The sequence below is a fragment of the Eptesicus fuscus genome, chromosome 9 (assembly GCF_027574615.1).
Source record: "Eptesicus fuscus isolate TK198812 chromosome 9, DD_ASM_mEF_20220401, whole genome shotgun sequence".
Classification (NCBI taxonomy): domain Eukaryota; kingdom Metazoa; phylum Chordata; class Mammalia; order Chiroptera; family Vespertilionidae; genus Eptesicus; species Eptesicus fuscus.
In genome coordinates this window covers 16,458,419-16,514,789 of record NC_072481.1, presented here as the reverse complement: position 1 = coordinate 16,514,789, position 56,371 = coordinate 16,458,419, and the positions used below count along the sequence as shown (strand labels likewise).

Sequence of the window (56,371 nt, the reverse complement as noted above, 5' to 3'; positions counted from 1 at the left end):
AAGGGTTGTAGGACTGTGGGCCTCAGTTCCTAGCTGGCTGTTGACCTAAGGTTACTCTCTGTTTCTTGCCACATGGACCTCTTGAACACAGCCACTTGCTTCATCAAAGGGTGCAAGCCAGGAAGGCAACAGGGAGAGCCTGTTGCAAGACAGAAGTTAGCCTTCTGTAACCTACTCATGGAAGTGACATTCTATCATCTTTGCCGTATTACATTGGTTAGAATCTTTTCCCAAAGTGGCTGAGCCATTGTTTCCTTCCATCAACCCGATATGGACATTCCAGGTACTCCATGGCTTCATCAACTCTTGGGGTTGGTGGTCTTTTCATCTTTTCATTCTGAGGAGTTGTGCAGTGGCATCTCATTGTGGCTTCAATTTACATTGTCTTGATGACTAAAATGTTGAATATCTTGCCTCACACTTATTGGCTATGTGCATGTCTTTCTTTGCAAAGTATCCGTTCAACTCTTTTGCCCATTTAAAAGTTGTTTTTCTATTATTGAATTTTATAAGGACTTTATATTTTCTGGAAGCAAGTCACTTGCCAAGATGTATGCTTTGTGAATATTTTCTTCCACTCTATGGCTTGTCTATTCATTTTCTTTTTAAAAAATATTTTTTATTGATTTCAGAGAGGAAGAGAGAGGGAGAGAGAGATAGAAACATCAACGATGAAAGAGGATTATTGATCAGCTGCCTCCTGCACGCCTCCCCACTGGGGTTTGAGCCCACAACCCGGGCATGTAGCCTGGAGGGGAATCAAACTGTGATCTTGTGGTTCATAGGTCTACACTCAACCACTGCACCACACTGGCTGGGCAATTCTATTTATTTCCTTAATGATGACTTTTAATGAGCAGTTTTAAATTATGATGAAGTCTGATCAATTGTTTTTCATTGTTATTACTTTCTTAGTCCAGTCTAAGAAATCTTTGCCTGCCTCCAGATTGCAAAGCTTTTCTCCTTGTTTTATTCTAGAAGCATTATGGCTTTAACTGTACATTTAATTTCAACAACTCCTAGGAGTTAGATGCTTTTTCCCCCTTTAAAGGGGAGAAAACTGGGGCCATAGAAAGGCTAAGTAATTTGCACATGGCACACACACACATTCTTAGTAAGTAGTTGTACTGGGACTGGAATCCAGGTCAGATGCCAGACCCGAACTCTGATACACCACTATGGACCGCTTTCAAAAAGTGTGGGGAAGGGCGGAAATCAGAGCAAACTATTCTCTAGGGCCAGTGGCCTCTGTCCTTTCCTACAGGAAGAGACAGCTGGGCACCGGGAGCTGGAGAAGGAGGGGAGAGAGGCTGGAAGAACTCAGGGTCATGGATTACTCTAGCACTGTCTGGACTGGTCTGACCAGGCTTCCTCTGACTGTCCCGGTTTAGCCCCCACTACCCTCCACAAGACCCAAGGGGCTCTGGATCCTGTTGATCCTCTTTGGACAGTATTTCTCTCTGGCACTACTTATTCTTTGCTCCTTGTGCTTACTGCACCACATCTGGAGAATTCATTCATTACTCAAACCTTTATTCTTGAAGAATCACAACGCTTGGGTGTATTTTCACCCATGTGGGGGTGAAAATCCTCCACTTACTTTTACTACTAGACCCAGGGGAACAAGGAGGCATCACAGGTGATCCCACCCAACCTGGGCTCGCTCCAGATTTCTCCCCAACTCTCCTTTAATAGCAGCCTCCATTTCTTTTTCATAATCAAGGTCAACACCCCAGCCAATACCATAATCCACCTTATTACTTGTTTTCTCAGTGGCCAGTGACAGTCTCAGCTCCCATTCAGATAAATCATTTTTGCATCTCTCAATGGACCCAGTTCTCCCACTGGGTGGTAAGTATGTACAATTCCAATCTCCCCCCACTCGCTCTCAGGCTCACATATTTGACCCCAGGAGAACTAGCACCATATGCTGGTACTGGTTCAGCATGCTCCACATCTGCAGACCAGCAGGTCCCACAGGTGGTACCTCTCAGCTCACATCGTAACCGAGCCTGCAGTAGGGTGTTCCACCATGCGTTAAGGCCACCTAGTCCTGGATAATGGGTACAAGGAAAGACCAGTGAACCCCATGGGCACTGGCCTATTAGCGTACATCCTTGGTCTTCATAGGAACATGAGCTTCTTGGTGTTAGATAATGCCTAACAGTGGCATCAGTAGGTTTATGAGTAGAGGTGCAGAGGGAGGCAGCGGGAGGAGAAGAAAGCAAATCCAACTCTACAACAGGATCAATGGCAGGTGGACAAATGGCTGCCGCTCCATGGAGGGAGTTTGTGTAATCAGGCTGTGAAATCAGAAAAAATATACTAGTATTGGTCTCTGCCCCTGGGTTCCTGGCACAGAGCTCCTAAAACCCTTTTTCATAAGTGATAGGAGCAGCTTTTGTTCTAGTAAGATGACTTTGGGTGGGCTGTTCGATGGCTCCTGGGTGGGGGCTGGTCACCAAAAAAAACCAAGCCATGATCAGAAGCTTAAAATGTTCAGCACCACCCATCAGCCTTCAGAGAGAGAAGGGCTAAACATGGGGTTAGTAATGGATCATGACTACATGAAGCCTCCATAAAATCCCTATAGTTTGGGATTCGGAGAGCTTCCAGATGGGTGAGCACATCCACATACCAGGAGGGTGATGTGCCCCAACTCCATAGGACAGAAGCTCCTGCACTTGGGAACCTCCCAGACCTCACCCTATGTACTTCTTCATCTGGGTGTTCATCTGTATCCTTTACCGTATCCTTTTATAAACTGGTAAATATAAGCAAGTGTCTTCCCGAGTTCTGTGAGCCTCTCTAGCACACTAACCAAATCCAAGGGGAGGAGGTCATGGGAACCTCTGATTTGTACCCAAGTCAGACAGAGATTGTGGGTAACCTGGGGACCTACAACTTGTGATTGGCCTCTGAAGTGGGGGGCTGTCTCCTGGGACTGAACCCTTAACCTGCGGGATCGGACACTATCTCCAAGTACTTGGGTCAGAATTGAGTTAAATTTCAAGACACCCAGCTGCTGTCCTGGAGAATTGCTTGGTGTGGGGAAAACCCCCCCACATATTTCCGTGTGAAGTGTTCTGTGAGTAGGAAAGGAGACACGGGAGAGAAAAACAGAAGAAAGACACACAGAAGGAAGAACTGTGTAGGTTTTTCCAAAACATAAGCTATCACCTGATGCCTCACTGAGCCTCAAAGATACAGTTTTGGGCACTCAGAGGTGATGGTGGCCAAGCTGGCTTAGGTGGGACATATTCATGCTGGAGAGGCCAGGCAGAGGCTCCGCCTGCCTCCCTGGCCACTCTGCTCATGGGCCCATTGATTATGTTCTTGAGCACCTGCAACTTGTGGGAGACTCTCAGAACCCAGGACATCACCATGGAACAATTTGTCCTCCTGTTGGGAAGCAGATGGAATTAATAAACTGTGACTATCAAGCAAGTTCTACCAGAAGATAAATTATACATACTGCAACAAGGGGGAGCAAAACATGTGAGGTTTGCAAAATTCTTACAGGAATTTGTCCTTGTCCTGAAAAAAAAAAAAAATGCTGGCTTGCTGTTTAACGGTTCTATTAGAAAATTGAAGCTCTTTGTACCTCAAGTAAGACAAGAAAGTCATGCTGGTATGTCACCTCTGTAGCTGCCTCACACTAGTAAGAGTCACAACCAAGTTATGACCAATTCTGTTCCCAGGGAATAATAGCCAGATGTGGCTTAGTATTATCTTAGATCATGAAAACGGGGCAGGGAAAAGCCTGGGGTCTCTTGTCCTCAAATCGAAGACTCATTGTGATTAAAAGCTCCAAGGTAAGGCTCAGCTGAGGCCGAGATGGCTTCTTGAATTTTGTCCAGGTCCTAAAAACGGAGAGGGGAGGAAAGCAGTGGCACTCACAGGTGTTCCCTGATTGCTAGCATTGCCTTTCAAAGAATGCTCTTTGATGGCCAGTCACCTGGCACAAGCACTCTCTCACCATCTGGGTCGGTTCTGAGAGTCTTACCACATAGCACCTCCTTGTCACCACCTCCAGTCTCCCTCCTGCCATGGCCCTGCTCACATGGCAAGGCCACCAGCCACTGCCCAGAGCAGACCTCAGGCTGCTTCTCCTTCTATGCAAAATGGGACGGTGGTTTCTCGTCACTGCCGCTGCCGGAAACGGGCAGCAGTGTCACAGCAATCGATCTCTGGCGGGGCTGGCGGCTTGCAGAACCATCTGCTAACAGGCTGTGGAGAGAGCTCAGAATTGCCTGAGAAATGACCTCCAAGGCTCATCCTGGGTTACCTGGCAACTAGCAAGCCAACCAATGGCTCCCTGTCCCCAAGGAGGGGCTGGGCCTGAACTCAACCTCCCATGGGATGAGATTGAGGTGGGGCACAGGGCCAAGGCCTCTAGGCCAGCACTTTCCCAAATAGCTGACACTTCAGTTGAGACTGCTTACCATTCATTCCCCACGTTCCATTGCCCCCAAGGTCATTCTCATACTCGCCAATGTAAAGGGCCAACATGGCAGGGGCACCAGGCTGCTGCCTCCAGCCTCAGCCAGGGACCCGGTGCTGCTGAGTGTCCCCGAGCTCTGTGCATAGCACAGACTAGAGTTTTCAATCCTTGGGCAACTGGTCCTAGGGACCTGCCCCTGAGGAGCAGGTGGAGGGAGGGGCAGCCTGAGAGGGACTCTGGGGAATGAGCTGCGTGCTCAGCAGCCGCTTGGGCTTCAGGACATGCCTGGACCCAGTCCTCTCCCACGTGTGCCTTCTCCCCTTGACGACCGATGCTGCTGGGCAGACCTGACTTTGTGGCAAGGTCAGACAGCACTCAGCTCTCATCACATGGTCCCCAGGTGCCTCGCGTCAGGCCTGCAGCCTCCCCGGGGCCCAGCAGCTTATGAAAGCAATGAGCTGTTTCTCGAAAGGAGAACAGTGGCTGCAGAATGAGACACAGCTTTGCTCTAAAATCCTGGCTCCTGAGCGGAGCCTTGCCTCCCGGGGCTTGTCCCAGGCATCTCAATATGCCATAGGCACTCGGGGCCTCGTACAATTCCAGCTTCGGAGCAACTGCCATGTGCAAGGGCAGGCAGCTGGTCCTCACGCCATCCAGGACCCGGGTGACAGAGCTGCCTCCTGGAGAGGGCTGCACAGCGCCTGCCTCAGGAAGGGAGACAGATTAGCTGGGGCGCTTGGGCCTGGACCTCTGCCCACAAGCCTTCCCCAGCCCCAGAGTCCCCTACTGGGACCCTGAGCTCTACCTGCCTTTAGTTCCACCCAAGGGATCAGAATGGACCCCTGATCTTCTTAGGATTTATTAGAGGAAGTAGGATCACACACCATGTTTTCACTTGTGTGTACACTGAGTGGCCAGATTATTATGTTCTCTGAACACATAATAATCTGGCCACTCAGTGTGTGTGTGTGTGTGTGTGTGTGTGTGTGTGTGTGTGTGTGTATAGAGAGAGAGAGGGGGGGGGCTGGTGCATGAATTCGTGCATGGGTGGTCCGGCCAGCCTGGCCAGGGGGAGGGGACATGGGCGGTTGGCTGGACTGCCTGCTGGTTGAACTCCTGGTCGAGGGGACAATTTGTATATTAGCCTTTTATTATATAAGATATACACTGAGTGGCCAGATTATTATGCGTTCAGAGATCATAATCTGGCCACTCAGTGTACATCAGAACCTCTGTGTGGGCAGCTTGCTTAAAATAGAGCTTTTCTCAGGCCCCAGCGCTGCAGAGTCTACAGCAGCAGAGCTGCGGTGGGACTCAAATACACAGTTTATCCACGCTCCCCACCCCATGATTCTCATCCAGGGAGTCTGTCAGCTACGCTGGTGGAATGCCGCAGGGCCAGGCAAGCCTGGGTCCAAATCCAAGTTCTGTTCCCGTGTTAGTCTGGAACCACTTCAGCTATGAGCGACGGGTATCCAAAAGAACAGGGGTCTCAACAGGATGGAAGTTTAGGTCTCTCATGTGAATGTCTAGGAATGCAGTCCCGGCTGGTATGGTGGCACCACAGTCATTAAGGACACAGACATTTTCTATCCTGTCAACAGTTCCCAAATCCTCCACATTCAGCTTTGGCTTCTTGGTCTGAAATGGTTACTCCCGGTCCAGCCAGCATGCTGGTGTTTCGTGGAGCAGGAACGAGGGAAGGGAGGAGCATGAGTCCTCCAATTGAGGGCAATTCGTCGAAGTTGCACTCACCACTTGCACTTACATCCCCCTGGCCAGGACTTGGTTATACAGCTAGATATTCTGCAAGGAAGGAGGGAACATGTCGATTTCTATTGGGTTATAAATGATGATTTAGGCACAGAAAGAGTGTCCAAGGTAGCTGAGACAGACAGGGTGAGGAAGTGAAAGATAAAATCAGCTAACATCACTTGTGTACTTTCTGCTGCCAGTCACCGCCCTAAGCACTTTATACATAACCGTGAATTTCATTCTTCTAACAATACTGTGAAATGGTCCTACCGTTCCGTACGTGCCTTGATGGGGTCACACAGCTACCCCGAAAACACACAGACGGGAAGATTAGCTTTGCCTGCTTACTCCCTGACTCTCAGCAAGTTCTTTGCTGACGAAAGAGAGGAGGAAAACCATACTTAGTTCAGACCAGACACAATTTACACCCCCAAGACCTGGATACAATGCCCCCAAAACCTTGACAGAGCCTCTGCCAGCCTGGAGAAAGGGTAGAAACCACATGTCAGCAGGGCTGTCCCATGAGACTGAGGAAAGTTTTGCCCAAACCCCATCTTGTGCCTCTGGACACGCTAGGGATTTCAAGCTTGGAATTCTAGCTTCTGCTGAATTCTGTCTGTGGTGTTTGGAGCCTGGAGGTGTAATTGCTGGGCTCTGGCACCCTGGGGGTAGGGTCTGCTGTTGGCACAATGCTGGGCACAAACTGGATGCTCCATAAATGTTTAGGAATAATAACTAGAGGCCCAGTGCACGATTCATGCATAGGTGGGGTCCCTTTGGGGTGGCCTGTGAGGATCAGGCCCCAGCTTGTGCCCCCAGGCTCACAGCTCCACAGCCCTGCCTGGCACCCCACCATGGCCTGGCGCCACCCTCTCACCTGCTCCACCATCCCGCCTATGGGGCAATTGATAGGGGCCAGGCCCCCTGCCCGGCTCCCTCAGTGCCTGGGAGCCGGGCGGCAGCCCCGCCCCCCACCACCGCCACTGGGTGCCATCTGCAGGGCGATCAGCAGGGCGACTGGGCCCCACCCCTTGCATCTGCCTTGGCTTAGTGCCGCCTACTCACCTGCTCACCATCCTGCCATGGTCCCACTCTCATCAGGGCCCATTGGGGCCAGCAGTGCCTCCACTGCCACCTGCTACCAGCACTGCATTGCCAATGCCCACCATGTTCTGCACCGCCCCCTGGTGGTCAGCACACATCATAGCGAGCGGTCAAACTATTTGCATATTAGGCTTTTATTATATAGGATGGTAATAACCATTATTTAATCCTTATCTGATGATATGTTTTTATTGATTGTAGAGAGAGAGGGAGGGAGAGAGAGAAACATCAGTGAGAGAGAGAAACAGCTGCCTTCAGTACATGCCTTGACCAGGTGTCAAACCCACAACCTTTTGGTGTATGGGATGACGCTCCAACTGAGCCACCCAGCCAGGACATAATCATCCTACCTAATAATAGACAAATATGCAAATTGACCATACCTCCGCTACACCAAACCACGCCCACCAGCCCAAGCCACGCCCACCAGCCAATCAGGGTGAGTATGCAAATAAACCGAACCAAGATGGCTACAGCCACCGAGAACAAGGTTTCCCAGGCAACAGAGGGAAACAAGCTTTTGCCTGCCCTTGACAGGCCTAAGCCTCCACTCAAGCTACAAAGTTTCAATTATAGAAGGTAAACAAATTCAAACAGAATGGCGGCAGCCACGGAGCTGGAGAGACCAGGCCAGGGTTGCCCGTGGTAATGGAGAAAGCAAAGCTTTCTGCACACCCTGGCTGGGCTCAGGCCTCTGCTTAAGGCTACAAAGTTTCAGTTATAGAAGGTGAATTAACTCAAACAGAAATGGCTGCCGGTGGAGCATGCAGGAGGCTTGGCTCTGCTCCAGGCTACAAAGTTTCAATTGTAGAAGGTAAATAAATTCCAGATACCAGTGCCTCTGCTTGGGTCGCCAGGGGGCGTGACTGGCCTGCAAACCACCACAGGCCCCTTGCTCAGGCTGCCCCATGCCCCAAGGGAACTCCCACCCTTATCTGGGACACCCTTCTGGGCAAAGCAGCTGGCCCCCACTCCTGCACCAGGCCTCTATCCTATCTAATAAAAGAGTAATATGCAGATTGACCACCACTCCAACACAAAATATGTCTGCCCCCATGTGGTCAAAGATCCTGCCCCCATGTGGACACAAGATGGCCACCACAAGATGGCCAGCAGGGGAGGGCAGTTGGGAGGCACCCGGCCTGCAAGGGAGGGAAGTTGGAGGCAATCAACCCTGCAGAGGAGGGCAGTTAGGGGTGAGCGGGCCGGCAGAGGAGGGAAGTTGGGGGCAAACAGGTTGGCAGGGGAGCAATTAGGCATCAATCAGGCTGGCAGGGGAGTGGTTAGGGGGTGATCAGGCTGGCAGGCAGAAGCAGTTAGGGGCAATCAGGAAGGCAGGCAGGCAAGCAGTTGGGAGCCAGCAGTCCTGGATTGTGAGAGGGATAACCAACTGCCCATTTAGGCCTGATCCCAGTGGGATCGGGCCTAAATGGGCAGTCGGACATCCCTCGAGGGGTCCCAGATTGGAGAGGGTACAGGTTGGGCTGAGGGACAACCCCCCCCCCGTGCACGAATTTCGTGCACTGGGCCTCTAGTTATTTAATAAATGCTTACCATGTGCCAGGCACTGTGCTCAGAGCCATTTGACATGAACAACTGCCAAGATCTTCATTTTACCAACGAAAAACGTGAGACTCACAAAAGCAAGGCACTTTCAAGATCTCGCACATGATACGTGGCAGAGCTGGGATTTGAAGCCAATGCCCAGATGTCTACAGCCCTCAAATAGCCACCATCCCCACCCACACATGCATGGAAGTCCCAGGAGCCTGGGTCGAGGCTGGCGGTCCTGTGGGCCGACACCCACAGGGAGAATGAGCTTTGTCTGGGCTCCCAAGGACTCAAACTACTGCTGGACACTTCTGTTCTGTCTCCTGTATTTCCTCCCCCACCCCACCCCCTCCCGCCCGCTGAGTGAGCCTGCAGAGCACAGAATGGAGGCCATTTTCTCTGCGGAGGCAGGGAGGGAACACGGGCCTCTCATCCACAGGGGACGTGGGAACAATTTCCAAAAACGCAGAATAATAGCATACAGTTGAGAGCCTGAACTCTAGCCTGCCACTCCTCAGCTTCCTGACCCTGACCAAGCTAGTGAGGATTAAATACGTTAATACACATCACGTAAAGCATGGAGAAAGGGGCTGGCACGCTGTCAACAACTTCGAAGCGTCAACCACCATGGGGACTATTTCAGCTAAAGCAGCAGAGGCCAACCACCCCACAGAGGGCTGAGGACTCTTCTTCTTTTTTAAAAATATATTTGTATTGATTTCAGAGAGGAAGGGAGAGGGAGAGAGGGATAGAAACATCAATGATAAGAGAAAATCATTGATCGGCTGCCTCCTGCACACCCCACACTGGGGATTGAGCCCACAATCTGGGCATGTGCCCTCACCGGAAATCAAACCATGACCTCCTGGTTCATAGGTTGACACTCAACCACTGAGCCACACCAGCTGGGCCATCTTTCTGTTCTTCAATGTAACTCATATCATAGTGATCTGGTGCTTTTTTTCTCTGTCCCCTACCCCCAGAGGGTGACTGGGATTCGTGGTTCTCCTGCCCTGTCAGCACCTGAGTCACTCTGGCCCCAGACAGTCACCCAAGCCTCTGGGTTTGCTCATGGGGGTGACGTCTCAGAGACAGTGAAAGAGGCTGAAGAACAGGCCGTGCAAGTGTGTCTGGCTTGTCCCCAACCACCCAGAGAATTTTATAAGCAAAGCATCTTAGTGACTTTTAAAAGGTGAATCAGAGCCCTAGCCGGTTTGGCTCAGTGGATAAAGCGTCGGCCTGTGGACTGAAGGGTCCCAGGTTCAATTCTGGTCGAGGGCACATGCCTGGGTTATGGGCTCGATCCCCAGTAGGGGGCGTGCAGGAGGCAGCCAATCAATAATTCTCTCTCATCATTGATGTTTCTATCTCTCTCTCTCACCCTCTCCCTTCTGCTCTGAAATCAATAAAAATAAACAAATAAATAAATGGTGGATCAGAGCTGCTACCTCCTGCTTGGATCCTTTCTACAGCTCCCTATTGCCCTAAGGAAAACGCCAAGATTCCCACCGTGGCCTTGAAGCCATACACGATGGCCTGCGTCTGAATCCTGGCCTCCATATATTAGTTGTGTGACTTTGGACAATTCACTTAAACTTTTCTGTGCCTCACTTTTCTCGTATAAAATGAGAACAACAGGACCTACCTCATCGAGCTGCTATGAGGGCAAATATGCTAAGTGAGCAGAACAGCACCTGGCACATGGCAAGCCCTTGAGAAATGTCAGCAGCTGTTATTATCATTATTTTGTCCCATTATTCCCTTTGCCCTCTCTCCTGGGATGCACACCCCAGCAGCCTGACTGAGCCCCCACCTACAACCCCTCAGTTTCGTGACCTCTGACACCATCCAAAGGCAAAACAACAGGGCAAGGCTTCTCCTTGTCTTATGGGGGAAATATGGGGGGGGGGGGGTTCTTTCCGAAAGCCCCTACTGCCTCCTTGACCAGAACAGGATCCCACACCTGCCCCTGAATGAATAGCGGGCAGAGAGGAAAACAATGGAACAGCCTGGTTATAAACACCTGAACAAATCAGCCTCCTGTTAGCTCAGAGCAGGGCTGCTCAAACTCCAGGTGTTTGCCAAGGATCACCTGGGGAGCTTCTTAAAACTCAGATATCTGGGCCCCACCCTGCAAGCTTGATTAGGTAGGTCTGAGGAAATTGCATTCTTGCCTGGCCGGTGTTGTGCACTGGTTAAGGGTCACCCTTGTCCACCGAAAGGTTGCAGGTTTGATTCCAAGTCAGGCCTTGATCCTCAGAAGGGGGCATGTAGGAAGCAGCCAATCGGTGTTTCGCTCTCACATTGCTGTTTCTTTCACTGTTTCTTTCTCCCTCTACCTTCCTCTCTCTAAAAAAAAAAAAAAAATCAATTTTAAGAATCCTTAAAAAAATAAAAAAGACATTGCATTCTCACAAGTTTCCAGATGCTGCCCATGCGAGTGGCTAGGGACCACAGTTTGAGAATCCTGGCAGGAAAGGGAGATAAATGCCCCAAAACCGTAACTCAGTCTCCGACTGCCATCTCCACCCCTGAAATGGGGGGTGTGAGCAGGGGCTACATGAAGACCTCCTAGACCTAGAGATTTCTGCCAGTTTTCAGGGCTTACGTTCTTGTGGCCACTGCCCTGCTTCTGCTGATTTCTTGCAGCTGTTGCCTTTATTTCTGACCTGGAATTGAACCAAATGAGTGACGAGGGAGGGAGAGCATTTTCCCCTGCTCCCAGAGCAACCGTGGGGACGGGCTGTTGTGTGAGCAGCACACAATGGAAAGTAGCACAAGAGACATTCCTGCTCTCAGCCCTGAGGCCGCCTGACACGGGGTTCTCACGTTCTCACAGCCCTTCACTCCACTCAGCGCCCAGCCCAGCGGCTGCCGCCTTCCTCCTCTCCTCCTCCCACACACCCCTCATTCCCAGGCTCCTAAAAGGAATCTGGGAGGGTTTTGAGCCTCTGAGGCTGAGAACCTGCTGGCCAGGAGGGGTGACCCCTGAAGGCGTCCAGAGGCACCAGTTTGGGGGACAGGAGTTTATAAAACTCCAGGAAGACAGTATCTTTTAATGCAGTTGATTTCATCTCCTCAGATTCTGGAAAAGTGACCAGGCCCTTCACTGTGAACTGCGGGTGCCTAGCAGTCCACACACAGGGAGGGAGGCCCTCTTGGATGTCAGCTTATTCTGAAATCTCAATTTCCAATGCACCTGGAGGAGTCCAGAGGGAGGCGTTGGTATTTATAACCCAGCGTCCTTCTCAGGTGAGCAGACCCTGCGTTAAGTAAAAGACTTACGTCCTGAGGCCCTTTTGTTCTTAGGCCCTTGCTGGGTTTGGCCAGCCTGGTAGCAGTTTCGGAGGAGAGGCTGGGAAGGGCCAAATTGCTCAAACTGTTGGTGTCAGGAGTGAGCACCGGAAGCCCATGGGGGGCGATGAGGTGGCGGGGAAGCTGTGGGGAAGGAGGGAAGGTGGAAGTTGCGCCAGGGGAGGAGGAGCAGGCAGTCCTGCGTGGCGGCAGGGAGAGGGAGGGGGGGGGGGGGGGACGGGCGGCGGGGTGAAGGATGGATGAGGGCCACCTGGTGGCCACAGCACAGGGATGCCCCAGGGCCACTTTCCGTGGTGTGCTGAGCAGCGCTATCACTTTCAGATTCACGCGTCTCCAGTGAAATTCTGCTCAGAGAGCAGCCTGCTAGTCATGGTTCTCGGGAGAAGAAATGCATCCTACGTTTGAGTCAATTCCAAGATAAAACTAAAGGGAACAGCTGCTAGAATCCAGCAGAAACAGGAAACCAGAGCCACACGGTTGTAAGCCTGAGAAATAGCAGGAGTCTGATGAAGGGTGAGAAGTGGGGTCTGAGCCACCCTTATTTCAATCCCAGTGAGCTGGGAAGCCCCAGCTAGGCCTGGGTTCCCCCATCGCCTTCAGGACAGACGGTTTGCACCCAGCTTCCTAGGCTAAAAGAAGTCTGTTTTGTTCGGGTGAGAGGGTGGAGGTAGGGGGTCATTATGATTGGTCACAGATAATTATGTGTTTCCACTCCCCTCTGCTGTGATTGGGTTAGGGTAGGCATGTGACCTTGTTCTGGCCAGTGAGGCAGACTGGGCAATCTCCTGGGGGCTGTTGGGAGGTCTTCTCTCTCTAATAAATGAAGATGGGGAGGTAGGTCAAGCCCTGCCTCAGCTTTCCTTCCTGAGGTTCTGTCGGTGGTAGATTAGCCAAGCAGGCGGCTGCAGCCATGAAGGTAGAGCTGTGCGCCAGGACCGAAGGAAAGGTTTTCCAGTTTCTTTTTTAATATTTTTTATTGATTTTTTTTTTTTTTTACAGAGAAGAAGGGAGAGGGACAGAGAGTCAGAAACATCGGTGAGAGAGAAGCATCGATCAGTTGCCTCCTGCACACTCCCCACCGGGGATGTGCCCGCAACCAAGGTACCTGCCCCCGACCAGAATCGAACCCGGGACCCTTCAGTCCCCAGGCCGTCGCTCTATCCAGTGAGCCAAACCGGCCAGGGCGATTTTCCAGTTTCTTAATGCAAAAGGCGAGAGTGGGCATTCCTTTCCAAGAGGAATCCTGGGCAGTAAACTGGACTGTCCTCTACAGAAGAAAACACCAAAAGGTACAGTCGGAAGAAATTCTAAGGAAAAAACCCGCCGTGCAGTCAGATTCCAGAGGGCCATCACTGGTGCACATCTTGCTGCTATAATAGCCAAGCGGAACCAAAAACCTGAAGTTAGGAAAGCTCAGCGAGAACAACCTATCAAGGCTGCTCAGGAAGCAAAAAAGGCTAAGCAAGCGTCTCAAAAGACGGCAATGGCTGCTCCTAAGGCTCCCACAAAGGCAGCACCTAAGCAAAAGATTGTGAAGACTTCTGCTCCCCATGTTGGTGGAAAACGCTAAGTTGGCAGATGAGATTTTAAAATAAAGACCTAACTATAACTAAAAAATACGAATAAATAAATAAATAAATAGGAAAAGGGGGGAGGGTTGGGTTCAGAATCAGGGTTAAAAGTGTGAACCTGCCTCTAATTAGCTGTGCAATCTTGAGCAAGTTACTTGATCTTTCTGCCTCATGTTCCTCATCTTCAAAATTAAAATAATAATGGTACCTTCCTCATAGGGTTGCTGTGAAGATCAAATGAGTGAATTCACCTAAAATATTTAGATAGTTCTGGCACCTGGTGAGCACCCAATAGATGGTAGCTGTTATTTTTATCTGTGGATATGATGCTTGGAGCCACTGTAGCCATCTTCTAGCTATGAAGAAGGGTCCCTCGACACAGAAGATGGGAAGGCAGAAAGAAGAAAAGAGTATTAGTTCAAAAATGTCTACCTTAAGACCTCCTAAGTTAATAATAATCTCCATTTGGCAAAGATCAAGTGTGAAGATAATAAAACTTCCAACTCTTAGGCAACTTGTAGTTGAGTATTGTTATTTGCAGCCCAAAGCATCCTAACCAATAAATATAAGTGTTCCACAGACTAATTGGTACATTAGTCTGTGGAACACTTATATTTATTGATGAGAATACTTACCAAGGAGGCAGACTGTGGCACTGATTGCTGATTATTCTTAAATATTTAGTTTCTCCTTTCTTAAATTAAAAAAAACAACAACCCTGCAGTATTTTAGCTGGCACATGCTGCCTAGCTAGAAACTACATTTCCTTTCCAAGTAGGTGAAGCCATATGCCCAAGTTCAAGCCAAGGGGATGTAAATAGAAGTGATGTGTGCTACATGCGGGATTGGCCCCTAAAAGGAATGGACATGCCCTTCCTTCACTCTTCTCTCTTCTAACTGGTGGGAAGATAGCAAGAGCTGGAGCAGTCACCTTGGATCCAGAGCCATTTTGAGAGTGGGCAGAGTTGTCCCACCAGCCCTGAACCACCTACTTCTGACCTCTTAATTCAAGAAAAAGAAACAATCTTGTTTAAATCACTGTGTTTGGAGTTGCTCCCCTACTGTAGATCTCTGTGAGGCTACAGAGTATCAGGTGGAATTAGTGGCACAGAAATACTGTTCTGTGGTTGGTATTATGACCCTATGTATCAGTTGACTATTGCTGTATAACAAAACACCCAAAATGTAGGACTTAAAACAATGACTTATTATTTCTTGTAATTCTGTGGGTTGGTTGCATTCTTATGCTGGTTTTTCAAGGGCTTGTTTGTGCATCTGCCTTCAGTTAGAGGAATAGCGGAGGGCTGGGTTCAGCTGGGACAGTGAGGATGGCTAGGCCTCCCTCTCCCTGTAGTCCTTCATCTTCTAGGAAGATAGTCCAAGCCAGGTTTCCTCACATGGTGGTTTCCTTGAAAATTCCAAGAGGAAGTCTCAAAGCACAATATCTCTGTTTATGTCATGGTTGCCGATACTCCACTGGCCAAAGCATGTCACGTGGTCAAGCCAAGAGTCAACATGGATGAGTGTAGGTACCAGGAGACTTGATTCACTGAGTCATTTGGGTAACAATCAACCTCACCCTCTCATGCCCCATGAATTTTGGAAGCTTATTAAGGATAATTAGACATCCTAGTGCAATGCTCATTAGGCCCATCTGCACAGGGACTAATAACACCCTAGGAACAGGGATAATTGAAATTCATTCCTTTTTTTGGTTATTTATCACCTAACTTTAAGGAAGTATTTCAGGTTATTTATGTAAATATAAAAGGTTTTTAAATGGCAAAATTAAATTTAAAAGAGTATTGGAGAGAATTAGAACAGAAGGAACATGAAGGTAGGGGCCAGGGGTGGGGGGAAGGTGGACTAGGGTGAGGGTCAGAACAAAAGGTGCATGTCCCACAGGGCAGTACTCCTGCTAGGAGAGGGGCATGAGAATCTCCAGAAAGTGCTGGGACAAGATCAAATAAGTGGTCAGGAGATAGTGGAGGGGATGGGGGTGAAGAAGTGGCCTCCCAGAGAGTTCTACCATCTTGTGGGGCTCAAGCCAGCGGGGGTGAGGCTACATCTGAAGCCCTCTAAGGTGGTGCTTCTCACCCTTTGCTGTGTGTTAGGATCACCTGTGGAGTGGGTTTAAATACAGAGTCCCAGCCCCAATCCCTATAACCTGGATTTCTAACCAGCTTCCCAGATGATTCTGAAGTAGGTAGCCTTTGAACCACATTTTGAAGTGACTTTGAAGCCCATAAGCTGGTGCAAGACTCCAGGCAGGGTATTCAGTGGGGGAAGAATTAGCAAGAGGAAAGCTTCTTGAATAAGTGAGGAGCTTCTCAAAGTCCCAGGGAGATTCTAGAATGAAGGGGTTGCAATGTGACCTTGGAGGTCCCTAATATTTCAGTTACTTTATTGCTGCATAGAACCATCATCTTCCCTGAATAGATATCTCTTAGTGAGTCTCTCGGCCCTCAGCAATATTATTGGCTCTAGGACTTGCCCCCCTTCCCCACTTGTTGCTGATTGGACCAGGGGTGGGCACCTGACTCCAGTTGGACCAATCAGATTCTCTCTGCCAGGAAATTGGAGGCGAGGCAGAGGGCTTTAGTATTAAGTCCACTGATGGCTGTGCTCCATAGTGACAGGCCAGGAACCTGCTGTTAATGCTCTGCAGGATTGCCTGGTCCCTGCTCTTCCTGGATCCTGGCTCTTCAGCTTCCCTCCATCCTGTGAAAAACTCTGGCAATCTTCCAATTTATTCTACTTTTGGCTGAATCAGCTTCAGCCCCTGGCTTCCAAAGGCACCTTAACTGCTACAGGCTGGCAGAGTGAGATGAGGTCAGAGTTAGTGGGTTTGAGGTTGCCTCTAGGATCCCAACCTGGACCGTCCCTAAGAAATGGGTGCATCTAGTCAGTTTTCTGAGGAAATCACGAGATGCCAAAGGCTGAAGGTGCTATTGGAAGAACTGTGGCAGCTTGGGAAACACACTTTGTGCTGTCGCTGGAACTCGCTGCTGAGACGCAGAAAGTGGGAGATCAGTGAGGAGCAAAGGAGGAAGAGAGCTGAGAGGAAATTAGTGGGGCCTGCACGGGGCATCATCTTCACACCTCTTCAGACAGAGCTCACCATGGATGGAAGAGATGCTTAAGATGACTTTAGTTCTGGAAGACAGGAAACCTCAGGGTATGAGGTTCATATTTCTGAAGATTTACCTGAAGGCTGGTGTGGTAGCCAGCCTCCACTGTCCCCAGAAATCCCCACCTCCTATTGGCCAGGTCCTTATATAGTAAGGTGACCAGACGTCCCGCTTTTGGCGGGACAGTCCCGATTTTTAACAATTTAAAAAAGTCCCGATTTTTGGAAAGAATGCACGACAAGCTAGGGAACGGCAGGAGAACGGGAAGGGAATATATGGTTTTTGGCAGCCATGTGGCTATTTAGCCAGGATATGAGTTTTATGTTATTTTTGTTAATTTTATAATGTTAAATTTTAATTATAACAAATAATTGTTGAGAACTGATGATCGAGAACTGCTTATCAAAGTTCGCATTGTTGATCAGTTGTTAGAATTCGACCACCATTGTTTGGACTTACTGAACAATGGCATTTTTTGGGATTGGCAACGACGAAAACATTTTGTAACTGTCTCTCAGACGATACACATCGTACTGCGTGCTAGTAAGCTAGTTAAACAAGTGATGTCATTACAAATCAGCTATTCAGATAATTGAGGTAAGTAATTTATTTATTTATTTCATAAATACATAAATTTTCTTGAATTTAGCAGACAGTACTCGTATTATTTCTAGTTTATAGTGGCGGCAAAAAGTCTAGCGCCGGCCTTGAAAGTGACACTTACGACTTACGTTACGGCAAATTCAGAGGAAACATAATACAAGTTAGTATTGTTATTATTTAGAAAGAAATATAGGATTAAAATAATTTTTAAAATATAGTTACTTTATAACAATCAATTTAATTTATAAACTAACAATAAAATATGTTCATGTAATTATGTACCTACTTACTGTGTTTTAAGCAATATGTATATAATAATTTATAATATAATTTTAAATTATTTTTTTTTAGATTTTTAACATAATGAGTAAGAAAAGAGGATGCAAATTCAACGATGATCTAAGAAGTGAATTTCCTTTTATTAAAAAAACCAAAAGCGATTACAATATAGACCAAATTTTTCATCAAGAACCACCACCCCCCCCCCGCCCCCCGGGCCGAAACCGGTTTGGCTCAGTGGATAGAGCATCGGCCTGCGGACTCAAGGGTCCCAGGTTTGATTCCGGTCAAAGGCATGTACCTTGGTTGCGGGCACATCCCCAGTAGGGGGTGTGCAAGAGGCAGCTGATCGATGTTTCTCTCTCATCGATGTTTCTAACTCTCTATCCCTCTCTTCCTCTCTGTAAAAAATCAATAAAATATATTATAAAAAAAAAAAACCCCCCCGCCCCCCCCCCCCCCCCCCGGTCAATGGTGTCCCGCTTTACCAATGTTAAAATCTGGTCACCTTATTATATAGGCCCCTACCACATTAAATAGGACGACCAACAGAATATGACAGGAGAGAGGGTATGTGATTTTCAAGACTATATCCAGCCTCACTCTCCTGGATGGAGAAGCCAGCCGCCATGTTGTGAGGATACACATGCAGCCCTCTGGAGAGGCCCATGAAGTGAGGAATTCAAGCTTCCTGCCATCTCTCTGTAAGTGACATGGTGACCACACTTCATGAGAAACCCTGAGTCAGAACCACCAGCTGAGCTGCTCCTGGATTCTGATCCACAGAAGCTGTGTGAGAGAATAAATGCTTATTGTGGCTAAGTTTGGGGGCAGTCAGTGGCCTAGCAATAGGTAACTAACACAACTGAGGATGGGAATGTGCTGGACTTGGAAAATCTCCAGAAAGAAGTCACAAAAGGGATGACAGGATAAGATCGAGTGGCTCAGACTCGCCTCAAGGGATCTCAGGCACCAAAGACAGCCCTGCAGACTCCCCACCTTCTCCTATATCGGAGATAAGGGGGAGGGGAGATCCTCCAGCAGTTGAGGGCAGGGTTCCCAAATCCTTGGAAAGAGCTGCTAACTTCCATGTCCTTTTAGGGTATGTCCTGCTTCATCATCCTGAAAAAAATTCACAACTCCCCTGATATTCAAAATACCAGGATTTCTGAGTGCCCACCTTAGTGATAGTCAAAGGTCCACCTTTTTTTTTTTTTGCTAAGGTAAATCCAAGCATCCCAGAGTGCCTATCCATCCAAAGGAAGCCATCATGGTTAGTTTTTCCTAGTTGAGGAAGAAACCAGAAAATCTGGTCTTGACCACAGAGGGGACCCCGTTCTCAGCTGCACAGCCTTCCCCAAATCAGAAGGTTCCGCAGGTTCTCAGAGCATCTCTGAGGAAATGGAATGTTGCCTTCACAAAACACCCAGGGACCCGTCCTAAAGGAGTGGCTCAGGGATGTCCCAATTTCTCAGAACAAGAAGTCCAGGCCGTTGGTACAAGCTGTCCTGGAATGCTGAGTCAGACTGCATGCTTCCCGGGAAAGGAAGGGAGACTCCGGGCGTGCTCATAGCGTGGGGACTTCTCCTGGCCTGTCTGGGCTTGCCATCTCCCTCAGGGGAAGGTAGGCCTCTGAGGGTTCATGATTCTTCTCTTTTCTGCCTTCTAGCTTTCCACATGCTTCTCACTCCACCATCTCTACTTCATCCCCACCACATCTCACTGCCTGCAGGCCCGAGGTGCTCAGAGACCTTTACCCCCAGGGTCCACTTCCTAAATAGTCCCGCTCTTCTCTCTCAAAGATTCCTCTTTGGGGACATTTCTGATGGGCTTGGCAACAGCATTGTGGTGACCTCTGTCCTCCTGATGTTATAGTCATGGTGTGGGGGCAGGGACCCTCACCCAACTTCACTCCACATCTCCCATGATGGGAGGAAGATTTTCTCCCACAATCCTGGGCCCAGCATGCAGAGAAGTGCCAAGAAGCCGGGGTAGGACCCTCCTGGGGACCTCTGCCCAGTCCCTAGTGGGATAAATGCACCCTTGGGTGGCCCCACACCACAGCCCCCACCACCACTCTAGTGTCCCAGTACAGACCTTACTGGGACCTTGCCTGCCAATCCCCATCCCTGGGCCAGCTGTCCCTATCCCAGAGCAGGGGGCTCAGCTGAATAGGGAAGTGAGGTCACTCCAGAGAACCTTGACTACTGAGTTGGGGTGGGACTGAGCTTGTAGTTATTCCCACTACGTTCTGGAGAACTTTTAGACCTGGGAAGAGCTGGGGAGGTGCTTTTTCTGCTGCAGGCCTCTGTGAGTGTGAAGACCAGAGAAATGGCAAGGTCTGGGTGGTACCCAGCCATCCTCGGGCCTCAGCATTGTCAGGGTGCAGCAAGAAGGACGGAGACACAGCCTTCCCACACACACAGCCAAGATAGCCCCAGAAGAGGAGGAGTCTGCTTTCCCACCTGGAAAATGAGAATAATGAGATTATAGCTCGATCCGGCATGGCTCAGTGTAGACCTATGAACCAGGAGGCCATGGTTCAATTCCCACTCAAGGCACAAGCCCAGATTGTGGGCTCCATCCCCAGTGGGAGGCGGAGCATGCAGGAGGCAGCCAATCGATGATTCTATCTCATCATTGATGTTTCTCTCTCTCTCTCTCTCTCTATCTATCTATCTATCTATCTCTCCCTCTCCCTCTTCCTCTCTGAAATCAATAAAAATAAAATTTTTTTAAATAAGGTTATAGAAGTAATGCCTTTATTCAACCTCTGATGAGGTGAATTTTCCAGTGACACACTGGTAGGCAGGGCAGAGGTGGAGCGAGACCCTGAGATTTCAGAATTTAGCCTGAGTCCTGACAGCAAAGGCAGGCAAACGAAGACAAAGACCGATTTTTTGACACTCATAGATCTGTCTGGAGACCCTCAGGAACATGATTGATGGGACTGAATCGGTGAATGGCTGAATTCATGGCTCCAGGTGAAACCACTCGGGGAAATGGCACTGGGAAATTGTGAAATCATAAAACCTAACTCCTAGAAGCCGGCAATGGTGGAAAATTGGGAGCTGCCCCTCAGCTCCCAGTCCCAGAATGTCTTCTGGTGCTGCTGAGGTTTGCCTCAGCGCCACCTGCTGGCGGGCACCGACTGGCCGGCTCCTACTAGAGAGAGCTAGGAGTCTGTCACCAGGATGCGGGAGGGGATGATGCACGAAGGGGGAGTAGTCTCTCTCCGGGAACAGCATTTACCTGACTTATTCCAGAGGGGCCGCCAAGAAAACATAGCAAAGCCTCGGAAAAGGAAAAAGAGATTCCTGCTTCTCCCTTCAGAGGAGGGCTTTTTCCACTAGGCGTCTGCTGATGATGATTTGATCCTTTAAAGGTGCGTGAGATTGATTACTTTGACTGACTTTATAATTCCATAGGAATAGGGGTAACTTGTTCAAAACAGATTACAATGCAAGTGATTGCTGTTCACAGCCGTGCAAAGGAATTTTGTCCAGTAGAGAGTGTAAACACCTGCAGTCAAATTCTCATTTGAACTATTTGCAGCATCTTGCTGGCTCCTTGTCGGTGAATGAGCGAAAGGAAATCTTTGACATGTGTTTACTTTTTATTTGTATGAGGGCCAAGATTTTACTTTACTTTCTTAAAAATATTTTTTTTTATTGATTTTTAGAGAGAGAAAGGGAGAGGAATAGAGAGTTAGAAACATTGATGAGAAACATTGATCCGGATCAGCTGCCTCCTGCACGCCCCCTCCTGGGGATCAAGCCCGCAACCAAGGTACGTGCCCTTGACCGGAATCAAACCTAAGACCCTTCAGTCCCCAGGCCGACACTCTATCCACTGAGCCAAACCGGTTAGGGCCCAGGATTTTTCCTTTTTAAAAATTATACTTGAGCAGGTTCTTGGTTCCTAAGGAATCTACAAAGTCACACCTTCCTTCCCTTCCGCCCCCCACCTGTCAGGTAGCACCAGCAAAAGCTTTCTCTGGGTCCCCACTGTGCCCAGCACAGGTCTCAAGGACAAGCTGCCCTGCCAGCCTCTCCCTCCAGACAGCCAGCTCCCGGGCAGGGGCAGCTCTGCTTCTCTCCGGACCTGCAGAGCTCAGTTGAACGAATTTATGAATATCATTAGTTTGAACCACACCTCACTGCTGGTGAAAGGGCCTGGCATACGGGAAGCCAGGTGGGTCTACATGGGATAGAACACTCCTAGACCTCAGTTTCCACATCTGTGAAATGAGGATAATATTTCGTATGTGTTGAACATACAGATGGGAAGGAAGTCTTAAGTAACTACTGCATGTCTTCCATTTCCCTCTTGTAGTTTCTCGTCCTATCTCCACCTCCAGGATGCTACATACAGGAACAGGGTCATTTCCTCTGGCTCCGCACCCTGCCAGGCCCACAGGAAGTGTTGATTCATTCCCCCTGCCTGGCTCATGAATGAGAAGGGGAGGAGGAGGTGGCCGAGGGGCCGCCAAGGGGCCCCTCATCAAGTGGACATGAAGCAGGACTTACTTAGCAGGAGCCTTGGCACAAATGCTGGGGGAGTTGAAGGGAAGGCGGGTGTGCCTGGAAACGAACAGGGAAACTCCAAGAGAAAACCAAAGGGAGAGAGAGGCTGGATTTCAAGTAGCTGCAAGTCCCCACCCCAACCCTAACTCATCCCGAGCCGCAGGAGTCCATCTGCTTCTCTGGCCCCCAAACAGTTTCATCATCTAAGAATTGCTGACGCCCTGATAACTGGGATGCAGGCGTCACCTTGTGGCCATTGCTGAAACTGCCCACCCAGGCTGAGCAGAGCCCCTATGTTCAAGGTTCAGAGGGGGCCAGAGCCCCTATGTTCAAGGTTAAGGGGGGCCAACACTTTCCCAACATTCCTGGTCTTCAGCCTCTTCATCCTCATCTTTCCCTTCCCATGTATTGAGCACTGACTGTATTCCAGGCTCAGGGCTCAGCCCTTTTTAGGACGTTAGCATGTCTAATTCTTGGAACAGCCTTGAAAGGTAGGTACCACTTAATACCATTTTACAGATGAGGAAACGGAAGCACAGAGAGGTGAAGGCGTTTTCCGAGGCCCACACAGCTAGGAAGTTGACCAGAAGGGCTTCTCGCTGGACAGGAGAGGGACAGTGAGGCAGGTGGCCCTGCTCTGAAGAGCAGTTGGCCTTGGGACCTTTGAGCTCTATTCCAATATGTTTTTGGTGCCAGACCCTATACTGGGCACTGGTAGCTCCTGTAATCCTCCGTCTTGATCCCTATGAATCCCCTCCACAGCGCCAACCCCGTTTGTCTGGCCTGATTTACTTGTCAAGCGCCAGTCTCCCACTAAGACTGTGGGCTTCCTGAGAGCAGGGACCTAGTCTGCTTTCTTCACTGCTGTGTCTCCAGAGCTCTAACTTGGTCTCAGAACACAGAATAGATCCCAATAAACATTCACGAATGAACTAATAAACCAATGAGTGATTCAAGATTTTAAAAACAAACTAGTCCCTGCCTGAAGGTGCTGACAGCCTAGTAAGGCAGATTGATAGCGGGCGAAAGTGGTTCCTGTCCCCCCACCCTGCCACCCTCATCTTCCCTCGGTGCTTTGCCAGAGGGAACTACAGGAGCTTTGGGCGCCCAAAGGAGGCGTGAGACCTGGCCCAGGGCTCCCGGCAGGCTTCCTGGGGAAGGATGAGGCAGCAGAGGTGAGACCCATACAGGGAGATGGGGGAAAGACACTCCATGTAGAGGCCACATGAGCAAGTGCCTGGAGAGGAGAGCCTGCATGGTGTACACATGAATTCTAAGCCTCAATGAGGAACATAAAGGGAGGAAGAGAGGTTTGCAGGGACTTCATCAAGTGAGCCATTGGAAACAAACCCCCCCTTGACTATGACTCAGATTCCTCATCCACCAAATGGGAATAAGAAGGGAATGAGGCAGGGCCTGGCACACAGTAACTCTGAGGTCTCCCCACCACTGGATGAACTTCAGGAGGCTGACCACCAGGGGCCAGTATCAGGGTCCCAGAATCCGAGCGGAAAATGGTCCGAGACCCACGGCATCCAGCTGGTTTAAGTCAGCACCTCTGAGATGGCAGCATCAGGAGACTCCTTGGGGTCCAAGAATCCGACCCCCATGAGATGAAGGAGCTTTATCCTACAACGCATGGAGCCAGGTCAGAAAACTGGGATGGGCCTCACACAGAGGGCACAGGATGGAGACTGAGACACAGCCAGTAATTCATCCTTTCCTCCAACAAATGTTTATTAAGCAGCTCCTATGTCCCAGCTGTTAGCAGCCCTGGGAATGCAGCAAAGAAACCAATATAGTGTGTGAGTTTGCGTGTGTGCATGTATGTGGTGTATGAGATACTGAAAAGTCCTAGGGCTAAAAAATTAAAGATAGGAAGGGAAATAGGGAATGTGGGAATGGTTTGCAACTTTAAATAGGATGGTGCAAGGAGACCAGAGATGTGGTAGGAGTAAGTCATGAGGATATCTGAGGGAGGAGTGTCCAGGCAAAGGGCAAGGCACGTGCAAATGCCCTGGGGCAAGATTGTGCCTGCTGTGGTTCAAGGAGCAATGAACAACCTGGGGGGAGGGGGCGGGGGGCTGGAAGGAGGGAGCCAGATGGCGCAGGGTCTTATGGCCACTGGGAAGCCCAAATGAGGATACAACGCGTAGTGACAAAGGTGCGCAATGGAGAGGAGCACAGAGCCGCTCATTAGACAACTTGAAACTTGTGTCTCATTACCCAACCACACCCCCCACAGTGCAGCATGAATTAATATTTTCTATAACTCCTGTAATTATCTTGTGAATAGCGCAATTATATTGCATTGTGTTTGTGTGCATTAGAAGCATTCATTTGTTAAGTGTAAACACTTAACATATAACATGTATTATGCAACACTTTTTACTTTTTTTATTTAATAAACTGGAAGCCTTAACATTGGAAGCAGAGGAAACTTTTCTTGACCTCCAAGAGTTTCGTGGAGGCGGGTCTCCATTCACACTCACCCACACCCTCACATACACACACTCGCACTCACTCCGCCTCAGGGTGGCCCCGGGCAGATCCCTGCAGTGTCTTCCACTACCTCTGCCTCACCTGACCCAGCCCTTGACCATGTACAGAGAGCATCCTCATGGACCTTTGGTACAAAATGGACAGAGATTAGTGTGCCCATTTTACAGATGGATACGCTGAGGCTCTGAGAGGACCCTGTTCAAAGTGGCTGAGGATGGAGCAGGGAGTCTGAAGAAGCCAAGATGGATATGGGGAAGATTTAAAAGTTTAAAGGTGAAAAGAAGAGCAAGAGTGTCCTTGCTAACCCTCTGAAGGATCATGACCTCAGACAGATCTGGGTTTGAGTCCCAGCCCCACCATTTATTAACTGCTAGAGGCCTGTTAATAGGCCTGCTAGATGCACAAAATTTGTGCAAGGGGCTCTGCCCCCGACTGCCGCGGCTTCGTCCGGAAGGTCGTCTGTTCTAATTAGCATATTCCACTTTTATTATTATAGATGGGTAAATTCCTTGAACTCCCTAAACCTCCATTTCTAAATCTCTACAACGGGAATAATGCCAGTACCTCGTGATTTTGTTGTGCAGATTAAAATGAGGTAGTATGGGTGAAACAGCTGCTGTTATTATTGTTATTTTCAGTCTTACCAAGTCCTGGGGTTAGGGGTGGGGTGGGACAGAGTGGGGAGGAGGCTGTTCAGATTACACCCCACCCAGCCACAGTCATGTGCTGGCGGACTCCTGCTGTGTAGACAGCAGTTATTGTACCCTTGTCACAGTTCAACATTTCCATCACCCCTGTTTACAGTTTACAGAGTGCTGTCATTTGTTCACTGGACATTTCCTGAGTGCCTCCTGGACAAACCAGCACAGTGCCGGGTCCTGGGTATCTCCTGACACTGTCCCTGCACCCAGAGAGCAGACACCAAGTAGTTAATCATACAAATAAGTACAGAGTTAGGAACTGGGTTAAGGGCTGGGAGAGAAAAACGTAGAGGGGCCAGGAGAGAGCATCACAAGAGGCCCCAACTCAACCTCAACAAACCTGCACAGCAGCACCAAGGATAACTCTCACCCCCAACGCCTGGGATGGAGACCCTGGACCTCAGGGCAGGGCAGGCACTGGCCCAAGGGCACGGATGAGGTAGGGTGAAGGTCCCCGGAAGTCAGCATCCAGCTGACTCCTTCCCCACGACGCTGGCCTAGGGGAAGGAGAGCCCTGCCAAAGGAGTCCCCCTGGAGTGAGGCCTGCCGAGCTGCCAGGAAAGTGAAAGGGACCTTCATGGAGTCCTAGTCCCTTCACATCTGCTTTGCATCACCTGAGGGGTGGGGGGGCTGGCTCAGGCCCCTGGGGTCTGAGGGCATCAGATTGGGCACATGTGCCTACCCTTTACCCACAGCTGTTCCAAGCTTGGACTCTGGGGCGGAGGGTTGCTCCCCAGGGGAGGATGTGCCAGGCTGGCTTGGCAGGGTGTCCACCTTGCAGACAGAGCAGGCTAGAGGCTACACTGACTCTGAGTTGCGTTTATTGCGCTGCTATTTGGTAATGACCAGTCTGTGGGCTCTGTTTTGCTACTTGCAAAGCCCTTGCACAGCCCCTATCTCTTCTGATCCTCACCAAAAACCTGGCAGGAAGAAAAGGCACTGGGCATGGAGCTGGAAGACCAGGGACCAAGTTCTACCAAGTGCCATATCTCTTTCATTCAGTCACTCAGCAAATGTTCACAACGCAGCTACAGTGTGCAGGGCACTCTACTAAGTGCAGTGAGCAAAAACAAGCCAACCACCCTAGCCGGTTTGGCTCAGTGGATAGAGCATAGATCCTCTGACTAAAGCATTCAGGGTTCGATTCCGGTCAAGGGCACCATTCCCTGCCCTTTCCAGGGCGAGTGCAGGAAGCAACCAATCATTGTGAGACATATCAATGTTTCTCTCTCTGTCTCTCCTCCCTTCCACTCTCTCTAAAAATAAATGGATGGGGAGAGGTCAATGGGGGGAAAAGGAGACATATGTAATACTTTAAACAATAAAGAATTTAAATTTAAAAATAAATATAAATAAATGGAAAAATATCCTCAGATGAGGATTAACAACAAAAAGTTAAAAAAAAAAAAAACATAACACACAGACAAACCAAGGATTCTTCAAACAGAAAGTAATCAATTAATCATATAAAAAAGCCAGGAGTTCGATTCACAGGCATTATCCATGTGGCATCGCTTCCTGTCTCAGCCAATCCATATGTATGTCCTGTTGGCTCTACCCTGTCCATCCCGAGTCCAACCACTTCTCGCTCAGACTTCAGCTAGACTCCCTGTGTCAGAATCCCAGCTCTGTCACTAACCAGCTGTGTAACCTTAGGTAAGCTCCTTAACCTCTCTGTGCCCCCGTTTCCTCATCTGTAAAATGGGTACCTATCCCTTAGGGCAGTGGTCGGCAAACTCATTAGTCAACAGAGCAAATATCAACAGTACAACGACTGAAATTTCATTTGAGAGCCAAATTTTTTACTTAAACTACATAGGTAGGTACATTGTTATTAACTTAATTAGGGTACTCCTGAGTTGGCCTTTGCTAAAAACTCAAGGGGCCAAAGAGCCGCATGTGGCTCACGAGCCGCAGTTTGCCGACCACTGCCTTAGGGTTCTCATGAAGTGTCAGTTGATGAACTGAAAAGTGTAAAGTGCTCAGAATAATGCCTGGCACAAAGTGAGAACTATACAGGGTGGGACAGAAATAGACTTACAGTTGTTCGTATGGAAAATAGTACAATAATTAATAAATAATAATACAAGAATTATCTGTGTTTTGAGTACTCATAACTGTAGGCCTACTTTTACATCACCCTGTATAAGTGTTTTATAAAATAAATAAAAGATATTAGCGACTTCCATTTGAGAACCTCCTGGGCGCTGAGAACTGTAGCCGGCTCTTTATTTACATCACCGTTCATCCCCACATTCCTCTATAAGATAGTTCTTATAGTTCCTGTTTTACAGATGAAGAAACTGAGACCCACAAAGGTGAAGCCACTTGTCTGACCTAGGCCAGTGGTCGGCAAACTGCGGCTCGCGAGCCACATGCGGCTCTTTGGCCCCTTGAGTGTGGCTCTTCCACAAAACACCACGTGCGGGCGCGCACATACAGTGCGACTGAAACTTCGTGGCCCATGTGCAGAAGTCGGCTTTCGGCTCTCAAGAAATTTCAATCGCTGTGCTGTTGATATTTGGCTCTGTTGACTAATGAGTTTGCCGACCACTGACCTAGGCTGACTAGCAGCCCTCTGTACGTACTACACTACGTTGCTTTTTTCCACCACAGAAGTGGGGGATGGATGAGGCCTGTCTTGGACCTTCTCACTCACAGTCACAGCTGAAGACCCCTCCAGTGTATAAACCATCCCCGGCTTGTCAGAGCCCGGGAAGATTTCCTAGTCGTGCGGTGTAACTAATAGCTCAGAGCTACAACCATCTCATTAAGCAATTAGCTCTGGGAGAGCCAAGGCAAGGAAGTGACTTCATTGGTCACTTGACACCACCCTGCTGCTGGGGCTGGCGGTAATGGGGATAATCACGGCAGTGGTGGTAATGACATGGATGGTGACGTTGTCAAGTGATGGAAAAGATGACAGCTCTGTCAGATCTTGATGTCGGTGGAGGAAGTGACGGGGCTGGTAATTGACTTGGTGCTGGTTAAGGTGATGGCTGATGGTGGTGGCAGATCCTAGCATTGACGGAGAGGTGACAGCGGCAGTGATGACCCTGTGGCTGGGCTCTCGGCCTCCATCCCACCCTCCTAGATGAGAAGGTTGGAAAGCCAACAAATACAGTTCCCTTCCTCACAGCGTGTGCACGTGGAGCAGGCATATTAGATCCACTCAGGCAAGATTGGGAGCTAAAGTGAGACTCAGTCATTTCTGTGCTTCATTTATAAAATAGGGACACGATAGGACAGTACCTGCCACACAATAAGCACGATGCAAGTGTTGGTTGTTGCTGCTATTGTTGTTTTTTAAGTTTCTTTCATCTTTTTCTTGCCCCCTTTTGGCTATCTCTGCCCGCTAGCAAGGCTGCAATAACAGGAGGTGTTTGTGCAGCCGCTCTCTGGCGTCAGGTGTCCAGCGTTCTCTCCAGCTTCCAGATGGCCCAGAGGCAGTGGCAGCGGTGAAAGCAGCTTCTTAAACGCAGCTCCCAGACCCCTGGATTGAAGCTTCTTGAATTCACAGCTCAGCTCCAGAGGTAGTGGCTCTCTTGGTGGGTCAGTTGTGTAGAGTTCTAGGAGTCATTCCTGGAGGCGTGGCTCATTGAGCCTCTCCAACAATTGTCCTGTATTGAATACCTTCCTGCTAAAAATACCAAGGGGGTTTCTGTTTCCTGCTCTAACCCCTGACAAATACAGTTTGAGAGCCCGATGGTTAAAGCTGTTGGTGCTTGAGGTAACAACCACGGTGACATGGAAGATGATGGTGAGGATTATGGGGCTAGTTTGATGGATGTTGGATCTTGGGGCTGATGGAAATGGTGATAATGGCAATGTCTGGTGGTAGAGGCAGGTGGTTACAAGAAGTCTTGAGTGCAGCAATAGAATCTGACTGTGGCTGACTTACGAAGCGAAAGGAGATATTGGGGAGCTCTGAGGTTGGTCACAAAGCCCAGAGATCCTGGCTCACATAAAGGGCAGGAACAAAGAAAGTGACAGCGATGGACAGACCAAACCCCACTGCAAGACACCTGGACACGACAGTCACCGTCAGACACCACATTGGTCACTGCTACCAAAGGCCACCTTTCTGAGCAAAGTCTAAACCCTTCTGTCTTTGCATCACTCACTCAGGATTCAAAGCCCTGGGCTGAAGCATCATCCACTTGGCAGAGCCCAGGTTGGGTGCCCCTGTCCTATCTGCTAGAGTGTGGGAGGAGGGGTCTGTGGTCCCTTCCAGCTTCAGTAGTAGGCAGCGGGGGCTATGATGTCCAAAGGTTCACACAGTGGGGGCTTCTCCCTAAAAAGAAAGGGGATTTGAATGCAGGGCAGCCAGAAGCCAACAAAAGCCCACACGGTAAGGATGCCTGGTGGTGATGATGGAATAAAGCTGAAAGGGAAGCTGCCTTCTTTATTAAAACCAAACCAAGGCTGGGGGCAGCCAGACCTTTCAACCCTGGCAAGACCCAAAGTCCATTGTGATCACCCAGGGACTTCTTCTGTCCCCACCACAAGCGCCCCTGTCGGCACTGGTCCCTCTTTCATACTCGGGCCAAGAGCAGTGGGGACACTGCCCCTTCCCTTTATAACCCAGTGGAGAGCAGGAACCTGACATTCAACCAAGATGCTATCAGTGGCCCAGGGAGACCAAAGGGTAAAGAGGCACAGACATTTCTTCATTCATTCCATGTCCACTTATTTAGCACCAACCAGGTACCCATTAGAGCAGAGAGTGGGGGCCCTACCCCATGGAGCTTACAATCCAGTGGGGAAGACACTCTAACCAGTAACACACAAGTAGACAAGGTAAGTGGGGGGCTGGAAACACAAGGAGGATGCGATGGAGAGGGACTGGGGGAGCCCCTTAAGAGCGGATTTAGGGAAGCACTCTTCACGTTAAAGCTGGGAGGACGAGCAGCCAGCCACGCGTGTGGAGTTTGGGGCAAGTTGGGCTCCAAGTCCCTGCAACAAGAACAAGCTTGTGGCCCAGAAAAGTGGCCAGTGTTGCTGGAGCATGAGGAGCCAGGGGTGGGAGGAAGAGATGAGGTTAAAGTCAACTAGATAAAGAAGTGGCATTTTAGCCCTGGCTGGTTTGGCTCAGTGGATAGAGCGTTGGCCTGTGGATTGAAGGGTCCCAAGTTCAATTCCAGTCAAGGGCACATGCCTGGGTTATGGGCTCGATCCCCAGTAGGCGGCATGCAGGAGGCAGCCGATCAATGATTCTCAGCATTGATGTTTCTATCTCTCTCTCCCTCTCCCTTCCTCTCTGAAATAAATATATTTTTAAAAAATATTTTTTAAAGTGGCATTTTATTATAAGTAAGGGCTGTCCTTTGATAAGAGGAGGAACTCGTCCTCAGGCATGAATCAGGAAGTAGAAGATGGGAACAGTGTGGGCAGGTGTACAGATCCAGTGGTGATAAGGCCAGGGCTCCCCCCACACTGGGTTCTTGTGTCCTCAGCTAGGTCATCACTGCAAGGGGGCGGGGGAAAGTGGCAGGACCTGCGTGCTTTAGGCCACAGCGGGTTTCCGCTGTCCTGGATAGAGCTATGATAGAGCCCTGAGGAGCCCAGGCCCTAATCGGCCCTCATTCTCCTGGGTACCTCCTGGCAGTTTCCCTAGGGGAACAGTGGCATTTCCTTGACTGACACTTCCCTGGTCACTGAGAGGAGGCCAGTGGTAGCAACTGAAGCCTCAGTCATCACAATCACAACCACAAAGTCAACTACAGCCACAATCATAATCACCCTCACCTCCCACCAACAGACAGAAGGACAGGACAGGAAAGCCTCAAGGGCACCCTGACCCTGAGAGTTGGCAGGGCCCCCTTCCTTTCCTGGGCCTGAGGAAGGCAATGGGGCGGCCCTGGGTCAGAGCTGGAGCTCGATCCCACCAGCTTGGGAGAGCCAATGCTGTGAATCTCTTCACAATGTAGGTGGGCAACTTGAAACCAGCCACAGTAGAGGGCTTTGGGCTCTTTTTCCCAGCTCATCAGCATATCTCTGGACAGAGCCCTGGGCACTGTGAGACCTTGATCCCCACCACTTGCCTCTGTAAACTCCAGAGCCTGGAGCAGGACCAATGGAAGGAGCCAGTCAATGTGTGCATAGTTCTGGAGGGCAGGTCATCGGGTGGGGGCATGCAGGGGAGATAGGAGGTCACATCCCCGAAAGGCGCACCTGATGGTAGACCAGGAACTCTGGGCATTAGCTTAGGGGCATCATCTTCACCAGAGACTCTGCAGTAGCCCAGGAGTCTTAGGTCTGTGGCTCTCAGCCCAGCAGCCTGACTCACTTTGCTGAAGGTGGAATCCTGAGGTGGGTCTGTCCTGGGAGGGACCAAAGGCTGCTTCTCCCTGTTCCTGATCCCAGGATGAGCCCTGACCTTGGTCGTAGACTGGTCTGAGCCTGGTGACAAAGATCTCCACCCAAGCCCAGAGAGAGCCCCACCCAGCTTCTGGGTTGGACACTGATTGGGCCACAGAAAACACACTCTCACCTCCACCTGTGCCTGACACAGGCCCTGGCTCAGCCCTAGAATCATGACAAGCCTAACCCTTGAGCCCAAAGGGGAGCAGGCCAGGAGCCGGCTTGGCTCAGCACCGCTGTTCGCCTCTACAGTTGGGGCTTGAGCTCCTGCCTGGAGAGCAAACCGTGAAAACAAAACCAGATTAAAGCCCATCACCATCTCCTCCTTGCTTTCGTGGCACATCACGTCTTAGGAAATGAAGCCTAGAAGCAAAGGCTCTGTTCTAAGGCCCTAACCCCTGCCCGCCCCTGCTGGGCTTCCTGTTTGATTTGGAGGATTCTTCCCTTAAACCCGCCCTCCCCACTATCTCCGAGTAGCCTCCAGGTCCCCAGGAGGAGAGGGGGCCGTGAAAGCCCCAGGAAGTTCATCTGAGAGCTCATAGGAGGTGAAGGCTAGGACCTTATCTGGCTTATGGGCTGAGGCAGGAGCCTTCCTCTCACTGGGTCTCAGTTTCCCCATTTATAAAGTCTTGTGCCACTTTATGATGGGATACATTCTGAGAAATGGGTTGTTAGGCAATTGCATTGTGGGAACACCATAGAGTGCACTTACACAAACCTAGATACTATCTATAGTCCACTATAGTCCTCTAGCCCAGTGGTCAGCAAACTCATTAGTCAACAGAGCCAAATATCAACAGTACAACGATTTAAATTTCTTTTGAGAACCAAATTTTTTAAACTTCTTCTAACGCCACTTCTTCAAAATAGACTCACCCAGAGCCACACTCAAGGGGCCAAAGAGCCGCATGTGGCTCGCGAGCCTCAGTTTGCCAACCACGGCTCTAGCCTATTGCTGTATAGGGAAGGAAAAATAATTTTCCCTCTATGCTTCTGGGTTCTTGGCTGAGATATCCTGTAATAAGAGACAGATTGACAAGAGAAAAACAAACAAGAGTTTAATAATATGTATACCTCCTGTATACCTGGGAGGGATCCAGGAAAATTCAGTAACTGGCCCAAATGGCTGAAGCCACCACCTTAAATATTATTTCCAGCTGAAGACAAAAGGTGTTGAGGATGGAGAGAGCCCTGGGCAGTTACCAGGAAAAGCACAGTAAGGTTATTATGCAGGTTTCAGTCTTGGCCTTCTGAATTGATAAGAGTTACTAGGGGTAAGGTCACCCCACCCGCCCCCACTTCCAGGTACAGCAAGGGAGACACAAATGCATATTTTCCTTACGAAAGTACATACCTTACAAAGGGTGTAACCTCTACTTGGTTTTCAGAGCTTCTCCCTGTCTGTTCTCCTTAAAATTAAGCAGCCTAAAGTGATCCTATGCCAAAGAGACATATTTGAGGATGACAAATTCTGTTTCCCTACAGCTCTTAGGCTATAAACCTGTATAGCATGTTACTGTACTGAATACTGTAGGCAATTATAACACAATGGTAAGTATCTGTGTAATGCGTTGCTCTGCAAAGTCAGCATGCTACAAGGCTAAGACGTCACTATGCAATATGAAACTTTCAGCTCCATTATAATCTTATGGGACCACCGTCGAATATGTATGTGATCCATAGTTGACCCAACCTCATCATTTGGTGCACAACTATATAGTGAGAGCCAGCCTTCCAGCTCCAATAGCCAAAGTTGAGGACTGTGATGGCCTCTCCGCCTCAAGGTTGGAAAAATCCTCACTGCCATCAAGGGATCCGGGCTTTAGAGCTGGACCAGCCTTGGGGATCCTCAGATCCCACCCCTTTTTGTTAGCCCAGACAAGAGGAGGATTTGCCCCAGGAGGCTAGAAGTGAGTTCCCACCTCCTTTGACAGAAAACTGCTTCAAGATAAAAGGTGTCAGTTTGCCTATCTGCAGCCCCTACCTAGACTGAGTGTCATCTGGGTGCCCCACCGCAGGGACCAGCCCAGACTGAGGGAAAACAGGAGGGAGCATTGGGAGAAAAGGGATGGGAGGGGGGTGGAGCACTGGGATTTACTGACCAAGCAGTAGTAGGGAGGAGGGTGGGGCTGGCGTGAGGGGGAGCAGGACACAGAAGCCCCTCCCACTCGGACAGACGTCAATTCCCGGCCTCCCTCCCTTCCCCGAGGCTCATTCCCCAGGGCGGGCTCCTTCGTGGGAACTGCTGTTTTGGCAGCAGGCACCCAGCCAGGAATGAGGCTGGGTTGCAGGGCAGGCAGTTTCCTGGGCAGCCATTGGGGAAGCCCCAGACAGGGCTGCCCCTTGCTTCGTCCTGGGGAGCGGGTGGCTGTGGGCGGTGCCCCTCCGTGGGCTCAGGGAACCAGATGCCTACTTCTGCAGCCTTCGTGTGGCAGCTGAACCACACCTGGGAGCTGGTTAGAGACGCAGACTCAGGTGCTTCCCAGACCTGCTGATTCATAATCTGTATTTTAACAAGATCCACAGGTGACTCCTATGCACATTCCAATTGAGAAGCCCTATTCTACAAGAGGTCAGCCTTGTATGCATTTACAGGTTTAAAAATCCTATATAATAATCCTATTTAATAAAAGGGTAATATGCAAATTGACTGAGTAGCAGAACGACCAGTCGCTATGACACTCACTGACCACTAGGGAGCAGACGCTCAATGCAGGAGCTGCCCCCTGGTGGTCAGTGTGCTCCCAGAGGGGGAGCACTGCTCAGCCACAGGCCGGGCTGATGGTGAGCAGAGCAGAGATGTCAGGAGCCTCTCCTGCCTCAGCACTAAGGATGTCTGACTGCAGATTAGGCAAGTTCCCCTCGGGGAGCAGGCCTAAGCCATCAGTCGGACATCCCCTGAGGGCTCCTGGACTGCTAAAGGGTTCAGGCCGGGATGAGGAGACCCCCTCCCCCGCCCCCCAGTTCATGAATGTCGTGCACTGAGCCTCTAGCAAATAAGTAAAAGACATCTACAAACTTCCAATTATAAAATAAACTAGTGACCCGGTGCATGAAATTCATGCACATTAAAAGGGGATTAATTAGAGGAAATAATTTAATATTGCTATTTGCCCTTTCTCTATAATAGAAGTGTCAGAGATGAAAGAAAATTAGTAAAATGTATATGAAAACCTTCCTCCTGTCAGAGTCTGGGGCGCACCACGGGACCCAGAGTCAAGTCCCCGCTCACCCACATGCACCTCAAAAATCGAGTGAGACACAGACCCAGCCGGCCCCCCCACATTGGGCTAGATCCAGACCTGGCCAGTCCCACCCTTGTCAAGCCCTGCCAGGCAGGGGGCATAGCCTCAGGTCCCCTGGCCCAGCACCAAGAGGGGGGTGCAGCTTCAGGTCCCCCGTCAAGCCCTGCTGGGCAGGGGTGCAGCCTGAGTTCCCCCAACCCAGCACTGGGGGTGCACCTTGAGGTCCCCTGTCAAGCCCAGCCAGGCAGGGGTCGCAGCCTCAGGACCCCTGGCCCAGTGCTGGGGCGGGGGGGCACAGCCTGAGGTCCCCTGTCAAGCACCACAGGGGCAGGGGAGGGTGTAGCCTCAGGACCCTGGTGATTGCTCGTTAAGGCTCCTTATGGGAACTTGGCCTCAGCTGTGGGTGCAGCCATCTTTGTGACAGAGTGATGGTCAATTAGCATATTCCCTCTTCATTAGATAGGATAAGTCCTGGGAATGTAATGTACAGCACAGTGACTATAGTTAACATTACTGTATTGCATATTTGAAAGTTGCTAAGAAAATAGATCTTAAAAGTTCTCTATCACAAGAAAAGTTGTAACTATATGGTGAGAGATGATAACTAGGCTTAATGTGCTGATCACTTCACAATATATACCAATATGGAACCGTTGTACACCTGAAACACATTATATGTCAATTATATCTCAATAAAAAATTAAACCATAAAAAGACAGATTATCTTCCTTTTTCTTCTTTACATTTCAGTTATAGCATTATCTTCATTTCCTCCCCCCCCCAAAAAAAAAATATTAGGAGTGTATAATTAGTATCTATTATCTATGAATTGCATTTCATTACAGGAAAGAAGGTATTGCAAGATACTTGTTATAAAAGGGAGGTGGGGTCTGCTGGGACTGGGAACCACTGATGAGCAGCCACTCCTGTTTTTATTGGCAACATCAGCCTTGAGGGGATATAAATAGGAGCAAGCAGCCCTTGAGCCTGAGAAGCTCCACTCTAGCAGAGGAGATGAGACAAAGACGTATATCACCCCTTCCTAAGCCTCAGTTTCCTCACCCATGAAATGGGCTTAATCATCAGTCACCTCCACCTGCCTCCCCACAGGGTTGCACAGGCTCAGAGGAGCTGGGGGACAGGGAGGGGCCCTGTGAACCTGAGGGAGGTGAGGCCCAGGAGCGCCCTGCTCACAGCTCTACCCTCTGCTGCCCGTCTCTTTCCTTCAGAGTTTGGCCTGAGCCCTCCTGATTCTCTCTCAGAGCTTCATTCTCTATGATCTCACTCTCTCTACACCTTTCCTGTGCTGAGAAAAGAAAAAAAACACAAAGAAAAAAAAACACCACTTGTCTGAATCTTGCTCCAAATTAGCAAATTAGCCCTGTTTCTGTGAGGGCAAGCAAGATTGAGTGCTGACTACATGTTGGCACAGACTTTTATACCACCCTGGATGTAGGTGATAATGACCCAATGAACAGATAAAGAAAAAATGAAGCCAAAACCGGTTTGGCTCAGTGGATAGAGCGTCGGTCTTCGGACTGGAAGGTCCCAGGTTCGATTCCGGTCAAGGGCATGTACATTGGTTGCGGGCACATCTCCTGGTGGGGGACGTGCAGGAGGCAGCTGGTCGATGTCTCTCTCTCATCGATGTTTCTGGCTCTCTATCCCTCTCCCTTCCTCTCTGTGAAAAATCAATAAAATATATTTAAAAAAAAAGAGAAAGTTAATCTTAAAAAAGAAAAAATGAAATACTAATACATGCTACAACATAGATGAGCCTTGAAAACATTATGCTGAGTAAAAAAGACAAATCGCAAAGACCACATATTATACGATTTCATGTATACGAAGTGTTCAGAATAAGTCAATCTACATAGAGACAGAAAATAGTTTAGTGGTTGCCTAGGACTGTGAGCTGAGGGGTTGGGAAAAAATGGGGGAGTGACTGCTAAAGGGGACATGGTTTCCATAGGGGGCGATGAAAATGTTCTAAAATCGATTATGGCCCTGGCTGAATAACTCTGTGAGTATACAAATCAATATTGAGTTGTACACTTTATACGGATGAAGTGAGAGACCGCTCCTGTGTCAAAAGTGTAGTGCCTTGCCCTAGCTGGGTTTGCTCGTTGGTTAGAGCACCGGCCTGCGGACTGAAGGGTCCTGGGTTCAATTCTGGTCAAGGGCACATGCCCGGGGTTTCGGACTCAATCCCCAGTAGGGAGCATGCAGGAGGCAGCCGGTCAATGATTCTCTCTCATCGTTGACGTTTCTATCTCCTCTCCCTTCCTCTCTGAAATCAATAAAAAAAATATTTTTTTTAAAGTTTAGTGCCTAGTGTGATTCCAAGCTCTTGTTTGGCAACCCAAAGCTGAGGAGGAGGCAATGTAGGGACCAAGACTTTCCCCAGATCTCCTTTTCCCTTCCCACTTCCTTAAATCATAGAAGGTGTGAATGGAAGAGACTGACTCCTATTTCATTCCCATTTACAAAATAGGAAACAGGTCCAGATAGGGAAAGTGACTTACTCATGTACAAAGACTCAATTATCATAGAAACTAAGTTCCCTTTTAAAATCAATCAAAGTCAGAATGAATATGTGAAATCTGTACAGGGGAGAAAGGCTCATATATAACATCTGAAAGCCAGGTGGACTCTTCAGAGTGTATGTAACCCGGCCATTCATTAGGACAATTAAATTTTGGTTTTGGTGAAAATGAAAAACTATTGAGCATACCCCTTCTCTCTCTCTGTCTCCCCCACCCCTTCTCTGTCATCTTCTCTCTCCTCTTCCTATATCCTCCAGTCACCCCACTCCCATCATAATGATGTTTATGTGCTGTGATTGGGCAAACATTGGACCAATTACCTTTGGGAATAAAGGTGTCTACAGAATGGCGATTCACAGTACACGAATTTGTTAATTGCTCTTTCTAGTGCAGATAGAAGGAAGGAAAGAGGAAAAGAAACCTGTTCCTTTCCTTAGAGAACTTGATTCAAATGTGTGGGGTGGTCACAGCACCAGGCCACTCTCACAAGGCCCTGCCCCTATGGAGTTCCAGCCCCAGCCAGTCTCCCTGGGGAAAATCCCTTCTGCTTTCTGGACCCCGGTTTTCCCATTTATAAAGTGCAAAGAGGGTGAACAAAATGACTGTCAAAAGACTTTCCATCTTGAGCTTTCAAGGTTCTAGGAATGTGTGGCTTAGCACCTTCTCTGCTGCCCTGACTGTCTAGGAACAAGCAGGGGGGAGATAGGGCAGAAGTCAGTCCAGCAGAAGCAATGGAATGTCACCTCATTAAGGAGGCCTTCCATAATTACACCATCTAATGATGTAATCGATCTCTCCAGTTATCTTTCTCACTCACTATATCTCGCTTTTTCACATACATACATGGTTGCTTCCTCTTCCACTACCCTATTTCATTTTCTTCTTAGCACTATCTGAAATGTCTTATATTTTTTCTTTTTCCTCTTTTCGTCTTCTATATTTTCATATGTCCTACTGAAATAATCTTTGGCCAACTATATATAAATCAAAACTTTAAAAATATTTACTGAGCACCTTCTCTGGGGCGGATGAGGAACTGACTGAGGGGGGTTTAGTGACTTGCTTAAGGAAGCACAGGACCTGAGGAGGCTGAGAACAGGCTGGCAGGAAAGAGTTCTGCCAGCCAACCCAGAAGCTCCTGCAGACGGGGCTGCAGAAGGGCCTGAGACGCTGGGTCAGGAAAACCAAGCCCCCAGTTCCAGCTTACTTCCATCCTCCATAAAGGCCCTGGGTTTGTGCAAATGTAGTGGAATGAGCATGCGCCCACAGATTCTATGGCCCAGGGTCAGCACAAAGGCCCGACTTGTTCGCTGGGTGACCTTGGGGAGTCAGGCAGGTACCTCCCTTCTCCAATCAGTTTTTCCCCTTCTCTGAACCTGGATTTTAAGGCTGGCCAGACTGTAACGCACTCTCTTGATTGACAAGGAACAATCAAGAGAGTGCGTTAAAAAGTCCCTACCTCGGTATATTCCGAGTTTGTTACCTTTCTTCAACGATGGAAGATTGCGGGAAAGCGAAAGGAGCGCTGTGTAGAGTTGAACAAATAGCGAGATCTCTCTGGGCTTCTGAAAATAGTGGATGACTAGGACCAGGCCAGGTGATTTCTAAATTCCTCCCAGCGCCAAAAACAAACAAAAACACCTGGAACTTACTAGTGGTCCGACTCCGCTGCAAACCACCGATCACTCCCTCCCCTCTGCCCCTAGAGAGCGCAATCCCTTTAAGTCCAGGGTCAGGGCTCCGCCGCGGCCAATCACCGGGAACAGAAGTTCTTTAAGGACCAAAGCAGGGAATTCAGCCGAGAAGGTGGGCGGGGCAGAGGAGTGCCTCCCAGCCAATCAGAATCTCCATGGCTCTTCTGACCAATGGCAGAGTTTCGAGAGACTCTCCCGCTGTGTGACAGCTACCTGGACCAATGGACCTGTCGCCCGCGGCCTATAAAAGTCAACTGGGCCCTAAGCGACAAGCTTCAGGGTCGGTAGGTCGCCGCTGTCACAGGTGTGCCCGGGGATTGCCTCGCCTCCGCTGCCGTGCTGTCCCTGCAGCCGCGCCTGCCGCCTGGGACCCGGCCCATCCGCTCTCCTCGCCCTCCTCCCCTTAACCATCCCGGGTTTCTGCCGTCGGGGCCCCGGGCCGGGCTAATGATGCCGGAGAACGGAGTGGAGCGCTCGGACCGGGCGGCTGCGCTGGTAGGGACGGCTGCAGCCTCGGCGGTGGCCACGGCCGCCCAGGTAAGCGGCGGCCCCGACCCGGGAGCCGCATCAGCTTCCCTCGGACCGCACCTGAGTGGGCTAGGCTGGCCGCAGGTGAAGCGGCTGGACGCGCTCCTGAGCGAGCCAATTCCCATTCACGGGCGCGGCAACTTTCCAACGCTGAGCGTGCAGCCCCGGCAGATCGTGCAGGTGAGAGCGCGCTGGGTGCGGGGCCTGGGGTCTCTATCCTGAGGCCCTCGAGGCTGGAAGGAACCCGGGGTCTGCTGGATTCGCCGGACAGCTAGGGAAAATGAGGTTCAGAGAGGGACAGGGGCTATAACAAAATCGCACAGCATTGATAGTAGACCATACTCCCTTTTCCCTGCACCTCATAGTCCCTCCCCGCTTGGCTTTCCCTTCCGCCGCCCTTGGGGAGTCCGGATTCCTCTCGGACTGTTCACCCTGGCCCTGGCTTGGAGAGGAGAGCAGGATGATGAGAAACACAGTAGTTGGGAAAGAACAGTCCCGCCTCGAAGGACAAAAGATGCCAGGCAGCCCTGGGTGGGTAGGTATACATTCTTGGATCCAAAATGGTTCTTTTCATCCCCAAATCATCATTCCTGGGCCTCATTCTCTCTTTTTTTAAAAAAAAAAAAATATTTTTTTTTTATTGATTTCAGAGATGAAGGAGAGGGAGAGAGAGATAGAAACATCAATGATGAGAGAGAATCATTGGTCAGCTGCCTCCTGCACGCCCCCATACTGGGGATCAGATCGAACCCGAAACCCAGGCATGTGCCCTTGGCCAGAATGGAACCTGGGACCCTTCAGTCCACAGGCCGACGCTCTACCCGCTGAGCCAAACCAGCTAGGGCCTGGGCCTCATTCTCATTCCTTCCCTCTCTCCAAGTTCTGAGGGCAGGCTCTGTCCTGTGCTCCCACAGCCCTTTGCTCAAGAGCCCTCTAGCTATTATGTGGACAGGGAGGCCCTCTCAGCTGGGTTGTGGTAGGAGGAGATTAAGCACCAGGCCAGACCTGATGCCTGCATGCTGGGAGGCAACCTCAGGTGTTGTTTAGGTGTTTCTTCCCCTTCCCAAGATTGGGAATGAGTGTCAGCCCAAATCCCAAGCCCCATTTCTGTACTGAGGAGCAGGCAGAGAGAATTCTGGCAACCCCTCTCCTCTTCCTCAGACTCCTCTTCCCTTCACCTGACCTTCAGCAACCCTAAATTTGCTCTTTCATCTGTTTAGACCAGGCACTGCCATGCTCTGAAATCCCAGAATATGGTCATTGTTGCACCCATTTTGTAGCTGGGGAAGCTGAGGCCCCAGAGATGAGCTGCCTAAGACTACCTGAATGTGTGAATATCAAACCCAGAGAATTTTGAGTCTTCCCAAGAGCCACTGCTGCAGGTACAAGGTGTTTTCACTCCTTCCCCGTTCCCGAGACTCAACGTCTAGGTCTGTGGAATAAGAAGAAACCAGAAAATCATCCACAATTCCTGCACCTTCCCAGCAGAGATGGACTCTCTGGGGCAGTAGCTGACAAATGAGGTGAAGCCTTAGCTTCCGCAGAGGGGCAGGGGTGCTCGCTGGGGGATTTACCTCGCCCTCCCTTCTGGGGAATGGGAAAGGGTGGGAGCAGATTCTCCAGGGCTGACTCATTTGCAGCCCATGGCGCCTCACAGAGGCATTCCTCTGCTGCCCGCTGTCATGGGGTAATTAGGAAACCAGTTGAGGCTTTTCTCCCCAGGACAGTCAGGTCAACCTTGGGGCCCCAACTTCTGAACCTGCTTCAGGAATGGGGAAGGGAGTAGAGGAGCCCAGTGGGACAGTTTCTCTCTGCAAGGACAAGAGGTGCCCTGCAGGGGAAGTACCAATATGATCCAAACTGCCTTTACTGGTGCCGGCTCGGTGCCAAGCCTTCTTTGGAACCCTAGGGGGGCATAGATATGACTGGGACCTAGCCTTCCTGCTTTCCAGGTCCTCCCAGCCAAGTGGGGGAGCTGACTTCACAATGTGATAATAGTACAATGTCCTCCTAGACAAGGGTCAGAGACATCACAGAACAGGGAGCTGCCTGCTGTGGTGGGGAGGGCAGCAGAGACTTCAGAGCTGGACTGGCAGGTCGGACATCTGGCTTTAGGACCTGTCCTGTTGTCTCTTCCCTCTGCTGGGCCCAGTGTTCCCATCTGTTCAATGGGGATGGGTTGGACTGCTCTCCAACACCCTTTCTGGTTCTAGAATCCAAAGGGAACAGGTGCCTTCACCTGGCCTGTATAATTGCCTCCACAGGGAAGAAAGTCCATCTTCTGCCAGGAATCTGCAGCTGGCAGCTTCTCAAGCTGTTGGGAAGTGTGTGGTGGGAGTGCTGGGTGTGTGTGGTGGGAGCGCTGGGGGCGTGTGGTGGGGGCGCTGGGTGCGTGTGGTGGGGGCGCTGGGTGTGTGCGGTGGGGGAGCTGGGTGTGTGCGATGGGGGAGCTGGGTGTGTGTGTGTGGTGGGGGCGCTGGGTGTGTGTGGTGGGGACGCTGGTTATTGACTTTGGGCTTCTTACCGGTGCTGGGTTGCCCTGCAGTTCAAGAATTAGAATCTTTCTCCCTCTTCCCCCCGCCCCGCCTTCCCCCTCCCCCCGCAAGGTTTCACCTACAGCAGCAATCTGAACAGCAAGAAATGCAGTTCTTGCTTGTGCCTGGGCTAGGGGGCCCACTCTTTTGTAAGAGGTCCCTGCCCTCTGGAAGCCTGGTTCTAATTAAGTTCAGGCATTTATTGCCTGTGTGACCTTGGATAAGTCCTTTGTCCAGGTCACAATCTTATCTCTCCAGCTGCAGCCCTAGGACTTGCATTAGGTGGCTCTGAATTTTTTATAAGCCTGCTATCTGGCAGCACCTACATCTCCCTGCAGGTCTCAGCAGTGGCCTGGGAGCAGAGTGGTGCTGGGGAAGGCCTTGGCACAGGAGAAAGGAGGGTGTGGCCACTGCCCCCTCCATGGCTGGAAAGTCTGATTCAGGAGGCTCCACGCTGCCCTGCAGTCCTTGGGTGTGGCAGTATCTGGGGACTATCTGCCAAACTGGCTGTAGTCACACCTGGGAAAGAGACAACAGCCTCTGGCTGGCTGACACAGCCAACCCCATGGCCTGACGCAGGCGATTTAACAAGGGTACTGCTACCTACTCACCAGGCCAGATGCCATGCCCTGGGGTGGGCATCGGCCTGGGAGCAGGAGCTGGCACTGAGTAAGGCTTAGTCAGCTCTAATGGGACTTGGGAGGGGGCTGGTCTGCTCTGCAGGCCTGACCAGGGTCCTTGGGACAAGGTCTTTGGCCGTTTCTCTCCTTGGCTTACACGGATGCAGCTGCCAGGGTGTGGGTTAGAAGTCCCACGGGCTGGACGGCAGCAACTGGCTCCTTACCTCCAGCCTCCCTGACTGTCTGGCCAAGGCACTCCCCAACCCCACCTCCTTGCTCCGTAACTACTCCGACTCTGGGCTTCAGTGACTGGAAGCTTTGGCCTCGCTTTGAAATTTTAAGAGGGAGGGGGGATTAGAACCCTCGTTTCTGGTCTCGGCTTCCTCTGAACCGTGGAAAATGGTAATACTTTGGAGTCAGTCATACCTGGGTTTGAAGGCACCTCTGCACGATCTTGGGCAGGTGACTTCACTCCTGTGAGCCGCAGTATCCATTTTATAACTTAGAGATCATAAAGCCCTCTCTTATAGATTCCGGTAAGAAGGTCTAGGGCCTGGCACCTAATACTCCTCTTCCCCTCCCCCAGCTTCCCCCTCACCTCCTCGTAAGTTTGTGGTGGCCAGTTGCTCACTCCCCATAGCCATGAAAATACCTGCCATGGTCACGGTCCTCCTCCCGGAAGGCTTCCTGGAGGGAGCCGCCCGCCTCAGATTGCCCCACTGCATCTTGCCTCCTCAGCACTTGGATGCATTCTTTACAGTAATTCCTCCTGAGGCCAGGAGGGCAGCCCCTCCAGCAGGCGGCAGGCGCTGACTTGGCAGCAAGGGTTGCAGAATCACTCGGGGTAGGAATGCTGCCTGGTCACTTCAGGACAGTGTGTGAAGTACTCTGGGTCTCTGAGTGTCCAGCCCAGCTCCCCTCTTCTCCCCACCTGGTCCTAGGCCTGGGAAGACGCCTCTGGCTAGAGGAGCAGGTTTAAAATGATTTGTAGGAAAAAAATAAAAAAATAAAATGACTTGCCTGTCATATTCCTGTGTCAGCAGGTGGGATCTTGCTACATCTCTTCCCACTTGGTCGGGAGGCTTCCTAAGAGTGGAAAGGGTCTGGGTTTTAACTGCCAGGCCTGCCATTTCTGAACGGCTTCCCCTCGATATTTCACCACTGTGAGCCTCAGTTTCCTCATCTGTAAAATGAGCATAATATTTGCCTCACTGTGATCTTGTAAAGATGAATGAACACGTGTATCTCAGAGTCAAAAGAGCATGCATGGATTTGAGAATCCAACCGACGTGGGTTCTAGTCTCACCCTGGCCGCTCTCTGACCTTGGACGTGTTTGTTAACCTCTCTGTGCCTCAGGTCCCCCATCTGTAAATTGGGATAATAATACTCAAACATGGGATTATTGTGAGGAATAATGTAGTAATGAGTGTGAACTAACAATTATGTTCCAAACACATTTGAGCAATTAGCATTATGCCTGACACAAAACCAAGTGTTTCACTTACAGTTTTAGAAAAGTAGAAGAGCATGGTGGTTAAGACATGGGCTCTGAGTTTAATTCCCAGCTCCGCATTCACCAGCTGGGTGACCTTGGGCAAGTTACTCGGCCCCTCTGTGCTTCCATTTCCCCATCTGTAACGTGGGGATAATTGTACCTACCTCACGGAGTTATTGTGAGAATTACTTGAATTTACATCCTAATGTATAAAGTGCTTAGATCAGCACCTGGCTTTTAGTAAGTTCTATGCTTGCATATGTTACCATTATTGCTGTTCTTTCTGAGGCTTTCCTCCAAATAGGCCATTCTCTAGCTTAGGGAATTTTGGCTTAGTGAGTTAAATGTCTTTCCAAAGGCGTGACAGCTGGTAAGTGGTCAACAGTGGTTGATGTTACTATCACTATTACATGGAAGCCCATGGCAGACCTGGGGACGGGGGACAAGCTCCTGACACCTCTCCTTCCTGCCGTCCCCTCCACAGGTCGTCCGCAGCAGCCTAGAAGAACAGGGACTGCGCGTGCATGGTGTGCGGCTACACGGCTCAGCTGCCAGCCACGTGCTGCACCCCGAGAATGGCTTGGGCTATAAGGACCTAGACTTAGTGTTCCGCGTGGACCTGCGCAGCGAGGCATCCTTCCAGCTGACCAAGGAGGTGGTGCTGGCCTGCCTGCTGGACTTCCTGCCGGCTGGTGTGAGCCGAGCCAAGATCACGCCACTGACACTCAAGGAGGCCTACGTGCAGAAGCTGGTGAAAGTGTGCACGGACACGGACCGCTGGAGCCTCATCTCGCTGTCCAACAAGAGCGGCAAGAACATGGAGCTCAAATTTGTGGACTCAGTCAGGCGCCAGTTCGAGTTCAGCGTAGACTCCTTCCAGATCATGCTGGACTCCCTGCTGCTCTTTGGCCAGTGTTCATCCACGCCCATGTCTGAGGCCTTCCATCCCACCGTGACAGGTGAGAGCCTGTACGGGGACTTCAACGAAGCCTTGGAGCACCTGCGGCACAGAGTCATCGCCACACGCAACCCTGAAGAGATCCGTGGCGGCGGCCTCCTCAAGTACTGCCACCTCCTGGTGCGTGGCTTCCGGCCACAGCCCAGCACTGACGTGCGCGCCCTGCAACGCTACATGTGCTCCCGGTTCTTCATTGACTTCCCGGACGTGGTGGAGCAGCAGCGCACACTGGAGCGCTACCTGGAGGCCCACTTCAGCGGGGCCGACTCAGCCCGCCGCTACGCCTGCCTGGTGACACTGCACCGGGTGGTCAACGAGAGCACTGTGTGCCTCATGAGCCACGAGCGTCGCCAGACACTGGACCTCATCGCCACCATGGCACTCCAGGCACTGGCTGAGCAGGGCCCAGCGGCTGCCGCTGCCCAGGCCTGGTGCCGCCCGGTCCCTGATGGAGCTGTGCCAGCCACTTTCAATTACTATGTGACCCCTGTGCAGCCTCTGCTGGCCTGGGCCCACTCCTGCTATCCCACCTGGCTGCCTTGTAACTGACTCAGACCCTGGTCAGGAGAGACTGGGTCTCCCCAGATGGAGTGGGGCCTCGAGGAGTGTGTGCAGGCCATGACCAGAGACAGGCAGCCTGTGCCAGGTGGCCCAGCGCTGCTACAGGGTTGGGCCTTCGACTGAACAGACCAGACTCCCTGAGTGAGGCCCCTGTGGGCTTACGGCCAAGCTGGGGCTCTTTGCTTATTGCCACACACTTTTAGACCAACATGATTGTGGGGTGCAGAAGCTGTTTGTCTTAGGGGTTAATTGCCTTTAGGAGACAAAGCATGTTTGGGGTGTTGGTCTCAATGTCCATCATCGTGGGTTGATTTCTGTGGCCTAAGAAGGGTCTTTTTGGCTAGGGCCAGCCTATAGTGAGCCCAGCAGCCTCAAGGGTCTGCAGCCCACTCAATGGCTAAAATATGGTGCATTATGGGAATTAGTCACTTTGGGTCAGGCTGGGCCACTCACCAGGCCTGGTAGTCCAACCTGGCTAATCACTGGGGAGGGAAAGGGAGGCATGAGACAGATACCTGGAGAGGGATATGTTTGGCCCAGTCTCCTAACACTCCTAACCTGAGCAGTCAAGGTATATGGACAGGACCAAGTGGCTGGGGTAGGACACAGCCCAAGACCCTTCCAGGGTGTTGCTCCCTTCCCCCATGTCACAAGGAGCCCTCCTGCCTGGGAGCTTGTTCTTAGGAGGGTACAGAGCCCCAATTGGCCACAGTCAAGTGTTCCCACCCCACTGGCCTGGTTACAGGGTCCTCAACTCGGGGAGGAGAACCATGCCCCGCCTCTGCACTCTTAACACCTGCCAATAAAAATTGTCTACACTGAGCCTAGCACCCTGTACCATGCTTTCTCCTGGGAGAAGGACCTTCCATGGCTGTGGGGGCTGTGGCTGCCTCCCCCAGCCTGAGTCTGGCTTACATTGTGGGAGGGTACTTGGCAGGGGGGGCGGGGGAGGTTTGAGTCCTGGGCCGTGGCTGAGGGAAGGGGCATTCCCTCAACACCAGCCCCAGCTTGACAACTGTGCTAGGAGCTCAGGTCTGCACGTATGACTTGTACCCGCACACTGCCTCAGCAAGTCTCCTGTTCAAGAGTAATTATTTCAGTGTTTCCCACGTAGAATCCTAATGATCCTGGTCCTGGTCTCACACTGTGGTGCTCAGGGCTACTTGACCCCATTTCTGCCCCTCTACCCCATCCCTTCCCAGGAAGCAAGTGGAAAACAAGTTGGGTGAATCCAGACTGCAGACGACCTCCAATAATGGCAGCTAAGACGGGGGGATTTCTAGGGTCCCCCAGAGCTTGAGCCCAGGTTTGGCCACCCTATCTGGGAGCGGTTCCCTCAGTCCTCTGGTTCTGTCACCCCCAAATGCTGATGGGCACATTCCAACTTGTTCTAAGCAGGTTTGTAGTCTCCTTCCCAGCACCCGAGGCCATACCAGGCTGTCTGGGAGTGAATGTCACCCTCTCAGGGAGCTCTTCCCTCAGGGCATCAGCCAGTCATGGTCCTGGACGCTTCCCACTGTTTACCCAGACCCTTTGATCCACGAATTGCAAAGCCCTTAACACATTCATCCTCATTAGTGGCCTCTGAAGTGGTGGCTTGGATGGTTTCAGCCAGGGTGAAATAAAAAACAAACCCAAGGCCACAGAGGAGGCCCCAGGTCACCCGGGTAAGTCCAGCCACCTCACCTGCTCAATGGGTCCCTGCTGGGCTCAAAATGGCTAGAAGGGTGAGTGGAAAGGCTTTCTTTGCTGGGTGATTAAAACAGCTCCCATCTTCACTCTGCCCATGCCCACCTAACTAAGGTCCTGGGAGGGACAAAGTTTGTCCCCGCTCCTGATTTGGGCGCATAGGGGATGCTCACAGTATAAGCACAGAGGCTCAGCTTGTTAGGATATGTTTGTTTCAGAAGGTGAGAAGCCAAGAACCAATGGTACATAAATGTATATACCAGCAGTCAGCCACGGTGAGCCAGCTACCCATTCTAGTGATTGGGAATATGTCAGCAGACCCAAGACTAAGATCGCTGCCCTCTTGAAGATTACAGATCATAAACTAATTATATAGTCTTAGAAGGTCAGTGATGCTCAAAAATATACACAGCAGGGTAAGGGGTTGGAATAGCTGGAGTTTGCGAATTTTAAAAGAAGTCAGGGTGGGCCTCATCGAAAGTGTGACATTTGATTGCACAGAATTAAAAGTAGTGGAAAGCAAGCCATGCTGATCTGGAGGGAGAGTGTTCAGGCAGAGGGAGCTTGTCTGATAATGTACACATGTCTGGGGAGGGGGCCTGCGCCTGAGGGTTTCTAACTGGCCTTGTGCAGTTGCACGTGCTCACTAGTGTCCCTATGTAACCTGCATGGGGTGAGAAGCAGGAGAGAGACAGGCGTTCCCAGTAACAGCTACTGTTTCTAGAGTACTTTACTCCAGGCCAAAACTATGCCAGGTCTCCCCGATCAGTACCCCTCATTTCATCTTCACAACTCCACTAGAGCAAGGATTAGCTCCATGTCAGAGACCAGGAAACTAATGCCAAAAAGATCAGAGAAGTTAGTCTGACTCCAAAGCCTTTGCTGTTAACCCCTGCACCATCCTGCCCCTACACTCTGATGTCCCACGGATGAGCATGACGGTATGTCTCCTATACATATATGTGACAGGGCATGTTGGCAAGTGACAAGAGTTAATATTTCTGTGACATTGGCCATTTTATGTATGCCTATGGCAGAGTTGTATCAGTGTGACAAGACGGACATTTTCTTGATGTACGTGTGACAACAGCCATGACTGTGGTGATAACAGGCATGTCTGTGGGTATGTTTAAGAGTGGGACAGTGGGTGTGAGAAAAACACTGACTCAGTGGCTGGCATTGTCCTCTTGTGGACAATTCCTGCAGCCATGTAAGATGCCAGGGCAGGCTGTTATCAAGAACTGGAAATCCCAGAGCCAGAGAGGGGAAGGGTGAAGAAGGAAAGCCCCCATCCCCCACAGTGCTCTCCAAGTAATAATCCACCCCCTTATGACCACAGCAGGTGGGGAAACTCTAGAGGGGCAAAGAAGCCCTGCTGTAAACATTAGGGAACCGCAGATATGCCCCCCCCCCCCCCCAAGCAGCTACAAATGTGTTGGCTCCTCCAGTCCCACTCTCCACCCTTCTCCCTGCTCTTTGCCCTGAGGAGGATGACCTCTGGGAACTGTGCATCAGTGACTCCCTGTTCCTTGCCTTCCTGTTGGGTTTGGCCAATGAGAGGCCCCAGCAGGAAATTGGAGAAGAATGGGGTATTTATTCCCCTGTTCCCTCCCCACCAGGTTGTCTTATTCATCTATCTCAGTCACAGGCCACTGCTCCTGTCAGGGACTCTCCACACAGCTGTCCTCTCATCCCTTTACCCTCCCCTACCCTCCCCCATTTTAGGTCCAGGAGTTGTAGAGGCTTCCAACTTTTGCTATCCCCTGAGCGCAGCACCATTCCGCGTTAGTTTCTTAAGCCCCCATCTTTGGAAAGAGTCCCTTTTCCATCTCTGCCCAGTCTGAGTGTGCCTGTCTCCTGCTGGGACCCTGACTGACAAACGGTCATATGCTGCCAGGTTATCACAAGCAGGCACTACCTCCCTCCCCATCACACATCTCACATGTGCATTCCCAACCCCTAACTTCCTCATCACAGCCTGAATCAGGGAAGACTTCCTGAAGAGGGTCAGCTTTGAGCCAGTTCAAGGGAGAAACCAGTCTGCAAATCAGTCAACAGTCCTAAGATCGTCAAATGAAACCAAACAGAAACTGCTCGAGGAACTGCCAAATTAAAGAGTGCTGACAGACACACCAAGGAAAACAGGCAAGGGCACTCGCAAAGCAAACTCAAAACCACGTGCAGTTGTCTCACGTCATTGAAATGTATTCTTCCTGCATGTATGAATCAGGGGACTGACTCAATATACATTCATTTTGCAGAATTCTACAAATTCTGGGTTGTGTGTGAGTAAATGTGGCCCTCTTCCCTCTATTGTCAGGACATGTGAATAAGTGTGGTTCCTTTTCTCATTTAAAACTTTGCTTAGAATTATGTAGCCACTACCTCTTTCTCAGAAAGAGGTGTGTTCCCCCAGGAGCCAGAGCTGATCACCTTTCTGAGGGGCCACAGGTGTGTTCCCACAGGGTCAGGGCGAGAACAGCGGATGAGGAAGACAGGGATTTCTCAAACTGGTTCCCCTCGAACAGGTCTCCAAGCTGTTAGACTGAGAAGCAAGGGCAGCTACCAAGCCGTGTTGTGACTTGTTTAAGAGGGATGACTCTATATTTTAAAGAAATCCTTTTCACTTTCATATTTATTCACTCTTAAATAATCTGATAGCATCTCAGGGGCTTCCAATGGTACAACATAAGCCCAAGTCAAATGTGGCATACATAGAGAAATTCACAGTACAGGAACTTCCCCAGAATCCTGCCCCCGTGAAGTAAGGAGGCTCCGCCTTGTGTAGGGTCCAGTGAAGAAGTCTTCCTGGAGGAGGTGCTCAGGGAAGGAACAGAATCCCAGGAGTTCAGATCCATAGAGTTGCTGGGAGAAGCTGGAGAGAACAATTTCAAGATTTTTCAATTACCTCTTCCCTACAGCCACCCAGCCCCACCCAAACCCTTCAGCATCCACCTCCTTAAGAGGGGCCATTATGGAGAGAAGGTGCCGGGGTAATATTATGGAACTGGGCTCCATTGACTCTTGCCCTGGAAGGAGTGGGGGCTCCTGGGGTAAGCAGAGGTTCCCTTGAGCCTTTGTCCTTGGCTGGGATCCCCACTGGTCTGAGCAGCTGGAATGGAATGTTCCTGGGATGGAAAGCCTGCCCCTTCCTCCATCTCTCCCCTTATGGAGTTCCCCGGCCCATGGTGGAGAGAGACGGGGGAGGTTCCAGGGATTCCTGATATGGTGATGCTCTGGGGAAGCAAAGGCCCACATTGCTGGGGGCTATGTCCTGGCAGCCTCTCCTAAGCTGGGCAGATCTGCTCCATTACACTTGTACAGATCTCCACTATGTGTTAGGCACTTAGTGTGGCTCCTCATGTCATACTCAGAAGCGATCTCCTCCCTACTGCCCAACACACACACACACACACACACACACACACACACACACACACACAGAAACTGGTTCAGGGAGAAGGTAATTGATTTGCCTAAGGTCTCCCAGCAGAGAAGTTCCAGGCCAGGACAGAATCCCAGGTCTGTCTTGTTCCAAGCCTGGGGTACTTTCTGCCCCACTATGGGGCCTATCATCCTCCTCTGCCATCCCAGGATCTTTGCTCTCCTTGGCACCAAACAGCCCAGCCCAGGTGTGGAGGGAAGAAGCAGTCCAAGGCAAGCACAGGCCCTCAGCATAGCTGGGCTGCCTTTGCCTGAAAGCCAGGTGTGCCGACTCAGCCTAACTCACCCCAACTCACCCCTCCTCCCTTCCCCCAGAACCCAGACAACCAGGCTGAGGAGCCAGCCTCTGGGGGTGTGCCCAGACCTTGGGAGGGGCACCGTAGACTACCCCTCCAGCTACCCCTCTTATCACATCACTCCCAGAAACAGGGATCACTGGACCCAGACAGAAAGGTGAGAGCCCAGAATCCTCCCACATTCATCTGATAAACGAAAAGTCACATAGTCAGATGTTTAAGGGATCTCCCACATACAGGTTCTATGACCTTGCGCAAGTCGCCTGTGGAAATGGGAATAATCCCTACGTTGCAGAATAGTTGGGAGGATTGAAATAGATAGTGGATATAAAGTGCTTAGCACAGTGCCACAGACAGGAGGCGGTTAATTTATTATTCCAGAACCAAGGATTCCTTCTCCCATGACTCCTGGCCGTGGTGCGGCTGGTCAGGACTAATGGGGGGAAAAATAGGCTAGGGACCTCCCAGCTTTCCCAAACACCTCCTCCCCCGCTGGCTCTAAAGACCTCTCCAGCCCTGAGAAGCCTGGGCCCCAGTTTTCTCCAGAGCTGCTGTCAGGGAAAAGGAGCCTCCTGGAGACGGCCATTTGCAGGCTTGGAGCACCTGAGCCAAGACCTGTTGCTTTAGCCTCATCTTTAGGAAACCACCTTGGTCCCAGGTGGCAGTGGGAGAGGGTGTTCATCAATGTTTGCTGCATTATCAGTGTAAGGAATCTGTGATCATCACCGAGGGCAGCCTCTTTCCAGGAAAGTCTTTCCTGATGGGACTGGCCCAACCAGAAGGCTTCCTTTGAGCCTATTCTCTAAGTGACCTCCCCTAACCCCTCTTCTGCCAACCAGGAGGCTGGCTAGGGGCGGGGACACTGCTCCAGGCTACGCCCAGGTGCCCAGGGAAGCAGCCCCACACTGCCCTCTGGTGGCACCACCCAGAGACCTGAGAGAGGGCTTCACTTGACTAGGGCCAGCCAAGAGAGGGAAGGGGCTTATCCAGGGGAGGGACAGGTCCCAGACTAGAACTCTGAACTGGTTCCCCAGCCCCAGGCATTAACCTGGAGAAAGGCTCCGGTTCCCTCATTTCCCTTTGTTGAGATCGCAGATTCACTAGTAGCCATCATGTCCTCAGTGCACAGGTCCAGTCCCCAGGGCTGGAGGCCATCAAGAAAGTGTTCAGGAAGTCATGGGGGTGGGGGCAGGGAAGGGGGTCAATTTCCTGACCAGGGGCTATAGTTATTTATGAAGGCCCAAAAGTAGCCCTCCAAACAACACAAATTGCCCAGCCCCCAGAGGGTCCCCTGGGATGGTGACTGTCAGCAAAGGCTGCCTAGAGGAGGACTGGGAGACACAGAATCTTAAAAGTGGAGACCCTCGGATTAAGTGCTGCTTCTTGAGCCCCTGGACTGAGTAGATGTCAATGTTTGTTGGTTGAGAAAAAAAAATGGAGCTTCCTAGAGGCCCTGGGCTGAGGGGTGGTGGGCAGAGCACTAAACCAAGAGCTGGGGTTCAAGCCACGGAGCACCATGTGACGCAGCCCAGGTCCTTGGTGGTTGGCAGTGGGACATCTGGAAGTGGAGGGAGGAGACAGAGCTGCCTGTGACTCCAGCACCATCTCTCTTTCCTACCATCTCTAATTCCCTCCCCCACCTCCACCTCCAAATCAGGACAAAGCTGATTACTAATAAATCCCAGGGAAAGGCAAAATTGGGATGGCAGAGAGCACTTTACACCATTAGCTAAAAGCTTCTCTGGACCAAGCGCTCTTCTGCGCAACCCAGAAAACAAACAGTTCTGGCCACACACACACACCCGGTGCTGTGGCCAAAGCTCCTCACTGTGCCTCACCCAGAAAGTCCTTGTCCTTTCTTCACCTCCAGACCCCAAACACCAGAGTAGCTTCAGAAGCTTCTCCTCTCTGGGGAGGCCAGAGGGTGTCAGGGCCACGTACCGTCCTCCTGGTCCCCAAGCTCTCCTCAGTCTCTGGGACCTCCTCCTGGACTTTCCTTCCCCAGCTAAAAATGGGTTCAGGAAGGCCTGGCTATTAGCTAAGAAACCAGCCCAAAAGTTTGGCACCTGGGGAAAGAAAAGGCTGATGGGGGTCGGGGGTCAGGTGAGAGCCCCTGGGGCTCTGCCTGTCAGAGCAATACACTGGACCCTCAGGACTCTAGGATTCAACCAGATTCCCTTGACTCGGACATTCTCATCCTACCCCCATCCACCCATTCCCAAGTCCTGACATGAAGTGGGACAGCTGCATCCAGAGAGAGACTGAGGAAACCAGCCCAAAGAGGGGGCAGAGTTGTCCCAGGTCACACAGCAGACAAGCTGGACATCAGTTCTCTCTAGCCCCCACCCCGGGGCAGGGAGCGACACTAAGAGAAAGCCTGGGATCCAGTTCTGTCCCTTTGCGGGCATGTGACCTTGCCACTCTGCAAAATGAGGACTTTAAATTAGCTCCTGACTCCACCAGCAAAAGCCCTGCCGGTTTCCAGGTGTGACTGAAGAGAACAAACCATTCTTCCATGACTTACGGGGGAGAAGCCAGACCTCGGCCCTGTGTGAACCTCACTACAGCCCTTCCTGGAGCTGAAGGCTGCAGTCAACTCAGCTGGTGAGCAGCAGAGCAGCAGTGAGGCCATTCACAGCTGAGTGGGGGCTGGGCAAGGGGAGCCTGAAGGGCGTGTGGACAGGAAGAGAAGCAGAGCTCATTTCAGGTCTGGCCCTTTAAGGACCCCCTTTCTAGAAGTCAATGACATACCTGCCCCCTTGGGCCTGTTAAAAGATGTTACCTGAGCCCTAAGATGTTACCTGAGCCCTAACCGGTTTGGCTCAGTGGATAGAGCATCCGCCTGCAGACTCAAGGGTCCCAGGTTCGATGCTGGTGAAGGGCATGTACCTTGGTTGCCGGCACATCCCCAGTAGGGGGTGTGCAGGAGGCAGCTGATTGATGTTTCTCTCTCATATTTCTAGCTCTCTATCCCTCTCCCTTCCTCTCTGTAAAAAAAAAAAAAAAAAAAATGTTACCTGACTCCATCCCTGGCAGAGCCATTTTAGAGCCAGGTTGCGGGGAGGGGTCTCGGAGAACAGGTGAAGCTTTAGACAGTTTCCAAACACTGGTTATCTAAGGCTGTACTCTGAGCTAAGTTGCATGAGGGCGTGAGAAAAAAACCTCTCCTAGAAGGGGAAGGGCTGAAGCATTATGGGACAAAACCCCCCAGTCTCTCTGGGATTCCATCTCACAAATGGAAAACAGGGGCCTAGGAGAGAACTCAGTGGAACACTGCTGTACCAGCCCCCACCCCATCTTGGGACTTCATTATTCTGTCCGCCCAGAGGTATGGAGCTAGGAGGTGTCAGAACACAGCAGCCTCAAGGGCAAGACTCTTCTTACAGCCCCAAGGGACGCAGGAAAGTCAACGCAGGTGCAGGGGAGGGGGAGGGAGTGCTGCGGCAGCGCAGCAGGCTCCCATTGGTAAGTTTGCGGGCACACCTTCCAGGGGTCTGAGCACCCTCCGTTTGTCCATCTCTATAATGGGGACTTGGTGCTACCGCCTCACTTCCCAGGTCTGGGAGAGGCCGCAACCGAAAGGGGACAACTTTATTAGGGACCCAGAGGGCTCCAGAAGCCCCAAGGAAGGGCGACCCGGTTCCCTGCACCACCCATCCCCGCCCCCTGGAAGCACCGGCCGCTAGGACCGCACCTCAGCCTCTCTTACTGGTCCCCCGGCCGCCCGACTCTCTCTTCCTGTGACCGACCAGTCCATCCATCCGCGTCAGAGACGCGTCCGCAGTCCTCCATCCGCGCCTCGGCAACGGCCTGTCGGGTGGCCGGGGGTCGCGGCGCCGAGGTCAGCGCTGGGGGGAGGCGGGGCCGCGGGGCGGGCTTCGGCGGAAGGGCGAGTCCGGCTCCGGGCCGCGGCCCCGCCGCAGGCGCCCGGTGCCCCAGGGCACGCAGCTGCCCAGACCCAGCGCCGAGGCGAGCAGCGCGGGCGGGCGGCCCCGGCGGCCGCGGCGCGGGCCCTTCTTGAGACGCGACCCGTGCGCCGCCAGGTAGAGCTCGGACTGCGCCACGCCACCGCCCAGGCGGCTCAGGCTCTCGGCCCGGTGCGCCAGGCGCAGCTCGGCCGCCAGGAAGACGCGGTGCAGCTGAAGCACGCGGCTCTCCAGCTCCGACACCAGGCGCCGGCGGCCCTCCACCTCCAGCAGTCGCCGCCGCGCTTCGGCCAGCTCCAGGGCGCGCCCCCCGGACCCCGCCGCCCCCGGGCCGCCGCCCGCGCCCCCTGCCGGCCCGGTGGCCCCCGCACCCCCGTTAGCGCCCTGACGCCAGCGCTGCAGCTCCTGCCCCTCGGCCGAGCCCACCGACGCCGGGGTCGCCTCTGGCTGCGACGAGGCCTGAGTCGGTGTCGAGGTCAAGGTCGGAGTTGGGGGCGGGGGCTGAGGGGATGGCAGGGGCTCCCGGGGCGGCGGCGGCGGCGACCCCGGTTCCGCTGCCCCTTCCTGGGCCCCCGGGCCGCAGGCGCTAATGCGGCAGCCCGGCATCCCCCGCCCCCCGGCGGTCTGCAGCAGTCGGTCCTCGGGTTTGGCCGGCTGCCCCCGCGCGAGGGAGGATGGACGTCAAGAACGCAAGCGATGTGGCCGCAGCCCCCGCGCCAGCACCTCGCCAGCCGCCAGCGCCTCTTATAGAATTCGGGCGGAGCGATAGGCAGCACAGCCAATCCGGGGCTGGCATGCTCTGACCCCGTCTCTGCCCCGCCCATCCACGACATTGCCCACACCCTCTGTCCCTCACGGCTTTGCTAGGGCATCCGCTCTCCATCCACCTCTCCCAAATTTTCTCCCATCTTCTGTTTTGGCCCCGAGTCATATGCTCTGGTAGCTAGTGCTTAGGAATCATGGACTCCAGTCTCCACCGGGAGGAGGGT

General features: G+C 51.2%; 2 protein-coding genes across 3 annotated transcripts; one reads left to right on the top strand and one right to left on the bottom strand.

Annotated features, from left to right (window-relative positions):
- The first annotated feature begins 39,602 nt into the window (after positions 1 to 39,602).
- Positions 39,603 to 46,850, top strand: TENT5B (terminal nucleotidyltransferase 5B). The gene is made up of 2 exons (XM_008148024.3): positions 39,603 to 40,038; positions 44,993 to 46,850. Exons 1-2 carry the CDS (start codon positions 39,778 to 39,780, stop codon positions 46,013 to 46,015), a joined length of 1,284 nt encoding a protein of 427 aa, XP_008146246.2. The 5' UTR covers positions 39,603 to 39,777; the 3' UTR covers positions 46,016 to 46,850.
- Positions 46,851 to 50,346: 3,496 nt separating this feature from the next.
- TRNP1 (TMF1 regulated nuclear protein 1) lies at positions 50,347 to 56,114 on the bottom strand. Of its 2 annotated transcripts, none has more exons than XM_054721051.1 (2): positions 55,151 to 56,114; positions 50,347 to 50,591 (listed from the first exon to the last, which is right to left on the bottom strand). In XM_054721051.1, the coding sequence occupies exon 1, from the start codon at positions 55,986 to 55,988 to the stop codon at positions 55,299 to 55,301; it is 690 nt and encodes a 229-aa protein (XP_054577026.1). In that variant the 5' UTR covers positions 55,989 to 56,114; the 3' UTR covers positions 50,347 to 50,591; positions 55,151 to 55,298. The 2 variants fall into 2 exon arrangements, with proteins under 2 accessions (XP_054577026.1, XP_054577028.1); XM_054721053.1 differs by having other exon boundaries at positions 55,166 to 56,114.
- Between the last annotated feature and the right edge of the window lie 257 nt (positions 56,115 to 56,371).

Coding starts and splice junctions, on each gene's coding strand:
- TRNP1 (XM_054721051.1), bottom strand. CDS start 55,988: ATGCCGGGCTGCCGCATTAGCGCCTGCGGCCCGGGGGCCCAGGAAGGG.
- TENT5B (XM_008148024.3), top strand. CDS start 39,778: ATGATGCCGGAGAACGGAGTGGAGCGCTCGGACCGGGCGGCTGCGCTG. Junction 40,039..44,992: donor AGCCCCGGCAGATCGTGCAG/GTGAGAGCGCGC, acceptor TCCCCTCCACAG/GTCGTCCGCAGCAGCCTAGA.